Source organism: Hyaena hyaena, unplaced genomic scaffold, assembly GCF_003009895.1.
Source record: "Hyaena hyaena isolate Hyena2069 unplaced genomic scaffold, ASM300989v1 scaffold_688, whole genome shotgun sequence".
NCBI classification, from domain to species: Eukaryota; Metazoa; Chordata; class Mammalia; order Carnivora; family Hyaenidae; genus Hyaena; species Hyaena hyaena.
This window is the reverse complement of record NW_024081317.1, coordinates 189807-261895: the sequence shown is the minus strand read 5'-3', so window position 1 is coordinate 261895 and position 72089 is coordinate 189807.

Below are 72089 nucleotides of genomic sequence, written 5' to 3'. Positions count from 1 at the left end.
ATAGTTGTATTTTTTAAACACAATTTTTTATTTACATTTTCTGCCATATTTGATAGGTAGGTCTCAGATCTTACATTGTTGGGTTTATAATATCTCTAAAGACATTTATTCCCACTCAGAACATTCATTATACCAATTTCCAAAGCTTTAGGTTGGCAGTTAACAAATATGATGAAGCTGACTGTTTCATGGAGCCAAATAAATAAAAAATGAATAGAAATGCTGACAGTCAAAAAAGACTCCTGCTTCCTAGATTAGTGAATGCAAGTAAATTTCACTATTGCATCATTTAAGAGATGGAGATGGCATCTTTGTCAAAAGTCAAACTGTAAAGCTTTTGAGAGTTATGCTTCAATGCACAGCACAGTTTTATAATTAGTCACTTAGTATGAGGCCAAGAAAGAACTGTCACTTTTTGCATTCAACAAATATACAGTGGTATAAGCAAATCCATGACAATTTTGCAAGATTTTCATTTTGCTGATACATGCTTGATGAGAAAGCAGAGCCTGAGAGAGTGAATTCAGCATAAGTGAGGTTATGTAGATTTACAAAAGAGCAGTTATGTATATGTATATTATGTATATGAATACTTGCTATGTGTTCAAATCCTCAACTGTATAGTCTCTAAATCATGACTTGTCACTGATACTTACTAGGTGCACATGATTAACATTTGCAAGGAGTAACTTAAGAAGATAAAGCTAGGCTATTTCATATTACTGCAACTTTGCTTTTTCAACTCTACTAACACCCTAGTGCTTCCTCCTACTGAACTTTAAAAAGTTATATTTTCTGTATTTCTAGGTATTAGTAAAATACTCACAGTAATGAAAGAGAAGAATGCACTGTACAAGATGTTATCAGAAGCAAGAACACCCATCACTAAGTAATACTGTGGATACTCATTTCCCTACCATTTTTAAAAAGTCAAATTACTGATGTAATTAAAATGCAATGTATAAAAGATTCAAGAAGTCAATGATGTAAGTGACTTACAATGATGTAAGTGATGGCCAATAAGGAAAAAGAGAGCGAGAGAGAGAGAGAGAGGCCCCCAGCTGGGTCAGAATGAAGAACATGCAACTCTTGATCTTGGGGTCATGAGATCTAGCCCCATGTTAGGTTTGGAGATTACTTAAATTAATAAAACTTTTATTAAAAAAATAAATTTTTTTATTTAAAAAATTTTGTGATATTTTTTATGTAGCACATGGGCTCAAGTCTCTAAGAAAAGCATGAAATATTTTCACTTGAAAAAAATATGACTATTATACAAATACAACAATTAAGAAAATCTTGGTATTTCAGTATTTGATGACTATATCATTACTTTCCTTTATTTTCCCCCTTTTTTAATTCACAAGCATATTAAGTCAAGAGAACCAACAACAGCCTTCTCTGCATTATCTGAGCTTCTAGGACTGAGAACCAGGTCCTAGACAAGACCACAGAGCACAGAACTGGCAGCATGCTGAGACATAAAGGAAAAATTAACACACCTGAATAACTAGAGAGGTGCTGTGCTTTTCTGCTGGGAACCTCTGATTTCCTGGTCACCTCAGAATTGAAAAGCACCTCCCAAGGTCACAGGACTCAAACATCCCTACGATGGCTCTGGATGTCCACAACTCCTCACTTCCCAAGCAAGCAGGTGTTAGGTTGGCTCCCTAAAATATAAATATGGTGAAAGTACCCATCTTCCACCTAGGTTTGGTGTTCTCTAAGCCTATGCCAAGTTAAGGAGGGCTCCTGTTGTGTATAATACATGGATAAGCCTCTCAGAACTTGAAAAAAGTAATCAAATCACATTTTATCACACAAGAAGGCTTGCTCCAACAGCATAAGACTACAGTGTGATAAATACTGCTAAAAATTAATTGTTCATTAATTAGAGCTTGCAGAGAAGCTACAGAGAAATGGTAATTTCAATGGGATTTCTTCCTTGTCTTTCAAATTCTACCTCTTCCCTGACACTTTCAATAGTGTATAAACTGGACATAGTCTTTCCTGCTCTGATCATATACTGTCTCTACATTGTCATGGCATTTTTGGGCCTCTATTTTACATTGTACTTATTTGAGTACATGTCTTTAATTAGACTGGAGGCTTGTAACATTTCAGAGTGTCAGACTGCAAAAAATGCATATATGTTCACACTAACACTATTTTGTGGGCATATATTCAGTGGTAACTGTAAGCATCTTCAGGCCAGCTACTGTGTCTGATTCATCTTGGAATGCATCCACCCAGCACAGTGATATTCACACAGCAAGAACTTCACAAATTTTCATTTAATGATCAAATGCAGGAACGTAATAGGATAAAGGCAGAGAAGTATGGTGAGTTTTTCTAAGGGATGTCTTCACCCTCCTTGACTTGGGCTGCATGTCCCAGACAGTTCTCAGTCCTGCATGATGTTAGAAAGTACTTTGGGCATGACCTAAGTGAACATCCCCTTTGCATTCCCTTGTAATCTTTCTGACTGTACAAAAAAGTAGGATTCTCTGGAAGGTCCTAACAGAACACTAACAACACTAACTTTACTAATCTTGCTATTTTATGGGGGTGGGAGATGCGGGACTTCAACCGGAGCCTTTGGCAGGTAATACTGTCTAGCTAGCATTTAATGACCTTGGACTGTTTTCATTGTTTTAACATTTGTAGTTAGCTTTCTTGTTTCCCGCTGACACTGGGGTTTCATTTACAGTAATGAAATAAAACCTCCAGCTTAAGTTAACATTTTTTTAAGTGCTAGTACAAATGTAAGTAAATTATGACAAAAATCCTGAAGACGCTGTATTTCGGGGAGTCTCAGAGAATGGGAGATGAAAAGTGGCCAGTTATTTTAAGAAGAAAGAACAGCAGGAAATCTATCTGAGAAGACAGGAGTTCTAAGAAGGCAGGAACAGCGAGCTATTGGGTAAAAGGAGGGTCTCTAAGGATACAGGAAAGTAGAAGGGAATAATGAAGTCTGAGTCCAGCTGAATGTGGAAACCAAGTGTGACAGTTACTTGGCCTTCAGAGCAGTGGGGAGCCAGGGGAAATTTTCGGGAAGTAAGTGACATCATGGTCAAAGTGACAAGCGAGAAAGGGGATTTTAACAGTGACATTTAGACCTTAGTGGACACGAGTGGTTACAAAAAGCAGAAATCCAGCAAGAGGGAGGCTGTAGTGGTCTAATGATTAAAAAAGTGAACAAGGAACTATCCAGAATAGTTCATGAGAAGTAAGTCTCGGTGTTTCAAGGAGCAAGTTGAAGCAGGCTCTGTGGTCAGTTAAAAGTAGAGAAAGAATGCAGAGGACAGATTGAAAGTTGCTAAAGCAAGGCTCGCCAAGAGGTGCTCTTTATTATAGTAAAAATATATTTTGCTACAACAAAAGAAACCACAGAAAACACTCTGAGGACTGCTTGCGTTTCAACAGTCCCAACAGTTTTTAATATGACTTTATAGGTTGTATCATCTAAAAACTTACATTCTCTGAAGGAGGAAACATTTTATCAATGGCTAAATGATTTGTCACTGCAACACTTGAAGACAAAATCAGACAACATGACCTGCTTCAACCTCTCTGAACAGGATGAATATCCACCATGATTAAGCATCTTATTTTTATTAGCATCACATTAAATGATATATAAGTGTATCTTTTATTTAAAGGCAATATTCAGCCTTAGCAATATCGAATTAAGCTCACCATAGCAAAGCACTTTAGGGTTACATATATTGCATTTTGCCTGCTGCAAGAGTTTTTGAAATATGACAAATAAAGTGCAATACTCTGTAAGTGCTTTTGGCAAGACTACAGGAAAAACACATCCACTCACGTTTATCAGCAGGGTGGGGTATTGTAACAGAGGTAGAAGAATGATAGTATGCATGGCTCCCAAGCGATGAGAGAAAAATGGCCTGCCACAGAGCAAAGCATATGATGGGAGGGTGTGAGTAAATCGAGAAGTAGAGGCAATGAGAACACAAATTGAACCCGTATCAGGCCTGGCAGTGCTTGTTCTTCATCCATTATCAGTGAGCATTTGGAAAGAAAGAAACAGCCCAAGACAGCTCCCTTGCTGTATATTCTTGACCTGCTTCTTGCTCTGTGCTTGCACAGCACTGCAGGAAGATACGAGAATAATGTTGGTATTTGCCAGCCCTTAGTCCCCTTTCCATTACAATCCTGCTTCTGAAAGTTACAGGTAAAGAAAGGCACCTGTAAAAGCCAAATGCACAGTCATCATTTTGGTGCAAAAAGCCTGCTTCATTTTTTGTTCATGGCTACAACAGATAAATAGAAGGAAACGGAGAGGCTCTTTTCTGTCTCTCCTCAAGGCTGGTGCCTTGTACAATCTACGTAGTCAACTCCCTGTCTGCCAGCATTTGGGTTTCACCAGGGCTTTTCTGACTCTGCTGGGGTGCCTTAGTTTTCCCGAGGCCAACCCACTTCCAAGGTAAATGGAAAAGAGTTAGGATAAACGCAATCAGGTGAGAGGTACAGGGCATCAGAAAAGCCCATCCGTTAAGGAATTTGAGCCTGAAAAATCCTCAGTTAACTCATCACCCAGCCTCTCACTTCTATTCTCTCTCTCCAGCTAGTCAAAGTTCTCTCTCGTGTCACACTCCCTTCTCAAAGTCATGTGTTCTCCTGGGGTTAAGAGATCTAGGAAGTAGGAAGAGAAAAGAGTGCCCCTTTGGGGCACAGAGTTGTTCTACCTGCTCCATGTTTTCTTCCACTTTGGTATCAGTCATGTGGTGAGTAAATGGTATCACATGGAGTTTAATGATTCTCTTATTAAAGAGAATTCTCTTATTAAAGAGACTGGTGTTTGGTAGTCTGGACCACAGTGGAAGGGATGCTGAACCTGCTTCAGGTCTAGTCTTTACAAGAACTGGCAATCTTCAAAATTGGGCTCTTGGTGCTCTGAGCCATCATGTAAGAAGTCTAATGACCTACTTGAGAGACCAGAGGGAGAGACCACGTGCTACATGAAAAGAAACAGAGTCCAAAGAGGGGCCCGATGCACTCAGTCCTGCTTGAATGTGCATAGCACCAGACTTGCAAGTAAAGTCATTCTGGGGCCACTAGGGAAGCCCAGCCAAGCCACCATCAGAACACCACGTTCATTATCCAGTTGTCACCAGGTGGGTTTGAAGAAGTCATTCATCTTGGCCTGAGTTTCTGATTCACATAGACATGAGATTTCATAAAATTGGGTTAAGAGTTATGGGTTAAATATGTGGCAGGAGATAACCCAACAGTGTCCCTCACGTTTTGCATAGATTGCTACATAGTCACAATTCAAACTAATTTTTTATCATTTTCCTTCTTAGCTACACATAAGTCTCCAGGTGCTTTTCTTCCAAATGATAAGCAACTTGTGTATTCCCCCAAAGAATCTCATATGCAAAGCACATTCCTACTGAGGTCTTAAGCAGTTTAAAGCCATATGGTGAATTCCCCATGCACAGTTCAACAAAATAAAATGATGAAAATAGCATGAGCTCAATTTCAGAAGTCAATGGAATGGTGATAGTATTTACAAAGCATGGCTTCCCTAAGTGATAGTAATTTAAAAAAAAATACACTATGATACACTTGCAGTGGAAAATCTTATCTCCATACAATAGTACCTTGGACAGCTATTACTGCATTGCTTCTAGAAGAAATCTTGTAAAAGGTATGGGGTTTTAATATTGCTGTTTTATATTTATATGTAACATTCTTAAACAGCTAGATCAGCGGGAAAGATGATTTCACATGATTTTCAAATTAATGATTTATATATTTATATGCCTATAAGTGATATACCAAAATCTTTTTTAGTTTAAACTACTTTGTAACTTCTTAATGACTCCACACATAGAGCCATCATGATTTCTGAGTTGCCTTTTTCCAGCCTCTCCATTCTCCTCCCTTGCTGAGGAGACAGGAGCTATAACTTCTTTTGTCTGTGAACGAATTTGCAAAATTTCTATCATCTGTTCTAACTTGCAGTGTATATGTGTCATCCACTAAAATAAAACAGAGAGTTATGCTTATTAGATTGGTTCTAAATTAAGAGTAAGTAGTAACTGAGTGAGGAAGGTCTTTCCATACTAAAATGCTTTAGTGAATTCAGCGAATTTAGGTTGCTATGAGGCCTCTTTCGTTCAATTTTGAGATATCAGTTTAGGATTCAGAGACTGGAGGTAGCTAGCGAGTAAACCTCAAATTTACTTGCACATATAATCATTGATTTGTTTTATTATCTTTTACTCTTATTTGCAATAGTACAAAAGCATAGGGAAAATGAGCAATGTTTTGGCAATAGGCAAAAAATGCTTATATAACCTGTACCAAACAGTACATCTACATAAATCAAAATCTACAAAATCTACATTTTAGGACATCTACATAAATCAAAATACATTAGTATTGAAGGGATTTAATACAACGCATTAATTGAAGATTAATGAACTACTCTGCATAATTCAAGACCTCCATTTTTATTTTTTAGTATTTGTGGACTGGAATTGGCCATGTAATTACTTCAATTTTCTACTTCCTTTTTAGTATGAGTTATAAACGGCACACAGCCCACCCTGCTCTCCACCATGTGTGCACACACACATATGACTACTCAAGTAAACTGGTTTTATTCACGGTTTCAGTTTGAAATAACCATAAAGACACTGGAATACAATCTTCAAAGGCAGTAATCCAGTTGAATAAAAACCTAGAAGTGGGCACTCCGTTCCCTTCATAGGGCACGGAACCAAATGTACAGCCAAATTAGCCTCCCATTAAGGACATAGTCTGGTTTTCAGTAGAAACAATCAAACTACTCTCCGCTAGAAGCATCCAGACTGTTAAGTCCATTATTTAAATGAACTTGGGAAATGATGACACACACCTTTCTGTCCCTCCTCATCAGCTCTGAATTTTGAAGGGCAAAGGAAGTGGAATGCATGCTTAATTGAGGCAGTAAATACAAGGCTGTAGCAGATTGTTTTACTGTTAAATACGGTAATGAGTTTTTAATGGCTGCTGTCCAAAATTACACTGGAGAAAAATGGTTTATTAGTAATAATAATAGCTGGCACTTTTATCTTCAAAGCACTTTACAAATATCAGCTCATTAATCCTCCAACTGCCACTGGGAGGCAGTGGTAAATGTTTCTATCCTCAGTTTACAGCTGGTGAAACATGAAAATAGAGGGAGTAATCAAGTTTTCTTATATTTACATTTATTCATTTTTGAGAGACAGAGTGTGAGCTGGAGAGGAGCAGAGAGAAAGGAAGGCACAGATCCCAAAGCAGCTCCAGGCTCTGAGCTGTCAGCACAGAGCCAAACACGGGGCTTGAACCCACAAACCGTGGAATCATGATCTAAGCTGAAGTCAGACGCTTAACCAACTGAGCCATCCAGGCACCCTAGGAGTAATCAAGTTTTCAAAAAGAGGTTTTAGGTATAGAAGTCAATTTCCAATTCAAATGACTCATACCATTTTTGTAATAGTTTTATGATATTATTCACAAATATAATGTGCGCATAAGCTGTCTATTCATTCTCTTTGCTGGGCAGCCTGGCACTAGAACTGGTGACCTTGATGGCCAGCTGGGCTGCTCTTTCCACAGTGGCTCTGTGGTTCTTGGAGGAGACACTGAGCAATCTCTGCACAGGAAGATTGGTTGCACATCAGCAGCAGTCCTTGATGTTGAGGACTAGTACCTTCCACAAGTCAGTGGGCGGCATGTGTTTGGTTTCCTTGTTGCTCCCTTAACCAACATCGGGCATCAAGATCTGGCTCTTGAATCTTTTGCATACCCTATCATCAATGTCTCCGGGTTTCCACTAGTGGCGCTTGATTCTGACATATTGGTCTGAATGTTGCTGGATGAACTTCTAGGTCCCCTTTATATTTAATTAATTAGTTAGTTAAAAGATTTTATTTTAAAGTAAGCTCTATACCCAATGTGGGGCTCAAATTCACAATCCCAAGATCAAGAGTCCCATGCTCTACCAAGTGAGCCAGGCAGGCACCCCTCTTGGTCCTCTTTTTAATGATCTTGGGCTTCACCAGAGGTCTGAGGGCAGCCGGTGATGCCGGGCAGGAGATGACTGCCAACTCCCCAGGCAGCCGCAGAGGAAGAGAGCACTCATGTCAATTTTTATACATAATTGGATGGCATTCACTGTGATGACTGCCAGCCCCTTTTTTGAGGGGTTAGTGGTTAAGGTCAAATCCAGTTTATTTGAAGCTGACTCACAAAAGCACACAGGTTATATCCGAATTGCTCAATGGTGGTCCTTTAGTATTATTCCAAGCAAGTCAGTTATCTTTAAAAATGCATCCTAAGTCAATTACATGCAGAATTTTCTATGCATGGAAAAAGTGGTCTGTTGATACCCTTTGAAATCTAGGGCCACTCAAGAATTAATTGCTAGAGGTTACAAACCAAAACTGAATCGAGGCCAAATTTAAACACCTTTATTTGGGCTTTCTCTTTTTTTCCATTCACTCAGATCTCCTTTATAGAAAAATAGTATACATCTCAAATTAGTGAATAATAACAAATAATCCAAACAGCCTATTATTCATTCTGATGTAGTCTATAGATGTTAAAATTGTTATTATTTTTGTTTGTTTGCTTACAATTGTGGGCAATGTTTCAATTTCTTGCAATTGTACAAGGATTTAAATATTTTAACCCAATGATTTCTCCACTGTGTCATCAGATACATTTTACAGAACAAGTTTAGAAAGTCTCTGGATTTATAGCACAAAAATAAATGTATTTCTTGAGAAGCTAAGTGCTGTACTCTAGAGAAGCAGACATGGGTCCACCAAGAGCCCTAAAGCAAATCCATTTCCCATGTCCAAGGAAATGGGATTGACTGTCTGGGCAAGGCAGAAAGCAAACATTTTTGCTTCTATTACACAAAAAGAAATAGGACTTCCTTAGCTTCTGAAAATAAAAATACTATTTATATTTTGCACATTAAAAAAATAATATTTCTTTCTAAATACCCCAAACCAAGAAACAAATACCTCTCAAAACCCCAAATACATTGACCATGCCTAGAATAGGGTTAATTTTTTTTTCATCTAAAGTCTTATCTTAATTGACAGCTGTTAATAAAGATAGTGCCATGATGATGATTGGTGTCATTTTCAAGAAGAGTCAGGCTGCACTGTGACATGTGCCATAGCCAGCTATTTCTATCTTAATCTGGCATGGCAGATACTCACACTTTTGTGTAAATGCCAACCATGTAATGCAATTGGTTATATATAACACCCAGATGTGAGGGAAATCCATGCATATCGATATGACAGAGCATCAGAAACATTTCTGCCAAGAAATAAGAATGGTGATGAGGGCAAGCAAAAGCTTCTGGGAGGGAAGGTTGAATTTTACATATACTGGTGCCCAGGGACTCTTATAGGAAGTCAGACACCAAATGCTTTTATGACAGATTTAGGAGAGAACACCAACGTCCTCCTCTCCCAGTGTATCGCCCTCAAGGAAGCCCCTCACAATTAATCTTTTGCATTAAGGTTTTTAGACAGTCTTTTTAAATGCTGCCATTCCTGGGATTAAGTATGCATTTTCATGTCATACCTTAAGAGGAATCCTTTAGATCTCCTTTTCCATATGTTTAACTAAGATAATGAAGACACAGAACAGGTAAATTTGGATAAACAACAGGGACATGTGCTAGCTCTTGATTAAGACTAGAGTTAGAGAATCCTGCTAATCAAGGGGTCACTGACAGACACCATACACTTGGGAAATGAAGTCCAAGAGAGAAAAGAAAGGGTAGGCAAAGGACTGAATGTCTGTGTCTCCCCCCAAATTCCTATGTTGAGACCTAACTCTCAGTGTGGTAATATTTGGAGGTATGGCCTTTGGTAGGTCATAGGTAATGAGGCGGAGCCCTCATACATGGGATCCATCCCCTGATAAGAGAGACCTAGAGAGCTCTCTTGTCCTCCTCCAGCCATTCTTGTTGTGAAGACACAATGCAAAGTCAACCTGCAGGAAGGCCCTCACAAGAAGAACTAGCCCATGGTGGCACCCTGACCTCAGACTTCCAGTCTCCAGGACTAGAGGAAATAAATCTCTTTTGTTTATAAGCCTCTCTACCTATAGTACTTTATTATAGCACCCTGAATTAGCACAGGGTGCTGAAGGTATATGAAAAACTCAAAGGGAGTGCAAGGTAGCGGTTAGGGACTTGGGACTGGGAATCAGACATTTCTGAATTTCAATCCTAGTGAGTTCTAGTTCTGCCACTTCTAAGCCATACTTGGACAAACACCCCACAATGTCTGTGCCATCCAGCTTAAAATGGGCATTATAATAATAGTACCTCATGGGATACCTGGGTGGCTTACTCAATTAAGCATCCAACTTCAGCTCAGGTCATGATCTCACAGTTAATGCATTGGGCTCTGTGCTGACAGTTCAGAGCCTGGAACCTGTTTCAGATTCTGTATTTCCCTCTCTCTCTGCTCCTCCCCCACTCATGCTCCGTCTCTCTGTCTCTCAAAAATAAATAAATGTTAAAAAAAAGTTTTGGTAAAAAAATAATTAAAAAATAATAGTACTTCACATCAATCACTTATGCATAGAATGCAAAATATATCATAAACATTTAATAAGTGGTAGCCATTTAAGCATCAGCCTGACACAGCCTTAGTCTGTCTATAGTATGGAGCAATTATTTAATAAAAGCTTTTTAAATGACTGGTCAATATCTCATAGGACCTATAATCAATCAACCAATTAATCAATATATCATTGAATTAAAGAAGATTAATCAAATCTCCTTATCTTTGGCCATGGCTACATTCAACCTTAGAAATACAACTGGTTAAGATTTCAATATTTCCCCTAAACTCATTACATCTTTCAGTTTATATATTAACTTTTTAAAAAAAACACATCATTTATACCATATTTCTCTTCTGTATCAAATAAAATCTAAAGGCACTAGTGTGGGCTATGATCTAGGGTACAAATCAGGATATCTGAGCCTTAATTCTGGTTTCACTACTGCCTACCCAGCAATCACACCCTGGTTTCTTTGGGGTTGTTTTTGTTTGTTTATAAAACAGGCTAATAACTTATTCCTTTTTGTTCAGCATATCACTGTAAAAACCAAACCAAGTTATATGGTAAAAAAAAAAAAAAAAAGTCTCTAAAATATTGAAAGCATTCAAATAATGCAAGACATTAAAATTTTTCTTAATTGAAATCTTCCAAAGTAATCTTCTGAATGGATGGAGATATAGTGTTGAGTATGTTAGAAAAGGTCAGTATTTACTTCTTGCAATTTTGCATGTATGAGATGTCTTGTGTCCTTTGAACATATCAGCACAGAAACATCCCATAATAAGCTGATATTCTGTACCTTTATGTTCTTTAGCAAAGGTCTTCAGTGCGATGACAAACAATTCACAATCAGTTCTAACTCCACTGAGTGAGTAAAAAATGCCACATTTTTCTTACTTACTTACCTACTATTATACTGTAGATAACACCCGTTAACCCCAGAAAACACAAATGCTTCCTATCAATAGGCTACCAATGCACCTCTGATCTATTTCCTCATTCAATTCATTCTACTACCACCATGCCAAAGAAAAGGGGTACCACTCCAGAGATTCAAATGTCCAGGTTACAGTGACTTTAAGCTGCCAGACTATTGTTTGAGGGTATCTCCACTCTGCAGGCATAATATCTGCAATCCCTAGCCTGAGATTTACCACTTACAGCAAATGGTTTTGTGAAGGAAGAACTTCTGTTAAAAATGCAAACCTGTTACCATTGAGGCTATACTAAGCCTTTTGCATTAGTCTCTCTGTGATATCAGCTCTCATCTTGGAAAGGGGAGGCCATCCAGGAGAATGGACAAAACTGTTTGGATGTCTGGAGGCTGCAGCTGAAACTCACCTCTGAAAGGGAGCATGTCCACTTAGGGAAGGGAAAGAAGGGCAGGGAAAGAAATGACCAAGGAAAGTGGGAAAAGATGCTCCTGAATGCAAATTTAATGGTTCTCCATTGTGTTCCATTTTTGGCAATTCAAACGTTCTCCTTCCCCATTATCCTTTGTTCTATACATTTTAAGGCTTCAAGGTGTGCTGGACATTCTTCATTAACCTGCCAGATTCTGATCCATTCTGTACCTCCCTCCATCCTCCTCTGGGCAGAGGAAACTGGTCTCTGCAGACCACTTCAACCAGGCTCCCTGCTGTCCAACTGCTGGTGGGTTCCGCCACTCTGAGGAAGGAGCAGAAGATCTGCATCTCCCATACAACTGTGTCTGTTTCTCTACCAAAAGCCACGGGTCCTGCCTGGCGGCCGTTGCCAGGACTCCTGCACTCACCTCCTTAGTAACTTCCCTCATCTACTGACCCACTGGATGAGGAACAGCAACAGCTCTTCAGCCCTTTTTGAGTTCCCTCAAGCCTATCCAAAAAAATGTGGTCCTTTCGTGAAACTCCCTTCAATTAACCCCTTTGAGTAAGACTTATACATAAAAATTATAATAACAATAATAAAAATAAGAACATGAAGAGACCAAGTTTTACTCAGAGAAGACACAAAACTCTGGGTCCTCTAAGACCGGCAACAACACTTTGACACTCAGGTTCAATACCGCAAGAACATAAAATTTTTTAAGATAAATCAGAAAAACAAATTTTTATGTAAAATCTCCGGTTTTTACATACTGGCTGAAATATTTCTTAAGCGCTCCTAAAAAAATACATATGTAGGCTAGGTTCAGTCCAAGGGACATGGGTTTAGATCCTAAATAGGCTCTTCTTTAGAAAAAAAAAAATGTGCCTTTTGTTGCAATGCATAATTACAACAAGAAAGGAAGAAATTCACGTCTCTACATCCTTTTCTTACACAAATATTTAGTCCTAAAAACACAATTCTCTCTCCCTCATTTGAAATCTTGAGGTAAAACACAGAAGCATCCAAACTTGAAAGTCACAAGAATCTTGGTATCTGGGTCTGTTATAAATGTATGAATCTAATCAAATCATCTAATTTCAGTATGGCTCACTCCATTCATCTGCAAAATCAGGATAATGACTTCTTTCCTACCATCTTCACAGAGACATTTGGCTGAGAAATGAAATAATACACAGTAAATGAAAAGTGCATTTGAGCTCTTCAGAGAATAAAGTGCTGTTTAAACCAAAGGGATTAGTAAGAAAAACCTCAGAGGTTTGCCAAAGCTTTTTTTTTTTTTTTTTTTTTTTTTGTCTTTTCCAACCAAGGTAACTGCGAAGTCAATGCCTCAGGCCAACATGATCTTAAAGAACACCTACCCCAATCTTTGTTGGTGGTAATCAACCCCCAAGGTACATTGCTTTCACCAAAAGCTTTCAAAAATCCACAAGTCTTAGTCATCATCCCCAGGGAGTCTGATGGGCTTCATCTGGGTTTTATAAAGCTCGCCAGGTGATTCTCATTTCAGTCAAGGCTGAGAACCAAAACTCTTAGGGTCATTCAAATATGTGTAACAACCACTACTGATCTACGTGTGCATAACTGATTAGGGTATCAACAATTTTCCATTTGACTGTGCCAAGGTGACGGTTTACCCTGATTCACATACACAGGGATACACACACGTCTATGTCTCTATTTTTATCCACTCATAACTGAATATGGAATAGATGGATAATAATTATAATTAAAAGCCAGAATTTATTGAGTGCTTAGTAAGTTCTACTAAATTGTCAATATAGGTTGCCCCATATAATGCTCATAATAACACACACAAGCTGGGAATGTATAGTAACCTCTATCTCATAGAATAAATCCATGTTAGATTAAAATGACTTAGCCAAGGTCACATACCAAGGAGTTAGCAGACTTTGATTTTGAACCCAGGCAGCCTGACTACTATAGCCAGTGCATTTAACCACCACACCAGTTTGCTTCCCACTGTGCCAGACAATACAAGGTTTAGGAAATGCATAAAATGGAACATATTCCCTCAAGAAAGTTAAGATCTGAGAAGAGAATTTTGATGCACACTAAAATTCACAGGCTGAAAAGTGTTACATTGCAATCCCTGGAGTTGGGGAGAGCTGGATTAGAAGATGGGCAGCTGATGGATTTCCTGAGCTCCTACTTTGCAACTATGGTGAAAATGAGATGCAACAGAAGGGAGAATGATTAGGATCACCAGGAAAAGAAACTCTGGTCATAGAACAGAGAGTACATGCCTATAATTGCCAAATTCAACATATTATTATTTTTTAAATTTTTTTTAATGTTTTATTTATTTTTAGGAGACAGAGAGAGACAGCGTGAGCAGAGGAGGGTCAGAGAGAGAGGGAGTCACAGGCTGAAACAGGCTCCAGGCTCTGAGCTGGCAGTCAGCACAGAGCCGGACGCGGGGCTCGAACCCACGAACCGCGAGTTCATGACCTAAGCGAAAGTCGGACGCTTAACCGACTAAGCCACCCAGGCGCCCCTTCAACATATTATTATTATATCATCTGCTAGCATGATTCAGATTGGATATTTATGCCTTCTTAAATTTACCTATATTGTCAGTTTAACCAACAAGCCACAATTTTTGAAGAATTCATCTCACTTCAAATTGTATCTTTGATTCTTCTTGAAAAATTGTGTGTAAATACACACACATACACACACACTCCTAAGAATTTGACTTCCGAAGAGACAAACAAGTTGTAATCTTATGGTAGGAACAAACCATTATGAAAATAAAAATAACATTTTTTACACAAAATTTTAAAAACTGAAAACAATACGCCATCCTCTTTGCATTTTTATTATCTAAACACAATAGGAAGGTAAGGAGGATCATTTTTTATCCACAATACATAAAATCTCAATTAGTTATGGTCTATTTGTGCACTGACTAAAAACATTCGTTAACAAAACAGAATTTTCTAGTTTACTGGATAAATATACCAGAGGAAATTGCAGAATAATGTTAGGTTGCCAAGCAACCACAGCTCTACTCCCTCTTGTTTGTGATCAATCCAACTCATTCATCAAGCTTCCTATCCCAGTGCTAGAGAATTCCAACCAATTTGTTTCTTGGGGAAATTATAGTGACTTTCGGTAACACAATAACACTTTTATTCTCAGAAGATAAACTTAGATGTTCTTTCGATCAAAGGGATGTGTTAATTCATTATTCTCTACATGGTGCTAATGAGAAAGCTATAATTAACTAACTACACTATTGCAACACACATAAAATAAACTGCAGTAATTAGTAATGTTTAAGGTGTTAACCAGCCTCCAAAATTAGAAAATACAGAATCTTTCCTCTAATAAAGATGTAGAGAAAGGAGAAAGCACCATATCTAATTAAACTGGGAATTGTTTCCATTCTCCCTTGCACCCCAAAGAGGGGGAGTGGCATAGTAGCCAAAATGTGAGAGATTTCACTTCAATAGCAGAGAAAATGGCTCGATGCCAATCGTACTTGTAGGTAGACATAAAATGCTGGCGAATAATGTAATCTTTTCTTTGAAAGAATGCTTAGCACAATATTTTTCCAGGAATGAATAGAAAGAATATTATGCTTTCACTCATTAGCTGTGTTAACTTAGCATATTGTATGTAAATCACCATAATAATTGCATTCTCTTCATACTAAATTAGTTAGTTACAATGAAGCTGTAATCAAAATGTTCATAATTGAAAATATAGTATTCTAGGTCTCGGTCTGAAAAAATAACAAGCAGCACTGATTGAATCAGATAATACAGCACATCACTGAAAACAGCCTTAGCATGGAGACCACTTCCTCCTGTAGCTTACACCTTTACATGTCAATTAGTTCCCCAAATTCAGGACTCAATACCTCCAGATCTCTCATGGTTTTCCACGTTATCCTTTGTCTTTGGCCAAACTTAAGCTTTCCATAAACACCACTGCTTAGATTTTTTAGGGGAAAATTACAAAACAGTGAAAAGCTAAATTTTTGTTTCTACAATGTATTAGGCTCCACGGCACTGCTGGCTGTCATAAATCAAAGGGCAAAATAATTTCCAACAAATGAAACATTTAATGCCAAGGCTCCTGGGAAACAATATGTAAATGATCACATGAATTTCAGGCAAGCTGTCACACTAATTCCTCAAGGTACCTTTTAAAGATGACATATTCACTGGGAAGAAGAGGGTGTTGTCATCCAAAAGTCAAACTTAAAGCAATACGCTACTATCTGAATTGATACTCACAGGGTTTCCTGACACTCATTCCTTCAAATCTGATGACATTCGGCCCCCTCTATTACTTAATTTTATTTTATGAGATTAAAAAAAAAAAAAACCTAGTGGAATTGTAAATCAGTCTTGAATACTACTCTTACTTAATTCTCCCTAAAAAAATAAATCAGCCTACTTATTTCAACAAAGTAATTTTGGGTCAAAGAACCTATCTTGAAATTTTTCAAAAGCAAACTATATTTTGTCCAGCAAATATTTTCCAAGGTGAGGTCTATTTTATAAAAGTCATAAGGAACTTTGTGATGGGGACATCAGTCTGGTTTTACTTCAGATCCACCAAGACACACCTACATTTTAACAAGCAAGTGATATTTTAAAAATGTATTTAAAGCTAATTCAGTAAATGGAATTAATTAACTTAGAGGTAATAAATATATTATGCACAATATCAAATCCTGTCATTCTCACAATTAGGTTCATGGAATGTTTTGCTCATTACTAGGTAAGTTAGACCACCTAATAAAACCATGAGGTGGCAATAAACACCTGCAGCATGTTTTTTTTTAAAGGAACGGTACCATAAGTATAGAGGCAACAGAGAACAATCTGAAAAACATGTATTAATCATCATAGTCCTAGTCTTCTGCAGTGATGTGGGTAAACACATGACCAGAAAGAGATTTTTAATGAACTGCCATAGTCAGTACTCACACTTGCCAAGAAATAACTATTTGTCTCCATTTAGTCAATGACAGTATTCAGGTGCTTGTGAGGAATGATTATACACTACGCTCTGCCATTACTAGAAGTAAATCCACTGCAGCACTTAAGGCCATAAAAAGGAAAGCTGGGTTATACACTAGACTCCAGAACCAAGTTAAATTATAAGAGCCAGAGGGTGGTCCATCACAAGAGATTGAAATTAAGACAAAACCAACTACAACACAAGCCTGTGAAAGAGGAAATAGAATCTTACACACAAGCTCTAGAATAAACTCTTTCTTTTCCTTGTCACTAGAAGTTTCCCCAAATAGCTTCCTAAGCTTCTCTTTCCATCAACGTTCTGACAAGCCATCTTGACCAGCGGTTGGTCAGTTTATATCTTCCAATGTGCTGCACTCCAGAGCTATGTAGGTATTGCATGGGGCAGAAATATTTAATATCTATCAATATTCTCCAAAATTAGAAAACACAGTACTTTGCCTTAAATACAGATACGGAGAAATGAGAATGCATCCTATCTAAGTAAATTGAGGATTAATTAATAGTAACAGTAACGCCATGAGCAACCATAACTAAACTAAGGATGCTTACTAAGGATTAAACACTAGGTTAAACTATCTTCTCATTCCAGTCCTGAAAAAGCCCAAAAAGTAAGGTATTGAAATTATCGTTAGTATTTAAAAGGAGAAACCGAGGCACGGAGTAGTGAGATGGCTCGTCCAAAATCACACCTCACAGACACTGGAGCTGGAAGTGGAACCCAGCTGGGCGGCGCGAGCCCAGGCGGATCACCAGGTGCCCACCTCCGCGCGCACGCGCACACGCCCCCCCCACCCCCCACCACGGGCGTTTCAGAGAGCGCGCCGTCACGCACGCGCGTGCCCCGGCGGCCACTTGCCAGCCCTGGGGGCGCCTCAAAAGGTTCTCAAGGATGGGGCTGACCCCCAGCGCCCCTCGCTTCGGGCTCACCGGTGGGGCCACGTCCCCGCCGCGCAGCCCTGCGGGGCCGCTAGTCACCTGCCCTCCGCCGCTCGCCTTCGCCCCATCCCCGCCCGCCGTCCCGCTGACAGCCGGACCACCCGCCCCGCGTCCGCCCCAGGGCGCGGCTCGGGGCCTGGGTACCTGGGCCCGCGCGGCAGCGGCTTCTTTGGCCCTTGGGGTTTCGCAGGAATCCCAAAGTGCGGCTCGCACAGCGAGCGAGAGGAGTGGGAATGAAGGGGCCGGCGTTCCCCAGTCTCGGCTCCAATCCCCGCTCTCCAAATTAATCACTTTCTCCCTCCCCACGCACACTCTCAAAAAAAAAAAATTAATAAATAAAAAGAAGAAAGAAAAGAAAAAGAGAGAGAGGCACAAAGAGGAAGAAGGGACCAGCCGTGCCTGGCATCTCTAGCTCCCCCAGCTCAGCTACCAGGGAGCCATGGCAACCACGCCCCCGGCCTGGCCTCTCGCCCCCACGGTGGGCTGGGGAGGTGGACGTCCTAAACCTCCCGGCTTTCTTGCGCCCCTCAACCCTGCTGTCCACAGATCTCCCTTTCCAAGCTGGTGGCGCATACAAAACCCGGCCAGTACCCGGAATTCTCCCCTGAGAATGGGAGCAAGACAGGGGCGGAGTGGGGTGCGGAAGAGACCAAATGCCCTACGACCCTAGAGATGGTCCCCGGCAGGGAGAGGTGCGACCCTCAGAGGTCTGATCCCAAACCCGGCTGACCTCCGACCCCCTGCTGGAGGGAGAGGGCTGCAATCTCCAGGAGGGTCTGGAATCCTCTCCAGTGGGTAGGGGGCCACTGGAGGAGGGAGGTTGGAAGAAAGACAGAGGGTCAACCTACCCATCACCAGCCAGAAAAAGTGGGAGCTGGAAGATTCGTGGACTCGGTTCTCTCTCTCTCTCCGACTGACCCGGAGCTGTGTTTGAATACAGCCTCAGCCACCAGGGGGCGGGGCTGGGAAAAGGGGTGTCTCTTCCCGGCTTAGGGCTGAGGGACCTCGGACCACCCCACTTTAGGCAAGGATGAAGCCCTGATTGCTCACCATTTCCAACCCCTCCCAGCCGCACACCCTTCATCCGCCTTCCATCACGCCCGGAGAGTTGACTACGGGGCGAAGTGGGAGAACCCGCAAGGCTAGCAAAACAGATGCACATTAACCCCCACCTAGGCACACCTGAGCCGTCTGCGGCTTCAGCTCGGTTCCGTACCTTCCCTCCGGGAAACTTCTCCCCCAAGCCGGCTTGCAGCTGGAGAGAGCGCAGGGTCCAACAGCTCCAGGCGGATCCAAGGGAGCTCCTTGCCGGCGGCTCGCTGCCGATCCGCACGCGAGTCTGCCGGCGGAGATCCTGCCGGGCCCCGCCCGCTGCTGGCCGCGGCCGCGAGAACGCGGGACCTGTTCGGGCTCGCGCCGGGATCCACGCCCTCCGGGCAGAGGCTGGCTCGCGCCTCTCCTCTCTCCCTCGGTTCTGCTCCGCCACCCCTCACCCACGCCGCCTGTTTTCCCCTCCCTTTGCACACTCCCCTGGGACAGGGAGAGCTACAGGCTTAAGACTTTTATTCCATGCTGAAAAGCCAGGGACGTAGCCAAAAACTTCGCTCGTCATTTTCAATATTCATGGTCAAAAGAATCAGCAAAAAAGAATTAAAATTAAAAAAAAAAAAACCACCCTCCCCCTCCCGATGGTTTCTCTCAGTACATATTCTACACACGGGTCGCCGGTCTGGTTTTCCCTCCTCGCTGCATGTTGGAAGGGTGTGGTGCCATGTACCTATTAAAAATAATTCTTTTTGCTTTCCTTCCCCATTTATGGGTGTGATGGTGCTTGCTATTTAGTTTGCAAAAGATGCTACTACAATAAGCTGCCAAATTATTACATGCATAAATTTGGACACCTTTCTCTATTAACTATTGTTTTTTTAAAAATTGTCTTAATACCTTATGGTCTGTATTTTTACCACATTGTTCCGTAAAGTTGTTTTTTTTTTTTTTTACCTACTTATTGTGTATTAATTCCCTACCGTAGGGTAGAAGACCCATGTGCCCATTTCCAATGTAAAAGGCCATTTCTGATCCCTTATCAATTCCACCAAAGCATGTAGATTTCACTTTAGGATTCCAAAATTGATTTGGAAAAGCACAGGCGTTTGCAGAATAAGTTATTTATACACCCCTTTCATGGTTTTATTCCCCATATAATGCCACTTACAAAATTCTGTTGAATTTAAGTTCTCTTTGATGGTAAGAGAAGCGTTGACTTCTAATTTTTGCTCCACTAAGGCAGTAAGATTGACATTACAGTCTGGTTTTGTTCTCTTCTTGCGCTTTAACAATGAGGACATTTAGAGCTGTGAGTTCCTCTCAGAGTTGGATACCACTATAGTAGCAGCAAGAGGGAAGGCAATTCAGAATTCCACTTCAGAAGCAACTGAATAAAATATTTTGGAAATGAATTAATGGACTTTTAAACTTTAATAATTGCTAACCTTGGAGCCCTGATTCTGTCAATTCATGTGTGGGCCCAATTCTTACTGACTGCATTGCAAATTGCAAATGCAAGTGAGGGCAGGATTTGTCCTGAGTTTAAATGGAACTGCTAGAGTAATTTCTTTGCCCGAGGCATCATTATTCACATGGCATGTTTTGTAAAGTAGAAACAAAGATAGAATATTGAATAAAATTCCAACAGAGAATATATAGGGAAACATTTCCAAGGTCAAGGAGACACAAAGCTGACTTGATCTCAGAAGTTGAGCACCTTCTGGGTAAACATTTTCTGAGCAAAAGACTCAGAGCTCAGTCCTGGCCAGACCAACAGAATACTCTTCAACACAGAGCTCTTCTTTTCTCTATGATTTGTTTGCTTGACATTAAGATCATTATTAAACGATATATAGGGAAAGAAGGAAAGAGGTCCTTGTATTTATCAGTTATTGTTCAAGGTGCTAGGGTACAGAGGAAAACTCAACAAGGCTACCTGCTTCTTTTCAAGTCAAATATCCTAAAATATATTAAGGATACCAAGGCATAATACCTGAAACAAAAAGATGAAGTATCAGTTCTTAAATATGAGTTTTCTTCAAAAGGAAACAATGGACTTCTGAGTCTCTGACACTGCATATAAATGAGGAAATAATAGCCCAATAGTGAGTCCAAAGCTTACAAGGGACAGCCATGAAGTCCGCGTATACTCAATACATTTGACCGTAGTCAAAAAAATTGGAAATGAGGGAGAAAGGGAAAAGTATACAGGGACAAAAGGAGAAAGGAAAGAGTAAAGGAAGAAGGAAGGGAGGAAGGAAGACAAATGATAAACCAAGAAAGGAAAATAGTATTTCAAAGAAAGGATTTTAGGGCAGCGAAGTAAGTCTTTTTAAAGAAATGCAAAAGAGAAGCAGATGATTTAAATTTCCACATCCAAGAAACACCTCATAGATGTTATCTCCAAGGATAGGTTCATTTTTTAATATATCAATGCATGTGTGTGTGTGCATGCGTGCACACACACACACACACACACACACTTCCAAAGGCAAGCAACAAATGTAGGCTTCCTAACTCAAGGAACTTAAGCAGCTCACAGCCTCAGATTCCTGGAAGGCTGGAGCCTGAGACCAGAAGGAAGCCTTCAGCCAGAGTGGGTATTTGGTGAAGCTACCTTCTGCTGCTGCTTTGAAACCCTCTCTTGGCTCCCCTCCTCCTGTCTGACACTTTGTTCAGACTCGGTTCCCATTCAACAAACAATCCTAATCTATCAGGCATCACACAGTTGCACATGAGTGCTAGGAAAAACTAGGTTCTTACGAGTCACATGGAAATTGGGTTGCATTAGCTTTGAAAGGTGTGAATTTATCTCTCACAATTGCGGAAGGCCATGTAAAATAAAAATACGACCATCAAACCACAAATGAAGGGGAGAAAGGAAGTCTTTCATGAATAGAAGCAGAAGGTGAGAGAGATAGGCCAGTCATCTGGAAAAAAGAGAAAAGGTATTAAAAGCTGGGGTATTTTTCAGCTTTTACTGCTGATTTACTGCCTATCCCCAGCTTGAACCATCATTTGGGATCATTCCCAGAGCTAGGACCATTGGAGGAGTGCTGCCTTTTGGCAAAGCCGAGTAGCTAGTGATATGGCAGTGTTCCTAGAAAAATTGTTTAGCGGAAGAGCTGTAGTTTTCGGAATGGCATTTCAGTCTAGCAGTTCTGAATAGTCACACATCCACAGGGGTTTTCTGGCCAACTACTGTAATAAAGGAGAGCAGGATGTGCCTCTGAGGGATAGGTCCTCAAAGGCAACCTTGGAAGTATAAAGCAGCTACCTTCAGCTTCGATATTAAGAAAGCTAAAGAAGGCCATATTAATTGTACAGTTAAACCGATGGTGTCGATACTCCTTTAACGTGTCCTTTCATACAAGAACAAAACGACATGTATTAAAAATCAAAGGGTGATCATTCTGGAACAAATAAAAAAGTGAAATCTTGTCTTTCGTGCCCTGGATCATTGATACCTGTGATTCATACCTTAGGAGGCCACTAAACCAGATATTTTCACTGGGTGGGTTTTTTCAAGGGCTAGGTAATTTTATGACCATTAATAACATTATAGTTACATAACTATGATCATGGTAAGTATTATCAAATCTCATGCTTTAAGGCATTTGCTGATTACTTGTAAAGGATCAGAAAGATTTCTTGTCCTTCGATCAGAAATGCTCAAAGGCCCATTATGACTAGCTTACTCTTATATTGGTGATTTCCTCCAAAGTCCTGTGGGGTGGAAGTCTTATCTCAAAGGCCTGAGAACAGGCTTAAGTATGAAATCATATTTGTTGGGAAAAGTCCTCATATTTTTGGAGGATGAGAATTTCATTTAATCCTCTCTATAATCAACATCATAGAAAGTCTTTTCAATCTGGAAGTTATCTCAGATAGCGTATTCTTCCTTTTACGCTTGAGGAGGGCAAGGTTCAGAAATTTTCTCAAGATTGTACAACAGGCTAGTGGCCTAGAATTTATATATATATATATATATATATATATATATATATATTCATATATAAATATATATATATTCTCAATCTCATAAATAATTAATACCATATAGATACTCTTAATCATGTATGATTTTAGAAATGACAGACCACTGCCATCTTGAAGGACAATTGTATTTATTCCCGTTTTGCTACAGCAAACAGGACAAATGTTGAAAAGTGAGATGGGGAATGATGCCAGAATAATAATGGCTGATCTGTAGACAGACAAGTAGCTGAAATGAGGGTGTTAGTTGATCCTTTTATTCTATCTATTTAATCCAATTGATTTTGGAAATTGGTGTTTTCCCAGTCTCAGAATAAAGGAAACATGCTAGAGAAGAGAGAGAGCCAGTAATTCTTCTTAATTTAAGAGCTCGTGGCAAGCTGCTGGTGGCTTCTCTCCTTGCCCTGAACCCCTCACCTCACAATTTGTTCTCTTTTACTTCCTGGGCACATAGCCACCTACCTTGTGACCAAGTTTGGCTCCACGGCTAGGTTCTCACCAAAGGCACATGAGGAGAAACGCTATGGACAACTACAAGGTCATCTTTGTAAAGATAATCTCGATTCACTTCTCTTTTTCCTTCTAGCCTACAATAGTGAAATATTCATGTTGATGATGACAAAAGAGTCCCCATTATCCTTTGTCCCTGGTGCCCACATAGTACCATAAAGAATTGAACTTCCCTGTTCTTTGAGCCGGTGTCTTTATTATAACTTGTTTTGTCTTTTCCCTAAGTAGTAGCATTGTAATCTCTATCATCAGAACAATTTCAGAATAGTCAAGAAAAATAAAAACGGATGGTATAAGAGGTTTCTATTATTTTTGGCTTGCCCAGCATTTCTAGGCATTTGTATAGGTCACCCAATGCTACAAAATAACATCTATGTTTATGTGGGCCGATTTGAGGCTGATGCCAATACTCCCTATCTACCACTAGTCCAGGTATGTGACACAGGCGCAAAGCAGATATTTCCCATCCCTCTGTCTGTGGTGATCAGAGCAATGAAAAGCATTAGACTCAGAAGTAGCTAATAAATGTACCAGGGATGTATGCTTGAACTCTCAGGAAAAAGCACAAGACTGCTTAGGAGGCATGATGTAGAGAAGGCAGCTGCCTACCACCACTTAGATGCATGCCTGAGAAGAAAACCACCATAGGGGAAAGGAAAGACAGATACTTGACACTTATTTCAAGACTTAGTTCTTCAATTAGGTGAAAGCTTGCTGTTTATTAAAAGCTGAAACTGAAATACACCTTCACTAGCGAGGTGAATGAAAACAATTCTGCAACAGACTAGTTTGCATTAGTTTCCTGTTTCCTGACATCAAAATCATTTTTATTCATCATAGGTTCCCAAGTAAAATTATTCCTTTTGGATAGGTTCTTTAGACAAAAAGTCTTCCTTTCATGAGATAACGTATCCGACTGGTAGTGACTCCTTGAAATACTATGTCCATGAGGTTCCAACCATGTATCTAAGTTCAGCTGGAAAAAACAAAGTGATTATTAATGATGCCTGTTATTGATATTACACAAGAAATGATTCTCACATGCTAGATATTTGCCATTCTTCTGTTCTTAGTTTTAAGTTTGGCATGAATCTAAGCATGCATGGGGATTTTTTTTTTAGTTTATTTACTTATTTTGAGAGAAGCAGAAAGAGAGAGACAGAGAGCAGGGAAGGGGCAAAGAGAGGGAGAGAGAGTGAATCCCAAGCAGGCTCTGCACTGTCAGCATGGAGCTCAGTGTGGACCTTGAACCCATAAACCATGAGATCATAACCTGAGAAGGAACCTAGAGTCAAATCTCAACCACATGAGCCACCCAGATGTGCCGATTTTTTAATTACAATATAATGGTAGATTTGGGGGGGCATATTTTTTGCAGTTTTAAAAAGAGCCATGGAGCAATTATTCCTTTCTATGCCATCATATTTAGTGGACATAATTCATGCTTTCAATGGACTTTGTTTCCTACAAAATAAACAAATTAATTGGCAGACATGCATTTAAATGACAAATTGCTAACATGTGATATACTGTATTAATACAGACTCAAATGCAACTGGGACCCCAGGAGGCAAGAGCACCTGGCTCTGGGGGTCCCAGACAGACCAGGTTCGGCCACTCACCACTGACAAAATCCAAAGGCAGAGTTAAGTGGCAGTGAAACAAAAAGGGAATTATTTTAGTGAGGCCAACCCTGGGAAGATAGTGGACTAACATCTCAAAGACAGTCTCCAAACTGCTGAAAGTACTTCTAGGTTTATATAAAGACAATGTGGGACAAAGGTCAGTGGGCACATGCAGATGAGTGGTAAAGGTCAGGTTAGGCATTGTCCTGGAGTCAATCACATGGGGTCTTGCTGATGTCAGGGCTCTTTTTATTGCTTGAAGGGTACTTTGGGTTTGGGTTTGGGTTCCCATCATGGGATACTCAGCCCACCAAGTCTTTTGCCTGAGTTAAAAGATTAGCTGGAAAGAAGAACTTAATCTGTTAGAAAGTACAGACTGAATTCAAAATGGAGGTAAAATCTTTTCACAAACTCAATTATTTACAGGCATTGCATTGGATTTATTGTCTGCCAGGGATTAAATCAGACTTCTCAATGTTTTTAACATTTTAACATTAAAATTTTATTATTATTATTATTATTTTATCAATCTATTTTCTTGCATTGTTTTTCAGATGTGGTAAACAGGGGCACGTGGGTGGCTCAGTAAGTTAAGTGTCCGACTCTTGATTTCAGCTCATGTCATGATCTCATGGTTTGTGAGTTTGAGCCCCACATCAGGCTCTGCACTGATAGTGCAGAGCCTGCTTGAGGTTCCCTCTCTCTCTCTCTCTCTGCCCCCCTCAAAAATAAGCATTAAAGAAATAAATAAAAATAAACTTTAAAAAAATATGGTAAACAGACAAACTCAATAGGACATTTAAATTCCATGCCACAGGACAATAAGCTACAGCAAGTGTTCTGAATTTCCTGTTTATATTGACAAGAAATATTTCCCACATCTTATGGGCATTGGTTCCTCTATCTTCTGCAAGTTTCCCACTCAGGTAGTTTTTTGGTGGGTTTTTTTATTTGTTTGTTTTGTTTGTTTTTCAGTTTGGGTTTTTACTTTTTCCCATGGACCAATCTAAGTTATTTATTTAAGCCATCTCCTGCCATAAGCAAAGGGATAGAGTATCAGTATCCTGGTCATCATTGGATACAAGTAGGCAAGGTGAGCTTAAGGTCCCATTTACTTATCTGGTCTGTGTGTAGAGTCACGGTCCAACCCAGTGCTGTGTTCCCCACTGGGTAGTGGTCCAGGTTCCCTTTATTCATCTTTCTAGCCGGTGGGAAGGAGATTCACATGAGAGTTATGCAGTAGAGTACGATTACCATCTCCCCAGGCTTGGACCCGATGCAGAGATGGGGGATGGCAACCAACTTGGGTTTCTCCTACTCTCCACGATGTGACTTCAGGAAGATGTTCAGCTTGCTCACTCCCAGGCCAGGGAGCACTACAAAGTAGATGAGGGCCTTCCACATGCCAGCTGATCCCTCCTCACCAAGGAGGCCACTTAACATGGACTGCCCCAGCTCTCCTTCCCAGAAACCCAGAATAATCCAGCGGCTGCTGCCTTTTTTGACGTGGAACTCACTCAGGTAGCTATTTGGCAACTCATCATAAACTATTTAAAGGCACTTAAGCAGGCATAAGTTTTACATAACACTTATTAGTGCCCATATACAGTGCTTCCCCTACACAGTCAAAATTTATCAGCTCATATTCTGTTTCCTGTAGCTCAGTGCATCCACACTAATATAAATATAAAACACATTTGCAGAATTTCCTATCTTGCATATAGAAGCCATCTTAAAAGTTTCTTAAAATTAAACAGATCCTAATTTCTCACATATGAATAAAGAAGGAAATTTAATGATGAATGTCTGAACTATGCCAGAGTGTTTACAATATTCTGATATAGTTTTTTGAAGAAGACATATAGAAGTTAGCAAGCAGAAGGATCAGTAATTCTTTCTAATGTGAAGTTGTAGACTTCTAGTGATTTTTTTCAGAACTAACTTTCCTGCAGGTAAAAAACTATAAAGTACAGACAAAATATAAAGTATAATACCTGAAAGCCCTGTGACCCCAAACAAACAGTACGAGAGAGGGCACACACTTGTAGGAAGGAGGAAGCACTGAATGAGTTTACTGGCTTACAGGTTTGAGCTGGAGGGCAGGACCCAATCTGTCCATGCTAAATGGATAAAATGGGAAACAGAACTTGAAGAAAGACAGAACAGAGTTTGCACAACCAGGCCAACTGAAAAAGAAAAGGGAGAATCCCATAAAGGAGAGAGCCAGGGAGAAGGAGCCCCAGAGTCTGTGTGTTAACATTGCCCAGTCTTTGGCTATCCTCTGAAATATGCATTAAGAGGACAGTCTGGAAACAGCTCTGCTGAGGCTCCAAAATAAATGAGTGGAGACATCATCCACTACAAAGGAGACTATAGTTTGATCTTGATTACATTTATCATGAAAATAAAATTGATAAGAAAAATAAAGTCAAATCGATATTATTTGGAGAAAATAACAGAATCCAGAACATCTACAGTGCCCAGAAAGCAATCCAAAATGGCTCAACATATGATAAAATATATGTGATTTGCACTCAAAGAGAAGCCAGTAGAGATCAACCCTGAGCTGATCCATGCACTGGATATAGTGGGCAAAGAATTTAAAGGACAAATATAATTATGCTTTTAGAAAGAAGATAGTCTCACAATGAAAATAAAATTAGGACACCAAAGCAGAAAAGTAAAATCTCTCAAAAAAAAAAAAAAAAAAGAACTCAATGGAAATTCTAGATATGAAAATATATAAGATCAAAATAATAATAAAATTTTCAGTTTGCTTAATAGCAGTTTAGAGATGACAGAGAAAAGTCAGTGGATCTGAAGCTAGATCAGTATAAATTTTCCAGCATGGAAGAGAGATTAGAGGCAGAAGAATGAATACAGCTTCAACATATTTAATATGTATGTAAGTGGAGTCTCAAAAGAAGAGAAAGATGGACCTAAAAATATATTTGAAGGAATAATGGCAGAAAATTTACCAAATGTGGTGAAAGTCAAGAACTTACAGATTCAAGGATATCCCCACACACTTTCAGAGGGATAAATACAAAGAGAGCCCCACTTAAGTGCATAATAATCAAGTTTAAAAAAAAAAACTAAGATAAAAAGAAAACCTGGAAAGAAGACAGAGAGAAAAGCAGCAAATTACATACAGGTGAAGCACAAGTTTAAAGTGCTGAATCCAGTGAAAATATTCTTCAAGTATGAAGGCAAAATAAACATAGTTTCCAATAAAAGAAACTAAAGAGCTAAAGAGCGTTAATCTCCATCAGAGCTACAGTACAAGAAGTGCTAAAAAAAAGTTCCTGAGGCACCTGCGTGGCCATCTCACTGTTTGTGAGTTTGAGCCCCGCACTGGGCTCTGTGCTAACAGCTCTGAGCCTGGAGCCTGCTTCTGATTCTGTTTCTCCCTCTCTCTCTGATCCTCTCCCACTCGCATTCTGTGTGTGTCTCTCTCTCAAAAATAAATAAAAATTGAAAAAAATGCTATAAGTTCTTAAAGCTGAGTGGAAATGATACCAGATGAAACTCAGATCTTTACAAAGAAATAAAGAACACTGGAAGAGGTACATAACTAATGGTAAACATAAAATTTTTTTTTATTTACTCAAAGTATATAGGACTGTTTAAACCAAAAAGGCCTACCCCTTATATCCAGTAAAACTGACAATTCCCCAAACTCAATAAAAAAATGAACATTATTACATGCACAAAAATGTCATTTCATATATGAAGATACATTTTAATTATCTATATTTCCTGGGTAAAATATAGCATTTTTCATTATGTCCGCTTCACCCAGTGTTTTATTATTAGCACAACTATAGAAGCCTGCAGAGATTTTGCAGGAAGATCAGCCCAATTAGATAAAAAAATGAGAATCTTCTTTTCAGATCTAAGTTTTACATCATTATCGCTCTAGGAAGAGATCATTAAATTATGATTTAGTCACCGGGTTCTTTACTGATTAGAATGCAGAACACTTAACCATTTGCATCTGAAAACTAAGTGGAATAAACATAGCTAGTCCACTTAAAAATAAAATTTAAAAACTTAAAATTTATCTAAATTTGAATGAAACGCTTAAAAGGAAGTACAAAACAACTCTCTGCCCCAAATAGTGTGTTTTTTCTATTACGCATGCCCAGAGGAAACCTGTTTTTGCTGGAAAAATCTAGGACTGATTCATAAATCTCTTACAAACAAGGTAATTAACAATAACTCTTGTACATCAAACACCTTTGCTTTATGCAATGAAAATACATTTGAGGGCAGTTCAGTTTTGATTCTCAAAATTAGACTGATGATTATATGAGTACCAGAAACAATTATTATGAACCAAGAAAAGGTTTCTCTTATGGTCTTTCATCCAAGATCATATATCTGTTCTTTTATGCAACAGTTGAATAACAGGAACAGAAGAAAGATGCTATTTCTTTTAGAGAAAGAAAAATGCTATTTTTAAGTTTTCATGAAGACCTAATAACCAGAAGTCATAAAAGCAGAATACACAATGCATTTTTGTGTGTTTTCAAGGTATTGACGAGTGTCAACAATCCAATTAAAAGGGAGGACAGATGGAAAAAAGTAAAAGTAACATTGCTTTGTAGTTCTAAACTTTTTTCTCTATGAAGTAAACATATAGAGATAGTATGCTTTATTCTATACATAAAAGACCCACAAATCTAATCGACACACAGAAAACAATTTTCTATTAAATGCTACTCAAATAAAATTCAAATAAAATTTTTACAAACTGATATTACCTGGAAGACTATTTATGTCTTTAATTCACACCTCCACTCTGAGATGCAGATATAGTGAAAACCTAAAATGCTCACCAAGATATTTAATGAGGCATAATAATAAGCTTTAAAAAACTTAAAATGTCATTGAAATAAATTTCATTTTGGTAATAAATTAATGTATTTATTAGGAATAAATTGCAAACCTTTAAATACTGACTAATTGCAAACCTTTGACTGATTTAAATATCAAAATATGGTGCCAGATTTTGAAGGTGATGGCTGGCAGTTAACTTCTCTAAAAGTTTGTGAATAAAGCAAGGCATATGTTCCACACTTGACGAATTACACACATCCATTATAAGATCTAGAGAAGAAAGGCATTCCCATGCCAACCTTCAAACCCTCAAGAAGAATTTATTCAAGCTATAACTCTACACTGATGACAGAGCAAACCAACATAAAATGGAACTTTACCAAAGGGATTGTTTCTAGAAGGGTCAGAAGAGATTTTCCCGTAAAATGCTGTAGAAGCCCAAGTGTTTTGTTCTATTTTATACTTACCATAATAAACTCCTATCCTTTAAGCTATAGAGTTTTCTCACCATCATGTGATCTAAGATGTAAGGTGGAACAGCCCTTTGTCAGAATTATCTCAAAGAAGGAAAATACAATAATACATTCTCTGAAATGGTGGTTTTGTTCATACCCTTGGACTCCTTGGGAATTGGTAGTTAAATGGAATTCTACTCGTGGAGAGCATTACCAATTTTGTACTTACTACTATCAGTAGGAGTGATCTTGTATATTTGTTGAAGATGGATGACTTTGTTTTTGCTCCTGATTCCCAAGAGACTGAACTTCAGTAAAAGGATACAGAAAGTGTTGTTAAATGGGACAACTGTGGTGCATATTCAAGTAAGAAAAGTGCATAATAAAGTCATAAAAATAACAAGCCTAATACATGAGCAAGCATTACTTCTCTAAATAAATAGATGTAATGGAGAGAAAGAAAAGGGGAGGGGGGAAATCCCGTAATGCATGCTAAAGAATGCTCCATCCAGAAAACAAATTTTTATACCTTTATTTCACATTCTTTGAGAAGTAAATAGCCCTATCAATAAAAACACGTGTTTTGCTGGGATCAAACTGGTAATGTAAACTTTAAAAAGATCATTAAGAGTTTTAATGGGAATTGGAAAATACACATATGCACACATAATTGCCAACCAGATGCATTTTGTGATCCTCATACTTTGCAAGTATTTCTTGGAGCCTGAAAGAGAAGAATCAGGTGAAATTGTATTAATGATACCATCATTCACATAAATTATCTTAGGAGAAAGGGATAGCTACCTGAATCATCATCTAACGCATACACACATGTGTACATACATACATACATACACATACAGAATCCGTGTATGATAAACATGAAGCACAGCATCTCTCCTGGAACCATGACGATTAATTTTCCAATATTTAGAATAAATAGAACTTTACTATGCTTTAAAGCATCCTCAGTAGTGAAAGCAGTGAGGACGAGAATAGCAAAGACCACCTTGAATACCATAAAGAAGCAGGAGTTCCCTTCTGTATCTAAAGTTGGAGAGATTCAATGCCTTCATAACAGCCTAATCCAACCAGAGTGGTGTCCTGTGGAGATTTTCAGCACTGTAACAGGGATTCCTTTCATCTCAAATGTAGCTCTGATAACAGTGCTGTTTGCAGGATACTCAGAAAATGAATAGAAGGAACATCTTGCTCTGAGGAAAGAATAGGCAGGAGGATCCTTAGCACTCTGTTAGCACTCTCCCAGGCCAATGCCAAGCCTCCAAAGACGAAGGGGTCTTTCCCATCACTGGCACATACAAATCATACCAGTAAAGTGTAACCCGTAAAGCAGATTTGTTGTGCCTCATGTATCAATGCAGTTACAGTCCAATTCTTGCAAACAACCATTTCATTAAGGTCCGGTGTAAATACGGACTTGGCTTAGTAGCAACCCAAGTTATGAAACAAATATTTATTCTGAGAGGTAAACAAGTTTAAATGGCTCCTTGGCCTTTATAATCACAGTATTTAATCAAAACAACAAAACTATCAAAGGAGAGTCAAATAAGATGTTTCCAGGTAAAGTAAATGATGTCTTCTCACAATGGAAATCACAGTAGTGATGTTCATTTATAAGCAGAATCCAGTAGAATAATCGAGTTCTTAATCATCGTGAAGACTGTATCTCAGAATCGTAATCAGTTGATTCTGTATTTTAACTCTACACTAGTGGAGATGACTCGGCTGTAATCTGTAGTCTTGTTGTCTTGTAACAAAGCACCACATGTATTTTAAACAATAAATTAGACTTGATTTAATGGTGCAAAATGTAACCATGGAATAAAGTAGCAAAATGAATACATCTTCATAAAATGAAGTGATCCAAAACTTCCTAAATCATTTGCTTTGATAACAAAAGTTATATTTCTATAAATGATCAAGCGTTTGCTGAATACTTATTATACACCAAAATATTTTTAAATGTCCTGAAATAAGACATAGCTCATTATTATTCCACTTGGGACCATGTAATAAACAAATGGGAAAAAAATTATACAATTGGCCTTAATAGATGAGAGGTTTGACACGGATACAGGAATAAGATCCTTATGAGGCTTTAGGTTGTTTGAAAACACTGATTCTAGCATATTAGTTCCTTATTCAAAAAGCTACAATGTTTCCACATTGTGAACAGGAAAAAGTCCACATCTCCTGGCTTATTATTAGAGGACATCACCTACCTTATTCAGTTTTATCAGCAAAATTCACAAGCACCAGGCTTATGTTTGCATTGGGGTATTCAGTAGGCAGGCTCTGGAAAAGTCCAGTTTCCCCGAATCACTATAACTCTAGATGACTCACTCCAATTTCCCTGAATCACTATAACTCTAGATGACTCATCTTGGCTCTTAACATGTGAAGCTGTGTTACAGTAATTTCCCTTTCAGCTTTTATTAATAAAAATAGTGACAATAATAAATGCTAATATTTATTGAGGGCTTATTAAAGGTTTTAGGCTATTAAATGTTAAGGCTTGCATGTATCACCACTTAATTTATACTTACAAACTGTCTATCATGTATGTACTATTATCATCCACATTTTACAGATGAGAAAGTGAATCAGAGAGATTAAGTAAATTGTCTAAAGTTACAGGAAGTGATGGATCCAATATTTTGACATAAGACAGTTTGATTCCATAGTAAACGCACATGACTAGTGTCTTCGTGTCCCCCAAGAGAACATACATTCTAAAAAGCTAGCAGTGGACTGATGCTTTGTGTATGCACTGGAGCAAAGATCAGAGACTACTGGGCAACATAGTAGGATCTTAATAATTGTTGAATAAATGCCTGGGTAGATAGATGGAAGAAGAAATGGAGAAACACTGAGGGCACAAATTAATTCAAAGATAAGATCTGAGATTTTTCCAAAGGAGATGGGGAAGAAAGGATACTTTGAGAGAACAGCAGAATTTGAGAACTAAATAAATTAGAGAGAAGAAAAAGCAGGAGAGTAGAAAATAACTTAAAATTTGAAGCCTAGGATAATGAGAAAGAATGAAATTGGGCCATTTGTAGCAACGTGGATGGATCTCGAGGGTATTATGCTAAGTGAAATAAGCCAGACAGAGAAAGACAGATACCATATGTTTTCATTCATATGTGGAAAAGGAGAAACTTAACAGAGGACCATGAGGGAAGGGAAGGGGAAAAAATAGTTAAGGAGAGGGTGAGAGACAAACTACAAGAGACTCTTAAATACTGAGAACAAACTGGGGACTGATAGGTATGGGGGAGAGGGGAAGGGGGTGATGGGCATGGAGGAGGGCACTTGTGGGGATGAGCACTGGGTGTTATATGGAAACCAACTTGACAGTAAACTATATTAAAAAAAGAAAAAGAAAAAGAATTTGAAGCCTGGGAGACTAATGCAATGGTGGCATGTAAGGAACATGAGTCAAGTTCCAGACCATGTGATCGGTTTGGACATAATGTGATATGGCTGAGGTGTACTCATAGAAACAGCAGATATTCATAAAATTGCAAATGTGGGCTTTTAAAGCATTGAAATTAAGGATTTGTGTGTGTGTGTGTGTTCCTGGGATTTTTTGAGAGTTGCTATTATAAAAGGACCCTCAAGGGTGAGGAGTGTGGGGAGAAAAGGTATAGGAAGAAGCTAAGTCTACCATCACATTTTAAGGGTCAGAGAAAGAAGGGACACCTGAGTAACTCAGTCGGTTAAGCCTCTGACTCTTGGTTTCGGTTCAGGTCATCATCTCACAATTCATGGGTTCAAGCCCCACATCAAGCTCTGCCCTGACAGCACAGAGCCTGCCTGGGATTCTCTGTCTCCCTCTCTCTCTGCCCCTTCTCTGTTCTCTCTCTCAAAACAAATACAGTTGAATTAAAAAAATATGAGTCAGAGAAAGAAAATTTTAAATATCAAATTATATGCAGAGCAAGGTATCAAAAAGAGATTAGCAGGAAAGTACAATGCCACGAACATTATAACAGAAAAGTATGTGAAAACAATGATATTTAATAATGCCAAATGAGGGGTCTAGGTGGCTTAGTCGCTTAAGGGTCCAACCTCAGCTCAGGTCATAATCTCACAGCATGAGTTTGCGACCACATCTGGCTCTCTGCTGTCAATGTAGAGCCCACTTCTGATCGTTTGTTTCCCTCTCTCTCTGCCCCTCCCCTACTAGCATTCTCTCTCTCTCTCTCTCTCTCAAAAATAAATAAGCATTGAAAAAAAAAAGAGTAAAAAGGCTTTAGGACCACCTCACCATCAACAAAAAAGTAATTGTTGACTTTGACGAAATACTGGCAGAATTATGGTGTCAAAAATCATATTGTATTACAGATGGGATTACTGAAGAAAATTAAAACATTAATCAACTATTTTCAAGTTCTTACCAGGTCCCAAAAAGTATATTCGATAGTCTATACAGATTAACTCATTTAATCTACACAAAAACAAAAAATCCCTGAGTTTGACACTGTGATTATTCCAACTTGAAGGATGAAGAAACCAGGCCTCTAGGAGGCAAAGTGAAATGTTAAGGCATATGGCTAGAGAGAAAGATTCGAGCCTGGAACTTGGATCTGATTCCCACGTGCTTCAGTACACAATTTGGCAGATCTGAAAACTGTACTGGAAGAGACAGCAATAGCCCCACATGGCATTTACGATATGAAGGAGGTAGGCCAGTAGAGACAGACAAAGTAGAGATGATAGCTAAAACCAAGAGTGAATATAAAATCCTTTGGGATTGAAGAAATACTGAAACAAGAAAGAATAGCCTTTCCTCTAAGACAAATCAATGTTAGAGTAATTAAATATAACATCTTCCAGCTATATTCCATTACTGTCTTAGGCCTATCACTTCCAGTTTGCTTTTATAACCAGTTCAAGTAGTCCCCTTGGAGACAGAGGACACTTTTCACAAAGTAACTTTGTTCATATTACTGAACAGGTGATAATCCATGAACCTTGCCCAAATAAATTAGAGCACAGCAAAACTTATTTTGCAGTTATTGCTGGGCAATCAGCTAGGCTCGCTACTCCTGCACAATTAGCTGCTGAGGATAAGATTGAAATTCTTGCAAAATGACAGATTATCTAATATGCTGTATGAAATCTTCATAAACCTTGATGGCCTCAGGCCAAATCTGGTCTGCTCCTTGTTTTGTAAGTAAAGGTTTATTGGAACATAGTCATGCCCATTCATTCACATACTTTCTATGCATGCGTTAAAGCTACAGTGACAGATTTGAGTAGTTTCAACACAAACCATACAGCACTCAATGCCTGAAATATTTGCAATCTGGCTTTGTACAGAAAAAGTTTCTCAACTCCAGTCCTAGAGTTTTGAAGTTGCCAGCAAATGTTTACATTGTTAAGAGTAAATCTCCAAGTCCAGGTGGTCTTCTGAATTACCCTGATAGAAACGTATCCTATATCAAATTACTTTTTTCCTCTCCACATTGTAAGTAACTCTGAAAACTAAATGTTTGGTAGCTCATGAGGCAGAAACTACCAGGGTTAGCATCCCATTCTCCTCTTGATCCTAGGCACACAGCTGGACCAGATTTCTTAGGATCCCTTGTACCTGAGTTGAGCCACGTAACTAAGTTCTGGCCAGTGGTATACTGGAGGAAGAAATATGTACCACTTCCAAAGATGGCCATAAAAGAATCTTTCAAGTTCTCTCTCTTCCTATGCATGTGACTGGAAGGAAAGGAGAGAATGGTAATGCTGTAAGAAGGAAGGGCTGCACTCTCTAGATTAACTCTTAGAGAAATCCAACTTGGAACATTTATAGTCATTTTATGTGAACAAGGAGATTTTTATTCTGTGAAGGTTTGGGGACAGAAATTTAGGTTGTATTAGCTAGCATTAATAAATATATACAGTAATTATATAATTACTATAAAATATAAAATATATAAAGTATAATACTTATACAGCATTTATATATTTTACATATTTAAATATATTTATATAGACATATATTTATATAATATATACAAAAATATAAAAACAATTATACAATCTATAAGTGTTCTTCCCCAAATAAAATGATAGCATCATATTAAAAAATTAATGTTTATTTATTCTTGAGAAAGAGAGACAGAGAGAGATAGCGAGCATGAGAGGAGGAGGGACAGAGAGAGAGAGGGACACAAAATCCAAAGCAGGCTTCAGGCTCTGAGCTATCAGCACAAAGCCTGATGTAGGGTTCAAACCCCCAAGCCATGAGATCATGACCTGAGCTGAAGTCGGACGCTTAATTGACTGAGCAACCCAGACGCCCCAATAGCATCATATTTTTTACTGTTATAATATAACCATCAGATCACAGGAAGGCAGTCATTAAATATCTTAATATACAAAGCATGAGTCATGTCAGCATGACCCTGCTTATATTGATTATCTACGTCTATCTGAATATGCTCTACTATTTTCTCTATTTTTGTGAGTGACATGAATTAGTCTGCTAAGGCTACCATAACAACACACCACAGACTGGGTGGCTTAAACAACAGAAATTTGTTGTCTCTCAGCTCTGGATGCTGGAAGTCCAAGATCAGTTTGTTAAGAGTTTGGTTTCTTCTGAGGCCTCTCTCCTTGGCTTGCAGACATCTGCCTTCTTGCTGAATTCTCACTTGATTTTTCGTGTGTGTGTGTGTGTGTGTGTGTGTGTGTGTGTTTGCGTGCATTCCTGGTGTCTCTGTGTGGCCAACTTTCCTCTTCTTATAAGGACACTAGTCACATTGGATGGGGCCCACTGTAGTGGCCTCATTTTAAACTAATGTTAAACTTCTTTAAAGGCCTGCTCTCCAAATATTGTCTCATTCTGTGGCAGTGGGGTTAAAGCTTCAAAATATGAATTCAGACCTTAACCAGCACAGAGAATCATCCTGTCTTTGACCCTTGATACTTTCCTTTGCATTACCCAGTTGCCAAGTCTTATTACATTTGTTCCAGAATTATCTTTCATTTCTATTCCTTAATCTCTATTTCTACCACCTCCTAGTCCTCCATAACATAATTCTGTTAGTCTGGACTTTAGTAACTCTGTTCTAAATGGTCCTCCTGTATCTGCTTCTCTTTATCTCCAATACATCCCACCAACTTTTTCCAAAAATCAACAAACTCTTTCAACTACCTTGTAAAATAAAGACTGTACCTTTAGGACTGTCATTCAAGAGCCTGGAAGATTGCATTTCAAACCAATGTTTCTAGTTTTCTATCCTAATACTTGCTTTAATTCACATTTGACCACATTTATTCCCCCAAATCACATCTGGTTTTCCTAACACTCACTCAGCATTTAATTTCTCCACTCATTGTTCCTGAAACACCTGTGCTGTCATCTTGATTGATCTTAAGCCAGCGTACCTTTTAACTCTCCACTAGAATGCTTCTGATCTCCCAAGGTGTTCCCCAGAAATTCTCCTCTGAACTTCCACAGCAACTTGGGTTTCATATCCACTAGTTGTATTCTATTTCATATCATCATTATTGTTATAACTCTATGTTAGGTACTGTGATAAATGCTTGACATATATTTCTGATTTCATCTTCAAATTCATCCTTGGTATCTATAAATATTTCCTTCATTTTACAGATGCAAAAAAAAAATTCTTGCAGAGTTGAATATCTTCCTCAAAGTCAACAGTTAAAAAGTGGCAAAGCACACACTTAACTCTGAGTCTGTCTGCTGATTCTAGGGGTTTTAAACATACAATATATAACCTCTGCATGTTTGCACAGAAGTTTGTCTCTCTGAACATCTCATTTATGGACTTCAAGGATGTAGTCAAAGTTGTTTCACAAAACAGAAGTACATCAATTCTGCCAGCTACCTGAAGATGGTATGTGAGACAGTTTCACTTTGGTCTCTGCCATGTTGTCAGCGTACAGCTCATTTTGATTTGATGACAGAATCAAAGATCACCTTTGTAACACACATAGTGTCTACTACCTCATGTGTGTTGCATATATGTATATACACAAAATAATGTGCAGATCAAATGGAGAAACGGTGACTATTACCAACTTTACCCAAGAAGACTATCATACTCACATATAATGATGACTAGCCATTTACTGGGGAAAAAAAAAGGAAAGGAAAAATTACCCAGAATTGAAGTTCATTTTATAGTTTTACTCTTGATATATGTATTTCATTCTTGATCATTTCTCTCCTCTTGCATAGGAAATCAGACATATATGACTGCCAAAATATGTTCTGCTTTTTTTTACAGGGTAAACAGATTAATTACTATATCAGTTAATTAGATAAATTACCTATTCATGTCTGCTTGAATATATATTGACTATATATACATATGTGCATATGAATATATATGAATACATATATTCATATATATTCATATATTCAATATATATATTCAACACACACACACATACACACACACACATACATACGTATTAGGATGACTATATTGAATTAAAAAACTATATAGGAGCACCTGGGTGGCTCAGTTGGTTAAGTAGCTGACTTCCGCTCAGGTTATGTTCTTATGATTCTAGGGTTCAAGCCCCATGTTGGGCTCTGTGCTAACTCAGAGCTTGGAGCCTGCTTCAGATTCTGTGTCTCCATCTCTCTCTGCCCCTCCTCCACTCATGAACTGTCTGTCTGTCTCTCTCTCAAAAATAAACATTAAAAATTAAAAAAAGAAAACTATATATATATATATAACTATATATATAATTAGGCACTTGAAATTGTCTAAACTACGTTTCTGAAACATTATACATTTATTTATTAATTGTAAAAATCTTGACCATTCATTTTAATGCCATGACTTAAACCATATCTATACCAAGTAAATAACAAAGGTAATCATCTCAATAATTCATAATTTAGCACACAATATTCAAATAATTCTCCTTTCTAAATTATCCTGTTAATTGTTTGTTCTCTGAATCTGTTTGTTCCCTTTACTTGTGTAGAAATAGCGTGATTTCTAAATCAATATTACTATTAAGTGTGGATCATTAATTAGTAATATATTTTCTGAGTTCAGTAAGAAATTACACAATGAGGTGGTGACCATGCTTAAGGGATTGTCTCTGTTGGAAGACTAATTTTATGATCAATACAGTAACACAAGAAATCAAAACGGTTGTCCAAATTTATTTAGTTGAAACAACAAAATTATGTCTGCATAGAGTTGAATCTCCCTTTTTCCATGGTTTCTCAACAAGTTAACAAGACCTAAAGACTCCATCCATAAAACTTCTCCTCTGGTGTATTCTGGGCAGTCTCTAGAAGGAAAATTAGTCTCTGGGCCCAAAGAAAAAATCCTTAACATTTCCAATGAACTGTCTTAGTTTGACAAAAATGCTTGTGGGCAGAGATGTATGGGACTGCTGGAGTAAGTTCTTCAAAATGAAGAAATGCTTACAATGCATTTAGAAAACATGTTAGTGAAAGGCAAATGAGACCTAAATTTAGCTTGAATGGTGGCGAAGTGGATAAAGAGTGATTATGACTGTTTGTTTTGATGAGGTTAGTAGCTTGGATCATGACCTCTCCAGAAAAATAAGATAGTGTTCTAATGGATTTTTCTTAATCTAATGTAGAAATGACATTGAATGATGGTTCTTAATTAGCATCCTCCTCTTCACCTGCATTTGGTGTGACGCCCCCACATTGGCCTTTATAGTCTGAGTAATGCAAAAGGCAAGTTCCTTTGCTGCATTGAGGACACGAGAAAGACAAATTTAAATTGGTTCTGCGCAAATGAGGAAAGAGATGTTGCTTCCAATTTTCCACATGTAACTCAAATTTGTATGTAAAGGTCATGAGAAGGCTGGACAAGAGATACAACGTAACACATCTAATTCCTTTACAAAATTAAATTATTTACTCTTGAATCTATTACTCATCAGATATATAATATTAAAAAACACAGAGCAGAAAAATCATGGTAGTGAATGTTGATCATTTTCAAAGGCAGGAACAACCCCCAAGAGTCTACACATATTAGTTCATCTTATGCTTAATGATGTAAGGAAAGGTGCCGGATTTATTTTCTCCTTATTGCTTAAAGAAACAGCCTGTTGTTCAACATTCTCCTTATGAAACAAGACAAAATAAAAGACACAAGATAGAAATAATATAAAATTTCTAAAATCCTGTGTCAGTTTTCCTAGTGTCTGCTTCTTGACCTTTGGTTAATACTGTCTCTTATTCTGAAGTGTTTGTTTCTTCCAAGATTTTTCTAGAGGAAATCTACTAAAGACCTTAGAAAGATACAGATTGTTTGGTGGTGGTAGCTGAGGTGGGGGTGGTGGGGTGCGAGGCTTGCTGCTCTGACCCATGTTTTAAGATAACCTCATATCAGGAATTGAATTCGACATTCAGAATCCATTCCAATTCTTTATCTTTAAAACCACCTAGAGCTGATAATTCGGAAAAGCTGGATGGATAAATGGGAAACCAGATTCTGTTTTCCTCAGGAGAATCATCTTATAAATCCCTGCTGGATCATGAAAATTAAGCATTTCCCCAAACCAACCTTTTCTTTTGCCCTAGGATAACCTGATCAAATTTCTTGGCTTCATTTTCTCTATTGGGCTAGCGGTAATGTGAAACTGCAGAAGCCTTGTCAGATCTAAAGCCAATTTCAAAGGAAAGCCATTTCCTTGGGGGAAAGGCAGCCATGCAAAGGCAAGATTGTGCTAATAGTTAAATCCCATCTTCAAATGCCACCAACTGTCTTAAGAGAAAATGATATAGCATGAGAGAAAAAGAGAGAGAGCCAACCTGAGGAAAAAAGCAGAAATGAGTAAGAACAGCATAAAATGGAGACAGAGGGGAATCAGTGGAAGAAAGCAATGAAAAACAAAAGCTTCTGCATGTTTTGGGAAATGTGCTAGCCTGGCATCCACAAGCGAAATGCAGACTACTTTTTCACAAATAATTGGAAGCATTATTCATGCTGATTTGTGACTATGTGAAAGAATTAATTCAAAGTGATATTTCATACCACCTTTCAAATGATTTAGTCATATATCTGTATCTATATCTATATACATAGTCATATATATCTATTAGTCATATATATATTTATATATATGAATCACTAGGAAAAAAGCCATTTATTTACTTCATGATATGTCAGTTTATAATATTGATTTTCAAATCCTTTATAATTTTGGAGAAGTATTAGCTAATATGTTCTGAGAGGTATTAGCTTATTTATAGTATCAGCTATTACAGATTATTATTGTAGCAGAATACACACTATGGCCAAGAATTATATAGAGAAATGTTTGGCAAGACATTTTTGGCGTGACATAAATCTGTATGAATAAAATATTATTATTGAGAAAAGGTATAGAACAGAAATACTCCTATTTAAAGATCTTTACCTGGTAAAATTAGCTTCAAATTAAAGATTTATAAGGTTTATGAATACTAATAAAAAATATGGAGATTGTTAACATGAAAATTACCTATTGGCAATCATCTATTTTTACCTTGAGTAGCCATAAATATAACATAAATTCAAATTAAAGTAAAGCGACATTCATGGGGCACTGGGGTGGCTCAGTCGGTTAAGTGTCTGACTCTTGATTTCAGCTCAGATCACAATCTCATGACTTGTGGAATGGAGCCCTGCATTGGGCTCTGAACTGATGGCACAGAGCCTGCTTGGGATACTCTGTCACCCTCCCTTTGCCCCTCTCCTGCTTTTGCTCTCTCTCAAAATAAACATTTAAAAAGTAATAAAAAATCCAAAATAAAACATAGTGATATTCATGGAGAAATTATTAAGAAAACTGTTCACTTAGGAAGCTTCTGAACTATAGCTTACTTGAACATAATTTATTATGAAGTTTCCAAGTAACCAAAGGAAAAATGAAAGTTTATTTTTAGTTGTTTAATGGTCCAAGTTATGCACAATGCAGAACACACAAATCTCCATTTTATGCCCCAAAACTACTTGCTTTCTCATACTTAGATCTGAAGCCATAATTAAGGCTTGTAATTTTTTCTTTGCTTTGCTTTGCTTTGCTTTTTTTTTTTTTTTTTTTTTTTGAGTACACTTCATGTTCAACATGGGGCTCAAATTCAGAGAGATCAAGAGTCTCATTCTCTACTGACTGAGCCAGACAGACACCCCAGGCCTGTAATTCTTTATGTTTCTAAAGTTCCATATTTTTTGTTTTTGTTTTTGTTTTAAGGAGCTCCCATTTCCTTTGTTTACACTGAATGTGACTATCCAGAATAACAAATCATGATGATAGTAACTGCAGGTTCTAATTGGTCATTCTGGATCTCCTAATTAGGTGGAACAATAGTAATGATCCTAAATTTTCTTCTATCTCAGCATCATTTCCATTCTTACTTCATTACAGCTATGCAGATAGAGTCAAGTATTTAACTGAATAAATTATCTGGATAATTCAGGCAAAAGAAATTTTGCATGTATGCATGTGTGTGTGTGTGTAGGTGGGGGGAGAGAGAGACAGAGAGATAGAGAGAAAGAGAGAGAGAGATCCAGTCTTGAATATCAAGTTTGTCTTTCAAATTAATCAAATTTGCCAGAAAACTACTCATTTGGTGGCTATATGGTTTAGTAAAAATATCATTTAATATTCTTTTAATGACAATGAGAAAACCCAAAGCTCATATTATGTTTTTATAGGAAGTTTATTGCCTCCTTTATTTCGGAATTCCAATAGAGTATCCTGGCAGTCAGGTATGGCTGGATATACGGACTCAATCAGTACACTTTGGCAACTTTTGATTTCTTCATCCCTAAGAATTTCTTTTGCTTGCCTTTACTTTGTTGTTCAGACATTCCTGTATGATGAGCAAGATGGTCTCTGAAGCTACAGGTACATGACCCACTATTTTAGCAATTCTGGAAAAAAGTGATTCCAATAGTGACAGCAACAATAATAATAGCGGGTATTCAGCCATATTTATTGAGAACTTACCCTATGCCAAGACATTTTTACGTTCTTTAATATTCACTTAGTAATCAAAAGAATTTTAGGAAGAGGCATACTATTCTTCATAGTTTACAGATAAGGAAAGAAAAATATTTTAAATATTTATTTATTTATTTTGAGAGAGAGTGAGAGAGAGACAGAGGGAGAGCACACAAGAGCAGGGGTGGGGCAGAGAGAAGAGGAGAGACAGAATTCCAACCAGGCTCCATACTCTTAGCACAGAGACTGATATAGGCCTTAATCTCAAGAATGGTGAGATCATGACCTGAGCCGAAAATAGGAGGTAGACGTTCAATCCAATGAGCCACCCAGGCATCCCAGGAAGAAATAATATCTTTTTGCTAAGTTCGTTAGAAAATTTGGAAAATCTCTAATTATCTAGTTTGCCTAAATTCCTGATACAATCTTTAGCTAAGGCAGATTTTATATAACAAGCCCAGCCCAGTTCAAATTCCACCCTTATGATCAGGGAAAATATTCAGTACTCTCCAAAGAAGAGAGGAAAATGTGCTAAAAGTAACAATCCTTTAGAGCTTAACAATTGAATCAGGTCATGATCCACATCTAAATTTCAATGGCTAAACTTGAAGTCGATAAATTATCATTGACTATCATAAGCAAGACAGTGCAAGAAAGGCCTAAAAAATTAGGAATATAATTTATACTCTACATTTAAGGAGTTAAACATATAAGCAGGGGGGTAATAAATAAAATGTGCAGAATTATAAGAAAATGAGTAGGAACAAAGGACAAATAAAGAGTAACAAAGGATGAAATTGCATACAAGAGAAACAAAAGAACAATAAAACAATTATAGTATTGAGAACTTATTATGTGCAGCACACAATTAGCCAAGGTGGCAGATACTTTTATTTCACACATCATCCTGAAGTAGCTGAGGCTGAGATAAAATATTTAACTCATACAAAGTAACCTAGCTACAAAATTACTGAGCCTGGATTCGATGTAGGATATCAGACTCTACAATGATCTCTCACTGATGGCTCTAATTCCTGAATAAAAGAGGTTATGGATAGGGGCGCCTCGGTGGCTCAGTAAGTTAAGCATCCGACTTCAGCTCAGGTCATGATCTCCTGGTTTATGGGTTTGAGCCCCGCCTCAGGCACTGTGAGGACACCTCAGAACCTGGAACCTGCTTCGGATTCTGTGTCTCCCTCTGTCTCTGCCTCTCCCCTCTTCGCACTCTGTCTCTCTCTGTCTCCAAAAATAAATAAATGTCGAAAAAAAAGTTTAAAAATAGGACATGGATAGAATTTACTTTAATTCAAAAAAATTACACCCTGAACTATCATGATCCTTTATATCTTATATATTTAAATAATTCTTTAATATTGTCTTGTAAATTTGAAATTTGTAGTTCCTACTTGTAATTTGTCATCTCAACTCCAGATAATATACAGACACATCTGAAGTCACATTACAAGAAAAATAAATTTCTTTAGTATTCTACCTTAAATTCAAAATATAAGCCCAGAAGCAGCATTAGTTATAAAGAAAATTAATGAACACACTAAAAAAAATCCTGGTGATATTGCTACAGTCCAGTATGAAATACAACTTCAGAAAATACCACCATATATCAAAGTAAAAACACATTTTGCTAAGCTGGTAGGAATGTTATGTATGTCTTTTTTCATAGCTACCGTTTAAAGACCAAAAGATCTACTTTCAGATTGAGGCACGCCTCCTTTAATGTCAGATAAAATGTTAAGAATCACCCTTTGAATTTCCAAAAAGCGATCTTATAGTTTATCACTGCAGAGTTCATTTGGTATCAGTTAGTGCTTTTTCTTTGCAAGCCTGGACCTGGGAACGATTCAAGGTCATGTCACTAGGCAAGTAAAAATTTAGAGTACCCTGTGCAGTGAACTTCAGGAATAAGTTCTAGTTCAAAATCAAAGACTGAACGATCTGCTATGTTAGGATGCTATCCCAGGGTACACTGTATATACTTGAGGATTTTATAAGTTTAAAAAATTACACCTTTAAAATTTACTTTCAGGTGAAGTGAAACTGTCTCTGCCTACGAGGACAACAATAATTACTATGACCAAAATTTTATTACCATTATTATTATTTGTATTTTTTAGATACTGGCATTTTAACTTCTTTCGAATATGTCACCTTTTTGCAAGCTAGAAAACAGAATCAGACTAAGGCAGTCTACTCCTCTAGGGATCTAGGCTGAGTCTTATGATCTTTGGCAGATGACGATGTCATAATACAAGGTGCTAACAACGGCTTGTAATCTCTAAATAATAACCACTTACTTACATTCTTTTCCCTTAGAAAACAGCCAAAAGGCCAGTCCTTAAAGGCATGATATACAGAACATTGTGGACTACAAAGAACAGAATGATCCAAATTGTATGCTGGTCAATTTACTGGGGGACCAAATCAAAGCTGACCAAGGATTGGTGAACAGAGCAAATGTTTACCTTTTGGAAATTTTCTCTGAGGTTTTAAAAAGTCCTGGCTGCTGTTAATAAGTAAGCAAGTAAAAAATATTAACAGATGCACCCACAACGACACTTGATTTTGCCAAGGACTTCCTCTAGAACACAAAGTTAGATATGAGTAATAAATACTCATAACAAATAATAAATTACTAATGATATGAAATTTGATATACTAAATTCTAATTCTTCCATTTTCCTCCAGAATAAACTGACAACGAGGACTATTTAAAAGAAATGCTCTCCTCCAAAGCTCAGCTCCATAAAGGAAGGCAGCACTTTCCAATATAGAAAAGCCTCCTGCTTTCCCATACCATTGACATTGCTACTCTTTCAAGATACATATACATGTGGAAAAACTTGTCAGCTTTTTCCAGGGCCAGAAGATGAAAAGTAGAGCATGTCCTAATTAGTTAATTTGTTATTGTAAGCTCGGCTGACATCTTGGGGATGGACCCATAAAATCTGGCCATGTTTCATTTTAACATCTGCAAAGTGCAGAATTCCTTAGCCCTTAGCCACAGTTTCTACTCAATATCTTAAAGCTGGGCTCAGTCCCATCTGTGACTCATCTCCTCAAGGTTGAGGATGGGTGGTACTCATCAAAATATAGAATGTCATTGGGGCACCTGGGTGGCTCAGTCGGTTGAGCGCCCGACTTCCCCTCAGGTCATGATCGCGGTTTGTGAGTTCGAGCCCCCCATCGGGCTCTGTGCTCACTGCCAGCTCAGAGCCTGGAGGCTGCTTCAGATTCTGTGTCTCCCTCTCTCTCTGACCCTCACCTGCTCACACTGTCTCTCTCTCTCTCAGAAATAAATAAAACATTAAAAAATATGGAATGTCATTGTAGGAGTAACCCCGATAGCCTTTGGATGCATAGCAGGTTATGAGCAGGTGGTAAAATACTGGCCCGAACATCAGGGTGCCACTGATCAGGACTGGACCAGCCAGATTGGCCAACCCCCTGCCCCTACTCCTTTGCTGATGATAATGAGAAAGGCACCAGTCAAAACCAGGGCTGTAGCAAGCATAATGACCTTACATGGGATCTTAGGAGGGCTTTTCTTTTCTTTTTAAAACTTTTTAAATGTTTATTTATTTGTGAGAGAGAGACAGAGTGTGAGCAGGGGAGGGTCAGAGAGAGACAGACACGCAGAATCTGAAGCAGGCTCCAGGCTCCAAGGTGTCAACAAAGAGCCTGACATGGGGATCGCACCCACGGACTGTGAGATCATGACTTGAGCTGAAGTTGGTTGCCTAACTGACTAAGCCATACAGACATTCCAGGAGGGCTTTTCTTAAGGTAATGTAATCATTACCTATGCTGGAGAGCCTTGCCTATTTCACTAGTACTACTACTAGTACTACTAGTATTACAAGTACTACTAGTATGACTACTACTACTACTGAGCATTCCAGAAGCCAGGCTGGTCGGAGACAGCGTAAGAGGCTGACAGGGCCACAGCTGGAGCGCCACCCTAAGCCACCGGTGCACCAACAGCTCGCTCACAGTTGCCAGGAGAGGCGCCTGAGTCCTCATGGTATGCTTCACCTAATGCCACCTCACCCCTCATTACAATCAATATTTTATTTTATTTACTTTTAAAGGTTATTTATTTTGAGAGAGATCATGCATGCGCAAGAGGGGCAGAAAGAGGAGAGAGAGAATCCCAAGCAGGCTGCCTGCTTTTAGTGCAGAACTCGATGCAGGACTCATTCCCCTGAACTGTGAGATCATGACCTCAGCCGGAATCAAGAGGCCATCACTTAACGGAGCCACCCAGCCACCCCAATATTTTAAAGATCATTTTAAATTTGCCTACATGTGTTAAGTGCATTGATATCTAATGCATCCTCCATGACTATCTAGCATTGTGATATTTTGCATAACATCTGAAAACCATAGTCATAAAGACACTAGGAAGAGCTTATGTGCCAACAGTGTCTGGAAGAGGAAATCTATGTGACCTGTTGATGGTTCTGGCTCTGTATGGATAAGACAACCAGCTGTATCTTTTACTCTGCATCCTGCTGTCTGCCGGATTCTACAGCACCATCAACTCAGATTTGCAAAGGTGGAAAGGGTAATGATACCAGAAAGATTCAAAGAAACTTTCCATCAATTCATTAAAAAATCAATTTGCAAGCAAAGAGAGGCTATCAGGTATTAGTAACCTCTTATTTATCAAGTTAAATGAATCCACTTTTTTTTCATATCAAAGAACTTGTCCTGCAAGTAGGGAAGTTTCAGAGATAAGATTTGCTTTGATTATTGTTTTGCTTTGAACCTACCCTCACATGAAGTTTTTCCTTATAAGATGGTGAAGGATATCACTTTTGGAATAATAATTCCGAGAAAAAATGCCAGTTTGCTTGTTTACAAGCATATATATGCTTGTATATATGGACACATGACAACTTTCTGGGGTGTTCTGGCCCTTCAGTTTTTCAATTACACATTATCTTGGATTGAGGATAAATAAAATTTAGATGAGGAAGAAGTATAATATAATTATATATAACATAGTGTGGTATGATATAACATACTTTCATAATAGGAACACTTAAGCAAATACATGTAAATGGACACAACTGTAGCTTATTTATTATACACTGAGAACAGTGGGCCATGTGGCATTGAGGGATACATTGGAGAAGAGTGGTAGCAAGAAGAGAGATGGTGGATGATGAGTATTCAGAATGAGGCAAAGGACTTGCTATTTACATGAATTTCAGTGTGGGCACTCATGGAAGATAAGAGTGACAGCAGAAATGTCATGGCTCCAGAAGTGTGACCTTTCATGATGAGTAAGGTGTATTCGAAGAGAGAGAGGAGCCAAGAAATGAGCTAGGGAGATACTGCAATGATCTAAGCATGGTGTGGATATGGGGGCAGCATGGGGATGGAGGATGTGATATATAGGAAAAAAACACTTCAAAGACAGACCTGAGAGAATCTAGTGTTTTTATCCCCTGTAAGGAAACCCTAAACTAAGGATTCAAGTTGGATGGAAAATTGGAGAGAAGTCTTTTTTTTTTTTAATGTTTTATTTATTTTTGAGACAGAGCATGAGAAGGGGAGGGGCAGAGAGACAGGGAGACACAGAATCCAAGCAGGCTCTAGGTTCTGAGCTGTCAGCACAGAGTCTGACGCGGGCCTTGAGCTCATGAACTTTGAGATCATGACCTGAGCTGAAGTCGGAGTCTTAACCGACTTAGCCACCCAGGTGCCCCAGAGAAGTCTTCATAGAAGCACCAACTCTGAGATCTGGGGCTCATAATGTTTTCCCTTGAGACTCCATTTTTACACCAGTAAAACACATTACCTATAGAGGCTTTCAGCTCTGAAATGTATGTTTCTGCATACGTGGAAGACTGGCCAGAGTAAAATGAACTGCAATGAGACAAAGGTAAGAATGGGTAGTTGTTTGAATCATAATGCATATAATTGAGCATATAATATGTACCAAGAATTGTGTTATTTTAAAAAAGTAGTATCTTGTTTAGTTCTCATAATATATCAATAAGAGGAGAGGCAGATAAATAAAAGAAGAAAGGAAGAAAACCAAAGAGAACTACTTGTCAACGGAGGCAGCAAAGAATCCTCTGGAGAAAGACTGGACAAACCGAAAGGGTAGAAATCTGAGGGTTTTTTGGGAATGGGGAAGTCTCCATCAAGTCTGGCTCAAGTGGCTTGGGGTTTAGTTTAATATGAACTTGATGATATCTTGTGTTTATTTAACTCCCAGTGGCTCATCTGAAGAAAAAGGGCAATGACACCCATCTTAGTGTGCAGTTATCAGCAGGGCTGTGAATCTTCTTTTTTTTCCCTCCTACTTGCCAACCACAGACCACTAAATTCCTGTAGCTGCCTCTTTACTACACCATTTCAGCTGCAAATGCATTGTTCTGCACCTTTTTTGACCAGGAGCAAAGTAGGGAACAATTCTTTAGGTGACATTAACACTTGAGCTTAGAGTAACGATGCCAAATCTAATTTATATTGTCTTTCCCCAGCCATATGATCTAGCATTCCCCCTGCCCTTTCACTGTGGCTGTACATTAAGCTGCAAGCTTTAGAGGTTTTCCCCTACAACTCCCAGACCACTTTCCTAATCAGTATTCAGCAGTATCTTTCCTTTTAGCAGATGCACATTATTTTCCTCTCCCTTTGTCCTTATATTTATTCTTCTAAGTTTCATTGACAGTAATTGCCTTTGCTGTTTATTAACCTACTTTTAATAATGACCCCAAGACCTATAAAAATATACATTTAAGGTGCTCAATATCAAAACACACCAAACTGTTTATAGGAAAATTAAGAGAGAAAATTTATGAGGGATGCCTAAAAAAGAGACATTGTTCTTCAGTTGGGTGATCCAATATTGACAGGATTTTTAAAGCTTTAAGATTTATAGTGGAATCTTGTTTAGAAAGCAATTTATCTAAGTGTGTATAAAGTTATTTTAGTCAAAATAGGGACAATGGTTTCAATTTATTTTTGGAGGATGAAAAACTAATACATTCTTGCTTTATGAAGTTATTACAAGACTTACTTTTTGAAAAAAAGGTCTGCACATTATATTTTAAAAGGCAATCTGTTACAAAAATGTCATTGAGTCAGTCTTATATAAAAATCATTTTCAATTTTCTTGATATGAAAATGTGAAAAGCTTGATGAAAATAAAAGAATATGAGATGTTGGTTAAAGATAATAATCTTTTCATTCCAGGCTCACAGTCTGTGCCAGGGAGAAAATACAGGCAAACAAAAGCATTAAGTCCCCAGGCTTCTCAATGAGGAAGAGTCATGATCACAATCCGTCAGTTCACTCAAGTAGTGCTCGAAGTGACTCACCAGTTGAATTCTGGCTCTAACTGCCATTACTCAAACTATGCCTATTTATCACCAGACAGGACAAAATGGCTGTCTTTGTAGGCCAGCTTTACAGCAGCACATTTGCCACAATCAGCACTTGTGATTGTTCTCGATTCATGCTTCCAAGAATACAAATTGCACTGAATGGTGAGAAGTAGCAAGTTGAATAATGTTTAAATTCTGAGTCAATCAGATTATGCATCCATCCATCCATCCAATGTATATATGCTAGACATTGTGCTAAATGTTGGGAATAAATGGTAATTAGGTAATTTCATTCTCATTTTGGCTGTGCTGAAGTTAGAAAGATCCCAGAGAAGATATTCTTGGACTCAGCTGATATGTCACATTGTGACCCAAGTATTCTGCAATGAGTGTGGTTTTATGTGAATAACCTAAGGAGGTTGGAAACCAAGTTGTCTATCAGCCTTTTACCTCTGTGACAGCAGCACTGGTTGAACTGTCATCATGTTTGCCTGCATTACCTCATTCACTGTCTCAGTGGTCATCCTTCTCTCTTATTCCTTCAGACCAATTCTATTGGATTCTATTGAATCACCAGAAAGATCCCATGAAAATATGTCAAATCATGTCACTCTTCTGCTTCTCCAATGCCTTCCATCTACCTTGGAGTAAAAGTTAAAGTTGTCACAGGACACCCAAGGGGCTCAGTCGGTTAAGTGTCTGACTTCGGCTCAGGTCATGATATCACAGTTTATGAGTTCAAGCCCTGCATCAGGTTCTGTGATGACAGCTCAGAGCCTGGAGCCTGCTTGGATTCTGTGTCTTGTGTCTCCCTCTCTCTGCTCCTCCTCCACTTGTGCTCAGTCTCTCTCTCTCTCTCTCTCTCTCTCAAAATAAAGAAACATTATTTTTTTTAAAAGTTAAAGTTGTTACAAAATATTTATAAATGTTCTAAGAGACCTTCCCTCTTACCCTCCTGTTACATGTCTAACCTGGCTTCCTCCCTATCTCCTTCACTCTCTTCTCTCCTCCATCCCCTAGTCACCTTGCTATTCTTTGAATAGGTATACTCTTGCCTCAGGGTTTGAACTTGATGTTCCATCTGCTGGATCATTTTTCTGCCAGATACCCACTTGCATGGCTCCCTTATTTCTTTCAGGTTTTCACTCAGATGTTCCCCTTCTCACAGAGACCTAACATGACTAGCCTATTTCAATCTGTACACAACCCAACCCCATTCATCAGGTTCTGGCCAGCATAACCCTCCATCCTGGTTTCATTCCCCTCCTCCACTCCAAAACCCATGATAACAATTAAAAACATGACTTGTTTTACTTTTTGGTTTTCGTTTCTTATCTGTCCCTTCTCACTAAGATTTATTTATTTTCCTGTGTTGTGGTTTTCTGAATTTCCAGGGAATAAGAAGAGAGCTTGATGAATCATGAGCTTCCAACACATATGTGTGAAACGCATCAATCTTGGGCTACTATCCAATGCTTCTGTCCAAGAAATTTCTCCTTCAAGTATTTTGTTGCTAAATCAAAGCCTATTTGTTCTCTAAAGAGATCATGTGCTCTCCACATCAACTCCATATCATCTCCATATCTTTATTATATTCATTTATTCATTCAAGATGCATTCTTATATTGAGCACTTACACAGTGTCAACTATGAGATGAACTCCATGTGCTATGCTGGGAATTTAATCAAAATGTGCAGACTCAGCTCTCAAATATCACAGTCCTGGTAAAGACTTACATACAGACCACAGGCATAGAAGAGTATACAAAGTATTATTCTGGAGGTCAGCCTGCTACTCCTGGAGCACAGCGGGGGAAGAAACTAGCTTGAACATTTAAGAAAGTCTCCAAAAATGGAATTATTTTGATATAGGCTTGTGAACTTACAGTCAGTAGGCTGACTCCAGACTACAGATGCATTTAATGCAGCATGTAGAACATTCTCTTTCTCCATTAAAATAATTAAATAATAAATGTGTATATTCATACACCTGGGTTTTAAAAATGGGACACTTTATATTAAACTATGGATTGCTGGGGCAACTGGCTGGCTCAGTCATTTTTTTTTAAGTTTTTTTGACATTTATTTATTTTCGAGAAACAGAGAGAGAGAGACAGAGTGTGAGTGGGGAGTGGCGGAGAGAGAAGGAGACACAGAGTCCGAAGCAGGCTCCAGGCTCTGAACAAGCTTTCAGCACAGAGCCTGATGCGGGGCTCGAACCCACAAACCCATGAGATCACGACCTGAGCCGAAGTCGGCCGCTTAACCGACTGAGCCACCCAGGCACCCCTGGCTGGCTCAGTCATTTGAGCATCAGACTCTTGATTTCAGCTCAGGTCATGGTCCCAGTGTTGTGAGACTTGAGATTTTCTCTCTCAATCTCTGCCCCTCTACCCCTCTTGTGTGCTCCCAATCTGTCTCTCTATAAACAAACAAACAAAGACACTAAAAATAAGACAAAAGACTCCATAAAACTATGGATTTCTAACAACTCCTGAAAACAAATATTAAAGGAAATAGAAGATAGGATGATAGTGTAGTCTTTTCCCACACAGAAGTGATGAGCCTAGGCTGACCATGATGTTTCTATCAAAATTCTTTTTTCTAAAAGAATAACCAAGAAGAGAGAAAATGTTAAGAAAAAAATGGGATGGAACATATCTCTTGTTGCAAAAGCTATTTCTGTGTGTTTAATATGCATCCACCAGCACATTCTTCTCATTTGCATTGTTTCCCTGTCCCTGTAGGCATCTGAGATTGTTTGATGTGATGTAGACCTTGAAAGATGAGTCAGGAAGGACATTGCAGGCAGCGAGGGAGCAGCAAGGTTGAGAAGAAGATGTTATTCTCAGAACACATGAGTTGCTGGAGAGCAAGACAGTGTAGAAGAAGCAATGAGGAATAAGAGCATGGACAAAGTTGTGACCAGATTAGGAAGGCCCTTTTATAAAATGCTAAAATATTGAGTTTACCCTTTAGGCAAACACTGAGTCAAACTTATTTTTCAAGCTGTGAAATGAGGTAATCATTAATTCTGTTAATATTGTGGATTAAAAATTCATAAATAAAACTGAACATGAAGGTCTGAGGCATTTCCTGTAACTTTAGGCACATGGACTTGAGTAGAGCTCTTTCAACTGCTTGAAAGTGTTTGCTACATTCTGGTTCATGAGTATACTGTGGTATGTTTGAAGCTATGGGAAAAAAAGAACTTTAGTTTAGTTTTTATGTTACATTTATTGTACTAGCACTAATTCATACTTCAGTTTACAAACTGAAATTAAGATACAGTGAAGAGTAAAATACAAAGAAATGCATGCACTGTGTGCACACACTATTGATGGATACTCAAAAGCTGTTTACAACCCCAGGCTCCTTTGCTATTCCTACATCAAGGTCAAGGGTAAATATCCACCACCCACTTCCACCTCTATTTAGGGGAGCCCCAGTGACACAAACAAACATCTTCTAAGGAGACACAAGAAGATATTTGCTTCCCTAATAAAAAAGGAGAGGCCTGTCTGGCATGGACCTCCTTCTTCCTCTCTCCCCTTTTTCCTATCAAATGCCAGTAGATGCCTGGCATTCTGCTTTCTTGGCAGCCCTGAACATTTTCAGCTACTGAGCCTCTCTCTGGCTTCTTGTTATGTGAGAAAGAAAATGGCTCTCTTTATTTAAGCCAATTCTCATTCCTGGCTGCCTTAGGCCATCTGTAAGATGTCCTTCAACAGTCTCCACTCCCTGGTATTCAAATCCTTTTGTAAACTCCTCCCTTTGGGAGTGAGTTAGATCTAGTGGCTTGCTTCTCAAGAACAGAGTATGTTGGGGCCCCTGGGTGGCTCAGTCGGTTGAGCGTCCGACTTCGGCTCAGGTCACAATCTCATGTTTGTGGGTTCGAGCCCCGCATCGGGCTCTGTGCTGACGGCTAGCTCAGAGCCTGGAGCCTGTCTTTGGATTCTGTGTCTCCCTCTCTCTCTGATCCTCCCCTGCTTGTGCTGTCTCTCTCTTACTCTCAAAACAAAACAAAACAAACATAAGAAAAAAGAAGTCAAAATTAAAAAAAGAAAAAGAACAGGGTATGTTAAAAGTGAAGGGATGTCACTTCCAAGTTTAGGTTACACATGCCCCCACCTTATACTCTTTCTTGCTCTCTGGATCACCTACTTTAAGGGAAACCAGCTGGTATATTGTGAGCTGTTCTTTGGAGAGGCTCACGTGGAAAAAACACTGATGTCCCTGGTAAAAACCCACAGGGACTCAGGGATTGAAGCTACCCAACAACCATGTTGATGGGGGGTCAGAAGGAAGGCTGACAGGCTGCTACTGCCAGCCACTCCCAGGCAGGATGTGTGCTGGACATTCCTTGGGCCCTCCTGGCTGCCCGAGAACAAAGGAAAGGGGAAAAACAAACGGTTAACTGATAGAGATCACAGTCCTGCAGGACATGACTCTGCATCAGTTTACACATATCTTTGTAAAGTAGAAGAAAAAGGCAATGATCAATAGTCCAATATCCAGAAACCTGTAGACTCAGTTTCCTGGAGCCCCAACATCACCCTCCCCTCCATAGTGATTTCAGGGACAAACGCAAAAAGGAGATGGAAGGTGAAATTAAATTTCCTTATAACCTGCAGCCCATTGACAAATACTTGAGGCAGGCCGAGTAAAATGTTTCTCTAGGAACTCCCCACTGCCTTACGGCTAATGTGTTGCTAGAGGGAAAAATAACCTTAGCTTGACAATAGCTAGGCCTCCAGTATCCTGTGAGTCTTTAGCATATGAAAATATCATTGGAAACACCGCCTTGACTGTACGTACCTCCCCCAACTCCCACATATATAACCAGTCTCTCCACAGGGTCTGGGGTAGCTCTTTCTGCCCATGGATCCTGTCCCTGTGATTTAATAAAATCACCTTATTGCACTAAATCACCTTATTGCACTAAAGTTGTCTTCAAGAACCCTTTCCTGGCCATCGGCTCCAGACCCCACTATCACACCAAAACCCTCATCAATGTGAGTGCGCCAAGAAGCACTCCAGCTGAAGCTGGAGGTAACTGTAGCCTCAAGTGATACCTTGATTAGAGCCTTGGGACAGAACCTTAGCCAGAGGTACCAAGTTTGACTGTACCAAGATCCATGACCTAAACATGTAAGATAATAATATTTGTTTGAAGTTGCTAAGTTTTGGGGTAATTCATTATGCACCAATAGATAACTGATACATATACTGACATTAGAATGCCTAAGGAAATTCTTAAAAAGTACTTACACAAGAAGAGGCCAGTTTCACCAGAAATGGAAAGAAGTGGGGTCCAATATTCACTCCTTTTAAAGGCTGTCTGGGTAATTCCAAAATCAGCCATGGTTTAGAACAACTGCTTCAAGCTATGTGGTTGGTTTTTCTGCTACTTGCAGCTGAATGGATTCCTACCCACTACTTCTCAAGGAAACTCCATAATATTCTATTACAACTTTAACATTAAGTGTATGACTAAATATTTTGTTATCCATCATTTCTTAATTCCTTTCCCTTTTTTTTTTCTTTCTCATTTAGCAAAATGCTTAACTTAGGCTTGGTTGTTATCTCATTATAGGGAAGAATTCTGCTTTTCTTCACCTATTATTCATCTTAACACATCCGTTTTTCTGAGGGGAGAATCTGTTCTCTTCTCATAACAGCTCTATTTGTCTATGTTCTGATCCTTCTAAGTTTAGAAGAGGAATAGAATGAAATGTCATGTTATAAGACTATATTCGGCACTGCATAAAAGCAGCATAAAACCCCTGTCTTTGTCTTCTTCCAGTCTGTAAAAACATACCACAGAAGCCACATCTGGATGGTTCGTCCCAATTCTGTGCTAAGATTCAGTCCGTCCTTCCTCAGTTAACATTACATCACTATGCTTTTCTGATTTGTGAAGTTTTAAAAGTACTTAGGCAGTTATTTGTTTTCTAACTTTAAATAATGATTACACATTTGAAGCAGCTCTTACTGAAGGTATATAAACCCCAGACACAGAAGGAACTGGTTTTGAATTCTCCTTTCATTTACCCCAACTCATATTGAGTGCATTCTATTTGCATGCAGCCATTTCTTCATGTATAAATAGTAACAATAAGGGGCGCCTGGGTGGCTTAGTCGATTAAGCGTCTGACTTTCGCTTAGGTCATGATCTCGCGGTTCGTGGGTTCGAGCCCCGCATTGGGCTATGTGCTGACTGCCAGCTCAGAGCCTGGAGCCTGTTTCAGTCTGTGACTCCCTCTCTCTCTGACCCTCCCCTGCTCACGCTGTCTCTCTCTCTCTCTCTCTCTCCTAGAAATAAATAAAAAATATTAAAAATAAATAAATAAATAGTAACAATAATATATACTTAAAAGAATCATTGTGAGATTCACACATAAAATAATATAAAACTCAAATAAGTCCTAGACATTTAGTCAGTGCTCAGGAAATGCTAATTGTTATTGCTAGTGTTGATGTTTTTATTTTTAATAAGAATGGGAATAGTTTCATGAAATATAATGCTGTAGTTAACACACTAGGAATAACAATAATAATAACCCCTTATTTCTAATTTTCTGGAAGGCTGTTAATAGAGGGAGGTAAAATGATTTTAAAAATCAGGTCTTTATAGAAATTATTGTCTTGTAAAAACATTCTCTTTAAATCTAGGGCATAAACCTTAAAGAATTTTGAAGATGGTACATAACGTTTAAGATAAGAGTCCACAGATATCTTTAAAACTATGAAAGAACCTAGTAAGAATTAACAGGTACTCTATATTTAAGTGAGGCAAAGGAGCTGGACTAATGAGTCCCAGGAACATGTTTCATTCAGATTTATGTTCATTCTGTTTGAATCCTGCCAAAGCAAATTTCCCATAATGGAGAGTAAGATGTTTAACCACTGAAGCCTTTTGTAAGAGTTCCCTCAATTCCTTTTGTATTTCTTCAAAAATAAACCACAGTCTGGATTGCCTTACATAATTGATCTTGCGAAAGGATTATGAACATTAAGTAGTAATAAAAATCAAAAGAAAAAAATTGGAAGAATCTTGAAAACACTAACATTTTATAAAAATTAAGGTATGCTTTAGATCCTGGCAAATATGACCAAAGCTAGAGTTGTCCTCAGTACAAAAATACTCACATTTTATTTAAAATACTAACATTTTATGCTTTAGATCCTGGCAAATATGATCAAAGTTAGAGTTGTCCTCAGCAAAACAAAAACAAAAACAATAAAAAATGGTAAAACCAGCAAATTTGATGTCTTCATTAAGTGTAGAGTCTAACGGAGAAGACAGGGTAAAACAAATAATGCAAATATGTTAAATGTAACCATGAAGAGGTATCAAAATGCTAGGTACAGAAATGCATAATAACCCAACTTAACCACACTGGGGGACAGACTTAGCATAAGCTTTCTAGAGGATATGATTTTTAAAAATTCAGATCGAAAGACAGAAATGCTATTAACATGTAGATATGGAAGTCACAGGTGTTGTGACAGCCTTTTGCTAAACAAAGAATTACTAAAATTAAAGGAACTTTAATTGGAAGAAATGTTGGACAAGATCCATAGTAGATGAGAATCATGAACCATACACCTTGGTCCAGAAGAAATTGTCTGGTAACAGCAGTCATGCAATGAACAAGGCTATGGGAAGTGGTGAGAGTGGCAAAGCACAAGGGCTTTCTTACTAGGTACGCGGGGTAACTAGAAGAAGAACAGATATGAAAACATTGTGAGCTTAGGAACTAGGTCATCCCTCCAAAGCCCACTCTGTGACAGTGATCTGACTTTAAAAGGGGATTTGGACTTTTCTGCTTAGAATTCTTTGGCCCCAAGAATATTTTACTAGCTAAAAGTCTTTCCTTCTACTCAGAGCTATGCCATCTTGGTGGAACGAAAAGCTTTGCAAACTTAAGCATCTAAAAAGTGTAGGTAGGCATGCAGTGGAACTGGTGAATATGGTGAATTATAGTTGGGCACCAGCTACAAATTACTATCTAGTTCACCAAACTACTGAGCTTCCAGTAGTGAATGAGTATATAATGCTTACAGGACTTAGGTAATGGTCCAGGAATTATTCAAAGATCTTCATGTCTATGAACTAGAGGAAGTCTAGTTTAGGAAACTAAGGTGAAACAACTTGCCCATTGTCACACAGTATGCGTAAGAGCAATGTGGCAGACTCTCACTCCAGTATCTTATGCTGTTACACATCTCAAGGCTGGGTTTTGTTGTTGTTCTTTGTGTTGTTGTTTTTCTTAATTGGTAGATGAGGTATAGTCTGGAGAAGCAAGGTAATGATTATCCATGGTGATATGAGAAACTCCAGAGGCCTTTGGAAGTAAGTGGGTGAGTTGTTTCAAGATTGTGTTGACATTCTTGGGCTCCATTTAGATACCTGTGCAGAGATGTTGTCTGCTGCAATCCAACTCCAGCCGGCCCTAGTTAGAAGCTACAGTGAATGGCTTTGCAAAGTGGAATTACCAAGGCAGATGGTCACTGTGCAAAGTGGGGAGTCATGTGGGGGTGAGGGCAGGTCTCTAGGGCAGGTGAGAACTATTAAAATAGATGGGTAAAATCTGTCTTGACATATTCAATTATAAATTTGAGGATTTAAGAGGCACAATTTCATAACATCTCTTGAGAAAACAAATCCCGGAATTCAATGGTATTGTTTTCATTATTATTTATACTGTTAGGTCAGTCAGCGGAATTACCATTTTTTATGTTCTTATCATCATTGCATCACAGATTTTGCCCCACGATGAGAAGGAATGCATCTGCTTTGCTCACCATTGCAGACATGGTGTCTAGCAAGGTTGAAGTTTAAAAAATATTTATAAAGTAAATGTATCTTAGTAGAGAGAAATATTTATTTAAAAATCAACTTTAGTTTGGGTGGATTATTTAAGAACATAAAATATGAATTTAAACAAGAAATCCAATGTGTGCTCAAAAAAACACAGTAGGAGAGGAGGAGAGTAGTTTACTGCATATAGAGTTTCACTTTTTTAAGATAAAATAGTTCTGGAGGTTGCACAACAATGCTAATATACTTCACATTTCTGAACTATACAGTTAAAATGGTACATTTCATATCTTGCCTTTTTTTTTTTTTACCACAATAAAAAATGTTAAAGAAAGAGCATTGTCATAAGAAACACTTGCTGAATAAACCTAAAATAAAGACCCTGGTAAATTAAAACAAAACCCAAACCATACGGATTGTTCAGGCAAAATATAGACAAACCAGTAGGAGATATGATTTCTTGATATGTTGAGATAGTAATTATTTTTTCCTGTTCATTTCCTGCTAAATATTTGCTACTAGGACTTCCCTCGTGTGCTTTCAGTTTCCTCATATGTGAACTGAGATTCCTCACTGCAACAAATTCATACCATATTCTTAGAAGATGGGTTTCTATCATGACAAGTATTGCTGGTGCTTTTAGGGAGAAAAATGTCTTGTCTGCTTTTATTACAGATACTTTACAAGACACGGTTTCTGTAACTACAGCACTTTCTTATTTTGATCCTAAGCTAGAGTCAGGCTCATAGTTAACATGAGTATGTTTAAGACTATTCTCTACATGTGATGCCAAGTTCATTTTCCCACTCACTGATGACCTGCCTTGGGAGAAATAATCTGTTGGGTAATGTTTATTGTTACATTTAACTGGCTCTGATTGTTTTAATCTCTTACAGAAGAGATTAAAAACAAAACAGACATTGAATATTTGTGTCTCCTTAAAATTCATATGTTGAAAACCTAATGCCCAAGGTGATGGCATTAGGATGCAGAACCTTTGGGAAATGATGAGGTGATGAGGTTGGCGCCCTCATGAAAGAGATTAGTACCTTTACAAAAGAGAGGCCAGAGAACTCCCTCACTCCTTCTACCAGATGAGGATACAAGAGCAAGCCTGTGCCCCAGAAGGGGGCCTTCACCTGACATGCTGGCACCCTGATCTCAGACTTCCAGCCTCTGGAACTGTGAGAAATAAATTTCACTTGTTTATAAGCTCCCTGGTCTGTGGTATTTTGTTATAGCAGCCTGGATGGACTAAGACACAAATAACCAAGAAGAATGATGCTGACTAGGCAAGACCACTGAACTTGGAAGCAGACCATCTGCATTAACATTCAGTTGGGCTTATGATCTAGTTCACATTCTTGCTAAATCTCACTTGCCTCTCCCCCCCTCCCCAAACAGAATGCTCTCCAAACCAGATTCTATTGTGTCTCTGACAAATGTATTCTGACATCTGAAGCAGCTGCCAGGAGATTTTTAGGGTTTCATCTCTCATTTTGCCAGAAGAGCTCATTTTTTCTTTTGGCATGGACAACCACACACTGCACACACATTGTGCATACACAAATATATGTATATAATTGTGTGTGAATGCACTAGATGAGAAGTTGCCTGTGCATGTCATTTCAGGAACTCTAAGGAGGGCTCTGTCTTTCTGATCTCACAACCTGCAAGCCCTTTCTGCTCTCAACATTACCTCTGGCTGAAAACAAACCTTCAAAGTAAATGATATCCACTCCAACCGTATTTCCTATCAAGGTCTGGTCTAGGGCTTTGGTGGGATGGTTTAGGGTACCAGAAGCCTAGGAAGGAGAAATCTACAGATATCATTCTCCAGGGGTCACAGTAGGAAACAGAAGCCAGTCAGATGATTTAAGGAAGAAACAATTTACCAGTGAGCAGATGAGTTTACCAGAAAGGACACTGAATGTTCAGACCTAAAGCCTAGCAACAGCAAAACCCATTAGCACACTTAAGTTTGAAGTGGGAAGAGGAGGAAATGACAGTGTTGGAGAACGGAGCAAGCTGCAACCACGCAGCAACACCAGATGAGACGAGCTCTGTAATTATGGCAGCAGGCAGCCTCTGTCAAAATTGCAGCCCAGGGAAAGAAGGATAGAGAGAAAAGCTTACTACTTTTTCTGTCTGATGTAGATTTCCTGTCAGTACTGGCCACTGGCCAAACCCCATGGCACTGGTTCTCCAACTTTAACATCAGAATCATCTGAAACGCTTGTTGAAATACAGAGGGCTGGGCCCCACCTCCAGAGTTCCTGATTTACCAGCTTTTGAGTGGGGCCCTGAAATTTGCAGTGCTAACCACAGACTTCCCAGGTGATGATAATGCTGCTGGGGTAGGGATCTTACTCTGAGAACGTGGGTGCACGGGAAGCCAGCCAGCAAGAGAGCCCAGGTGATGCGGTGCATACACAGCCATCCTCCTCAGGCACCGAGCAGAAGAATGAGTGTGAGTCTGAGGATGGCCGATGGAAAAAAAAAAAACCCAGCATAGAGACAAACAATCAACACGCATAAAAGAAATCCAAAAGACAAATACAATAGGAAGTTTGTAGGTTGCATGTGTGGATTGAGGCACAGAAAGCAGGAAGAATTCCAAGAGTCACTGGGAAGCCTTAGTTCTTTGAATGAACCTGGGAAACAAGGCATGATTCCACTTCCCAGGTTGAAACAGACCTAAGGATCAGGTATATCAAGAATAAGAAATCCTCAATGCAGGGTTCAAAATGGTGAGATAAAGGGGAAGGGGTTGGGGTAGTAAGTTAAAAGCAACAAGACAAGAGGTTATAGTAGGAACGGGTTATAGTAGGAACAGTATCAAGGATTACAAGATGCTCAACTTTGAGCTTTGAAATAAGTTTTCTTATTCTTCTCCAGTGTATGGTGTAGGCAGTTCACCTGCTCCAACTTTTAGTAAAATTGACAAACTGGGAACATGGATGTAACCAAATGAGTAAAAAACACTGTACACACACACACACACACACACAGATGTGTGTGTGTATATACATATACACATACACACAGAGTTAATTTCACCATTATTTAAATTAATACTAAGTGTAGACACAGGACCTATAGAATCTGCATTGAGTGGGAGCTTATTAAAATTGCATTGTCAGCCCCACTACAAAAGTGCTAAATCAATATCTCTGAGAATGTGGTTCACGAATCTGTAGTTTAATAAGTATTCCAAGTGATTCTGATGCACAATGAAGTTTGAAAAGCAATAGTCAAAATCACTGATCCTCAATGTAATTGCAAATTGGAATTAACTAAAATGGTTCTTAAAATACCACTATCCGTGTTCCACACCTAGAAATTCTAACCAATTGGAATGGGAGGTATAGTAGATTGGTCTCAAGAATGCTGCCATATTCTCCCATTCCCCCATTGCAGGACCATCTGGTGTTGCACACATGAAGAGGTGGAGTTTACTTTTCTACCCTTAAAATCCAGACTATAGCATGTGACTTATTTTGTCCAATAAGTTATTAGGAAACATGATATAAGCAGTGACTTGGAAACACTTGCACATTGGTGCTTGCTCTCTTTGGCTACTTTCCGAAACCTGAGATCATATTGTGAACAAATCCAAACATGAGAGAAGCCCCATGGAGGGGAAATGAGGTATGCTTGTCTGATGATTTGCCAACCACCAGGCATGTTAATGACGCCATATTCAGTCATTCAGCCAGATGACCACATGAGCGACCCCAGATGAGAGAAGCAGAAGAACCACCTGGGTGAACCCAGCTCAATAGCAAATAAATATGGTTTCCACTTTAAGATGCTAAGTCGCAGAATGGGTTGTTACACAGCAGTAAGTACCGATACGGGGTGTGACCAAAGCATTTGAGGTTTTAAAAGCTCTCTAGGTGATTTTAAGGCACAGCAGAGTTTGAGTACCACTGCTCTAAGTCACCTGTTCTTCTACTTGGTCCAATAGGGGAGTCATCTTGAAAGCTTTCCATACTGATAGCTGGCCTCACCCACAAAGTTTCTGATCTGATTGATAAGGGCTGTCTCTCAGCCATTGGAATTTTTAAAAACTTCCCAGGTGATTCTAATAGGCAGCAAAAATTGATGACCACTGCTTTAAATGAGAAGATATTTTTGTTAATACGGAAATATACCATCATTTGTACAACCACTTAGTTATAGGGTCACCATGGCTACAGAGACAAAGCTCCACTGGCCAAGAGCAAGCCTGACACACACTTAGAGCCCTTCATAATAAATGTCCATATATCCTGTCCCTTCCCTCCGTGCCACTTCCCTCACTTCTGCTTCTCCAGCACTCTTTAGGTTCCTTGCCAGGGCCCCTGTGAACAGAGGAAAATTTTCATTCTCTGATAATTCTTTTCTTGACTTCCCAATATGTTACATTTTGATATTCAATTACTTTATTTCTTATACGGTTTTCTTTAAAATTTTTTTAATGTTTATTTATTTTTGAGAGAGAGACAGACAGAGTTCGAGTGGGGGAAGGGCAGAGAGAGGGAGACATGGAATCTGAAGCAGGCTCCAGGCTCTGAGCTGTCAGCATAGAGCCTGACACAGTGCTCGAACTCAATGAGATCATTACCTGAGCTGAAGTCGGACACTTAACTGACTGAATCACCTAGGTGCCCCAGAACCACCCATGCTCCCCGGGTTATCTTTTAGATTACAAGGGCAAATCTTTCCTCTCCAGCTAGATTACAAACTCCTTGAAGCCAGAAGCACTGTATAAACTTCTCTGACATCTCTGAAAGAAACCAGCAACATTGCACTAAACAGAAGCATGCCTAATAAATATTCATGGAAATATGCTTAAACAATGTGGAAGAAGTGGTCATTAGTAACTTGAGTCAATTACACATCCCCTTAATTATAATTGCTATTCAAAGTGAACTGACAGTTCTGGAGCTTCACGAAATTACCATGTTAGAGCAGCCCAAATTTGGGAAATAAAAATCATTTCTAAAGGAGGGAAAATGATTCACTAGCTAGTGCTTCCTGAGGGTTTGTAGGCATGACATATGCACTGTGTTAAATTCTGGTAAGCTGTTCCCAGATACTAACTTAATTAATCTGATTCTGCATCTTGTATCACTGTTTTCAAATCATATGTCTTAATCTATCTTTTTCCTGTACTTCAGGTCAAATAATAAAGAAATCCATTAGACAGCAGCTTGGTATGCTCCTAAGTGTACCTCTGCAAGAGAATTTTAATAATCAAAGAAATTGCTGATGTAGGGATATGATAAATCACTTGGCTACAGGGTAATATAAACCATAACTAGTATGATGAATATTCCTGCTTCACAAGGAAAACTGAAATACTGCAAACTATTTAAATATGTGCTTCTTGATAAATGAAGACAATCATCTGCAAATATTCTAGATGAGACACAATATGACTTTTATGTTAAAGTAAAATGTCTCTTTAGGAAGAAAAAGGCTCAAAGGAAGACATTTTGAGAAAGGAAACACAACCATCAAAGTGTTTTATATCACCGGTGTATTTTGTGGAAATATTTTTAGAACAATCATTTTTAAAAATTCATTTTCCAGTTTATAATTATCAAGGTTCAGAATAATTGGTTTTCAAAATTCTTTATGAATGCTAATTTTCATGGCTGATAGTGAAGAAAGGTCTTTAACAACTGAAATCCCTGGGGTTTAAAAGTCATTAACACAAAGAACACTTGTTTTCTAAGCTTTCTCATATACTGATACTAAAATGTGCCAAGAAATAGTAGTTGAGTGGTCACTGTGCTTGCTTCTGTGTACAAGATAAAGAATAGCCATATCCTGAAATCTCACAAAAGTGTGACAAATGGTACCAGAACATTCAGTAGCTAGATGATCATTCCTGTCAGAATGTAGCTGGCATCTCTCTCATATTGTTTTGGAGTGTCCCATTTTATTTAGTGTAATTAATTTATGTTTTTACATTTATTAATTCCATCTTCACTCACTTATTTGGTTTTTCTTTGCTCTTCTCCTACTTTGTTGACGTATATGTACACAAATATATATATGCATATATATATTAAATCTTCTCTTTAAGACTTATTTAAATTTGTTTAATGTTCATTTACTCTTGAGAAGGAGTGAGAGGGAGTGTGAGTGGGGATGGGGCAGAGAGAGGGAAGGAGACAGAATCTGAAGCAGGCTACAAAGCTGCCAGCTGTCAGCACAGAGCCTGATGCAGGGCTTGAACTCACAGATTGTGAGATCATGACCTGAGCCCAAGTAGGACACTTAACCGACTGAACCACCCAAGAGTTATTTGGATGTGTGTATTTGTTGTAATCTTCAAGATATGATGTTTGGCTATTCTTTATTTGTTACTGGTTCAATTTGATTACCTCTTGATTCAATTATCTAGGCTATATAATTTCTGCTTTGGAGACTATATTGAGATTTTTACTTTTGATCTAATACAGCAGCATTTTTTAGCCGATGGTTCATGTGCTTAAAAATATGTATTATGCCCCTTTTTATAGTTACAAAACCTAGATATACCTATTAATGCTGTGAAGCTTATCAATTATATTTTTCATATTCATTTTCTCTACGCATTTATATTGTCAACTTGATACATCAATTTTTAAAAAATATTTTATTTATTTCTGAGAGAGAGAACGAGTAAGAGAGAGTAAGCAGGGGAGGGTTAGAGAGAGAGGGAGATACAGAATCTGAAACAGGCTCCAGTCTCTGAGCCGGCAGTTAGCACAGAGCCTGATGCGGGGCTCGAACCCACGAACCATGAGATCATGACCTGAGCTGAAGTCTGACACTTAACCGACTGAGCCACCCAGGCGCCCCGATACATCAATTTTTAAAAGGGAAATGACTTTCATTGTGTTTGATCAAGTCCTTTTATTTCTATTCATTTGGCTGATAGCATTTCCATTTAATGTGTTAATTAAGATGCCACATCAGAAATGGGATATAAAAAATAAAAATGTGAAAACATTAAGAAGGCGACAAAGGAAAAAAATTGTAAAAATAACTCAAAATACATTATATGTAAAATGGTAAAATTGAGTGAAGTCTTGGGAATGCTTAGTCTATAGTTGATAAAAGGTAGTGAGGGGATGGGAAAGGTACAAAATAAACCATCCAAATCCAAATATATTGTATTGTGTTGTGGCTGTGATACAGCAGTAGCCATATGGGTTCTAGAACCATGTCTGCCATAGAGAAAAATGTTAACAAACATTAAAAAACTGGTTGTTGTTATTGTTGTCTTACCAAATAAAATAGGAAGCAGGGTGCCATTGTCAAAAAAATTAGTGCACCTTGTTTTGGTTGTAGTTCCCTTACACACTAGCTGTGTGATCTTTGGCAAATTTCTTAGGTCTCCTGAGCCTCAGAGTCTTAAACTAAAAACAATAATTACTTTCTTACAATGTTATTATGAAGATGGATGAGATAATTCCTATGAAGAACCTAGTGACGTGAATGTGTCTGACACGTAGTAGGTAATCAATAAAAGGCAGTCTTTGTAATGATTGTAGTAAAACTAATAATGCTAATATACTTTTATTACTTTTCACAAAGCTTCTCAAGGAGAATTATCATTCAAACCATGATGTGTAGTTTAGTAGTTATCTATTACTGCATAAAAGTATTACTACAAATTTAGTGGTTAAAAAACCCACACATTTATTATCTCTCAGATTCTGTGAGTCAGGAATCAGGGTAGAGCTTAACAGGGCCTTCTGCTCAAGGTCTCTTACAATCTACAGTGATGGGCTGGCCAGCACTGCATCTCATTTCAAGCTCCAAAGGGAACATCTGCTTCCATACTTATGTGTCTGTTGGGAAAATTCAGTTCCCTGCAGCCTTTGGATTGAAGATCTTGGTTTCTTTTGGGCTATTGGTAAAGGCCACTGTGTGGCCCTTTCCATAGGGCAGCCCACAACATGGCAGCTTGCTTCTCAAGTCAGCAAGGAAGAGAGTGTACTAGCAAGACAGATGTTACAATTCTAAATATTATAACCACAGAAGGGTCGTCCCATCATATTTGCTGGATTCTTTTGGTTAGGGATTACAGATTCCACCCACCCTGGAAGGGAGAAATGACATAAGGGTATGAATGTGAATATGGGATCATGGAAGACATCTCAGAGTTTCTCTGCCATGGGTAGAAACTTGAGGGAGAGGTATTGGGCTTCAGTTAAAGGATACTTTAAAACAATTATAACTATGCAAAGAAGGAATGGGCTATAATATGGGCAACTGCTCCCACTGGCTAGATGGGTTTGTCAAAGATACTGGAGGTTAAATGTGGCATTAGAAAAATGCTAGACTGCTCATTTCCAAGGTATATCCTGAACATGATACAGTTTCTTTAGAATATTGCTGATAGTGCTTCACTATGATTTTTGTTGAATTATGTTCTAATTATTTGCCTAAAGGACACTAATGTCTTCTTAAGAAATGAGTGTTCAGGGGGAAAAAAAAGAGTAAGATGGGCTAGCCCAATGTTTACCCTCCACTATCCCAGACATCTGTAAAACTTAAATATTCTTATAAAATTCAACTCTTTCTCTGTTATGTCTTTCGTAAGTCATTGAATAGGAAATGCTCTAATATAATATAATTATATGGTTTAAAAAAGCAAATTATTCTGTTGACAGAAGAAGTCTAAACAGAATCACAAATAATGTATTTAATAACTGTCATTTCTCATTCCATGTTCAGAAAATAGTAATTAAGCTCACTAAATATTTGTTGAATGCATAACGCATTTTGCGTGAAATCAAGAGTGAAAGCTTAGAATTCCAAAAAGCTGAAGCAATCCTAAGAAAGGAAAGAACAAAGCTGAAAGTATCACAATTTCAGACTTCAAGATATATTATAAAGCTGTAGTCATCAAACCAGTACAGTACTGGCACAAAAGCAGACACACAGATCAATGGAACAGAATAAAGAGCCCAGAAATAAACCCATAATTATATGGAAAATTAATCCAAGACAAAGGGAGCAAGATATACAGTGGGGAAAAGACAGTTTCTCCAATAAATGGTGTTTGGAAAACTGGACAACTGCATGTAAAAGAATAAAACCGGACCATTTTCCAACACCATATATAAAAATAAATGCAAAATGGATTAAAGACTTAAATGTGAGACTTGAAACCATACAAATCCTAGAAAAGAACACAAAGAACAATTTCTGTGATATCAGTGGTAATTTTCTAGATATGTCCCCTAAGGCAAGGGAAACAAAAGCTAAAATAAACTATTCGAAAACATCAAAATAAAAAGCTTTTCCACAGTGAAAGAAACCACTAACAAAACAAAAAGGCAACCCACTGAATGGGAGAAGATATTTGCAAATTATACATCAGACAAGGAACTAATATTCAAAAAATGTAAAGAACTTATATAGCTCAAGGCCAAAAAAAGAAACAATCTGGTTAAAAAATAGGCAGCAGATCTAAATATACATTTTTCCAGAGAAGACATACAGATGGCCAACAGATACATGAAAAGATGCTTAATATCACTAATCATGAGAAAAGTGCGAATCAAATCCACAATGATATATCACTGTATGCCTGTCAGAATAGCTAAAATAAAAAAGACAATAAATAACAATTATTGATGAATATGTGGAGAAAAAAAAACTCTCATGTACTGTTCTGGCACAGCCACTGGGGAAAACAGTATGGAGTTTCCTCAAAAAATTAAAATAGAAATAAAAATATAATTCAGTATTTCCACTACTAGGCATTTACTCAAAGAAACGAAAATACTAATTGCAGCATTACTTTCAATGGCTAAGATATGGAAACAATCAAAGTGTCCATCAATAGATGAATGAATGAGGAAAGTGTGTTTTATATATTATTTTTTAAATGATAAAAAAAGATGAGATTGTGCTATTTGTGAAACACGGATTGACCCAAAGGGTATTACGCTAATAAGTGATAAGTCAGACTGAGAAAGTCAAACACCATATAATTTCACTCATATGTGGAATCTAAAAAAAAAAAAAAAGGCAATCCGAAATGAATAAACAAACACAAAACAGATTCGATGCATAAATACAGAGAACAAAGTGATGGTTGCCAGAGGGGAAAGAATGGGCAAAATAGGTGAAGGAGAGTGGGAGACAGAGGCTTCTAGCTATGTAATGAAGAAGTCATAGGAATAAAAAGCATAGTATAGAGAATATAGTCAATGATATTGGAATAGCTCTGGATGGTAACAAGCAGTGGCTACACTTGAGGTGAGCACAGCATAATATAGAAAATTTGAATCACTATGATGTACACCTGAAACTAGAGTAACATTGTGTGTCAACTATATTCAAATGAAAACTAACTAAATTGACTTAGGGAAAAAAAGAGTGAAGGCTAAGAGCAAGACTGGTTTTTAACCCCTTTCTGATAATTATTTTCAGATGACCTGGGGCATGTTACTTAGTTACCATGTGCCTCAGTGTCACTTCTATAAAAGTGAAGGTAATAGTATTACTCTTCAAGTACAATTGTTTGAAGATTAAATGAATATATTCCTATCAAGCTTTTTACATGGCATGTCCTTTGTGCTTAATAAGTATTATTTTTATAATACTATCTAGTCAATGGATTAAAGATAGAGACAAATGATCGTTTCTGGAAATTAAATAAAGAGATTTTACAACTAATGAATTCTTACATGTAAGTATGTAAATAGCCATCATGAATTAAGCCTTCACACTTCTATTATATCAACTATTTGATAATTTATAGGGCGTGTATAGAGCTGGCCAATTCCCTTTTGTTGTAGTCTGATTACAATGCTTTTGTTATTCTTAATGAGAACCTTGGAGGAGATTAAAATGCAAGAAAACAGGTGGTTTCTCACATTTTAATAACAGCAGGGTAATGAAGCCTTTGTCTTCCAATTTAATTAATAAATTGTCCCCTTTTGATCCAAAAGCAGTAATAGCTTTTGGTAAATAATCAGCCTGCCAATATTTGTCAAACATTTCACACTAAATTGCTATCATTTGGATTACAGATGTATGCGGTTCACAAACCCTCCTCCCGGTTTTTTCCCAGGAGCAATGTGCAACTAAATCAGCTCAGAAAGAACATGAGGATTTGGAAGAACTAATTTGAATATATTAGAAGATATTTCACAAAAGTGCTAGTTTACATTCTTGCACAGACTTGAGCAATGCTGAGAAGACTGTTTCCTTCACTTTCTCCTTTCTTTGTATGGGGGGATTTATAGAAGAAACAATTTTACATCGATGGTAAGAGAGTTTCAGAATTAACCCACAAACTGAAATGCTGTAGTATGCCAGTATGTCTTCGGCATCTTTACTTGCCCTGTCAAACAGAAGTCTTTTATTTTTAATCTGTCAAAGTCATACCAATTGCCACGAGGAGTAGACAGATATTGGACACCAGTGGGAAGGACTTCACAAACATTTCTGTTTAGAACTAATCAGATACTAATTGTTTCTAAAAGTTGCTATTCTATCATCCATCTCTACCTTGCTATTCTTTTCATTTGTGACATAGGGACACATTTTTGCCTAATTATAAAGTTATACATTAGGAAAGACACAACATAGAAGACATTTTGGAGGTGTTTTACAAAACTAAACACATTCTTAGATGATCCAGCAATCACACTCCTTATTATTTACTTAAAGGAGCTGAAAATTTATGTCTACCCACAAACTTGCCCATGGATGTTTACAACAGCTTTACTAATAATTACCAAAGCTTGGAAGCAACCAAAATATCCTCCAGTAGGTGAATGGATAAATAAACTGTGGTACGTCCAGACAACAGGTTACTACTCAGCACTAAAACAAAATGAGCTATCAAGCCATGAAAAGGCATGGAAGAGCTACATATTACCAAGTGAAAGAGAAGCCAGTTTGAAGGCTAAATACTATATGATTCCAACTATATGACATTCTGGAAAAAGCAAAACTATGGAGACAGTAAAAATATCAGCATTGCCAGGAGCTGGGGGAGACAAAGGAGAGGTGAAAAGAGAGACTGCAGATTTTTAGGGCAGTGACAATAATGGATTATTATAAATTTGTCCAAATCCATAGAATATAAACATCAAAGGTGAACTCTTAAGGTAAACGACAGACTTTGGAGTTTGACTGATTATCATGTCTCAGTGTAGGCTCATCTTTGGAAAATACAAAACAAAACAAAACACCATTCTGGTGGAGGATGTTGATAATGGGGAAGCTATGCATGTGTGAGGATGGGGGCATATGGAAAATCTCAGCAGCTTCCCCTCAATTTCAATGTAAATCAAAAAAAATCTTAAAATTAAGTATTTAAAGAGAAAGGAAGATACAAAGGCAATCTTTCACAAAGCAAAAAAAAAAAAAAAAAAGGAGTAACTTTATTCCACTAACCCATGTCTGCAGACAACAGAGACCCCTGATAAGGGTGAAAGTATTCAATTTATAGCGTCCCCACCTTTCTTCCCCTCTTCCCAGTGCCAGCTAACTTCAAT